This window comes from Amblyomma mixtum, chromosome 2 (genome assembly GCF_055824585.1).
Source record: "Amblyomma mixtum isolate Tamu chromosome 2, ASM5582458v1, whole genome shotgun sequence".
Classification (NCBI taxonomy): domain Eukaryota; kingdom Metazoa; phylum Arthropoda; class Arachnida; order Ixodida; family Ixodidae; genus Amblyomma; species Amblyomma mixtum.
Window position 1 is genome coordinate 141,427,266 of NC_143013.1, and position 72,089 is coordinate 141,499,354.

The 72,089-nt window shown below is 46.6% G+C and overlaps 2 pseudogenes; both read right to left on the reverse strand.

The window, feature by feature from the left end:
- Window positions 1-35,984: 35,984 nt before the first annotated feature.
- Window positions 35,985-37,056, reverse strand: LOC149361100 (uncharacterized; annotated as a pseudogene).
- Window positions 37,057-39,820: 2,764 nt separating this feature from the next.
- On the reverse strand, window positions 39,821-49,401 carry LOC149361101 (uncharacterized; annotated as a pseudogene).
- Window positions 49,402-72,089: the final 22,688 nt, after the last annotated feature.

Genomic DNA, 72,089 nt, shown 5'->3' on the forward strand with positions numbered 1-72,089 from the left:
GTTTAAGGATCCCCAGAGGGTCGGAAATTCAGATGGCTCTATTACGTCGTCTCGGGTAGCCCGCGTGTCACTTTGGGATGTTAAATATCATGTGTCCCCCACCTTGTCTTGCACACGTAATTAATCACAAAGGCGACTTTATCAAGTGACTCATTGCGTCTTGCCTAGGCACTCTGCCAGTGTCACTACTAAAATACTGCCTGCACATTTTCCTCAAAATACCGGGCCCTAACTCCAAAGTTTCGTGCATTGTGTTCAGGAAAGAAAAAAACAGCGCTAAATTGTAGACAAATCACGCAGAAAGACGGACAGGACGGGCGCTGCATTGCAGCGTGTCACTTGCAACGGCGGCTATAGAAGTGGCGAACGGCACTAGCCAGTCCTTCTCTACCTATTCTTACTCACTATGTGCGCATACACAGGGGTGCAGCAATCGTGCGCCTCTTTTGCGCTTCTCAGTAATAAAAAAAAAAAATTTGCAGAACGCAAAATACTTTCACCAGCACTTCTGCATATTCGAGCTCTCTCTCCAACGTACTTTAAAATATTTTGCACCGGGTGACCAGTACGCCAAATTAGTTTTCGCCAAGCCCCCGCTTGCAAGAAAAAAAAAATTTCTCGTTTGTGAAGAAGGAAGCTCAAGGAGACAGAAGTTTCTGAAATGTGAAAACAATAATTTTCACCATTTCGCTGCAACCTCCACAAACATCACCATTTAAGCACGCACCCAATTCTCTACTGCACAATATAAATAGAGAAACATCACATGCAACACCTGTACTCTGGAATGCAAATCTATAATGTGAACATTGTTATTTACCATAAATTCTCCGCCGAATCGCAGTTTCTCACTGCTTAAAAAATCTACCCTGTTAATAACCAGCCACTGGACCAAGCTTCCTGTACGTTGTGCATGATAGTGTGAAGGTATCCTACCGGTTCGGCCTACGAGAAGGGTTAAATTTAAATTGAAGACAACACGTCGAGCTATGCAAACAAAAATGACAGGTGTAACATTGATAGACAGGACACGGGCAAGTGAGTAAGAGAACAAATGCGGGTTAATGCCATCCTAGTCGAAATCAAGAGGAAGAAATGGGCTTGTGCAGAGCTTGCAAGGCGAAGGAAAGGTAACCTATGGTCTTTAAAGGTAACGTAGTGGATACCAGGACAAGGCGAGCTTATGAAGGTCGGCAGAAACTTAGGTGATGGAATGCGATATATAACTTTCCAAAGATAAGTTGGCCTAAGCTATCGTAGGGGTAATTGGGAAGGTACGTTAGGGGCCTGTGTCTGGCAGTGGACGTAGACGGGCTGATGATGATGACCAAAAATAAGTAGCGCAACTGGCAGTCATGTGTGTAATATTTCAGGACATGCAAGTTTTAAGACCGGCAGTTTTATTGTCGTTACCTTGCTCAGCTGAGCAAGGTAACGACTGAAGACCGGATAAGGACTGAAGACCGGATTGCTGGCGTCCAAACGACGACCACGGTATGGCCTCAGAATGTCGTGGCGCAGCAGGAACGCCTCGTCCTCGACAAAGACGCAGGCTTCATTAAATATTGTGCAAGCCGAGGCACGTATTTGGGAAATCCTGCTACCCTGCTTTGATACGCTTTCCAAACCTTGATTCCTGGAGTCGCCGTCATACACACTGCTAGCCGTAAGCCATCCGCGGCTACACTATCCCAGCTAACTTGCTCTTCTCATCGGGTTACCGGACACCTTGATGTCCATTGCTACAGTTTATTTAATTTTGACTGCAACCCGTTACATTACAAACCATCGGCTCTCTTGGCACATTGCATGGGTGTAGCACCATTGGCCCTAGCGCAAAGCGCCTATCACGAGAACCCCGCATTATAGGTGCCGGGCAGGGTTTGCCCCGTACCATACTCTTGAATTTACAAAAGCCCAGCACAAGGAGCCCCATGCAAAAAGTCGTGCCAGAATCTTCGCGCAAGTAGCTCCGCATGAGATTCCGGGCCTAGGTATCGTCAACCCATAGCCCTGCAACTCCAGAATTCTGTTTTTATGAACAAAATAAATTGGTTGTTTCTTTTCACATACCCACACTAGGGGCAGAAAGAGAGAAGGAGAATACAATGGTCGGGTTTTTTTTACATTTGGTTTTTTGTTTGGATTTTCTATTTATTTAATTTATTTAAGGATTCTGCAGAAAAATACTGGACCCAAGCAGGAGTTAATTGAGGTGGCTATACAATGAAAAGAATAAAATATACAATAAAGCATATGAAACACATGAAAGCACATGAAACGGGTATATTGACGTTGGAATGCATGATTAAAATTTTGTGAGGATCAAAGAGATGTCGGTAACATATTCCAATCTTGCAGTGTTCTTGGGAAAAAAACATTTACAACTGTTGGTTCTGGCGAGAGTGATGCAAGTGAATGCTCAGGAAAGTTACGATTCCTTCTCACTAGAGGAGGCTTAATGCCCTCTGGAAGATTGATTTAATTTTTTCTTGTTAAGCTATTATAAAAGAATGTAGATCGAGTACGCTTTCTGCGGGCAAGCAGTGTGTGAATGTTTTTTATTAGCATTAACTGTGAGAGGGAGACCTTCGTTCTTCATTTTCCAGAATATAAACCTGAAAGCTTTCCTATTGACTGTTCCAAGCAGCACTATGTCCTTTTTTCATATTCGGGTCCCACACTACTCCAGCGTACTCAAGTAAAGACCGTATTCAAGTTTCATAAGCGAATTTCTTGATGTGTGGCGGTGCAGTTTTTAGTTTTATTCGTGCGACCAGTAGCTTTCGGAACACCTCTGTAGAAATATTAGTAATATGTGGTGACCAATTTAACTTATTATTTATTTATTTATTTATTTATTTATTTATTTATTTATTTATTTATTTATTTATTTATTTATTTATTTATTTATTTATTTATTTATTTATTTATTTATTGTATACCGCACGCCGTGAGGCCCAAGCAGCAGTGGATACAGAAGAGAACACAAATTAAGCAATAATAGCAAAGTGCAAACAGAAAACGAGCAGCGCGAAATGACATGGAAGAGAAAAAGAAACTAACAAACAAACTAACAATGGTCACTTATCAGGTCAAGAGACCATACACACGAAGCTGGTAAGCTGTTCCAGTCACTGATGGTTCGCGGAAAGAAAGAGTGCTGAAATAAGTTTGTCTTAAATGCCTCTAAGGTAGGCTTAAAACCATCGGATGATGAAAAAAGCCACACCCATGCATTCCATCTTGTACAAACGTTTGCCATTTGTCACATTATTTAACGACTCGCTAAGGTCAAAAAATCCCGTTTGTATGGCCGGACATATCAAGCACAGGAGCAAATTAATGCACAGATAAAACAGTCTGAGTTACTGTCAATAATCACTGCCTAAACCCTCGCTGTTTCTGAGGCAAAAGATTAAGAAACAAAAGATTATGACCACTCAGGAAATTTCGCCAGCAGCCGACTACAATATTGCTGCAACATTTTACAGCTGCTACATGGGATGGTAACAGGTCGATAATTTGCAGGTGACAATCGATCACCTTTTTAATATTGTTGCGGGAAAGAATATATTTACAAGTATTTACAAATAGAAAATAACAGCTGCGAGCAGCACCGAGAACACAGTCCGAACTTCGTTGTCGTCTTCTACCCTTCCCACTCGTGCCATCGCTCTTTGTCGTCGTCGTCTACCCGCTTCAGGACTTCCGGCTGCTGAAACGCCGTCTCGGCGTTAGGGCGGCGACGTATGAGCGTCGTGGTAAGGTTTAAGGCGACAGACATGGATGATATCGGTGGTGGCGCCAGAGGACGACAGCGAGGTTTCAAGGGGAGCAATTTCATAGTTCAAGTCGGTAACACGGTGCACGACACGGTAAGGGCTACGGTAGTGCGAAAGGAGCTTCTCGGAGTGACCGACGCTGCGAGAGGGCGTCCAGAGAAGGACGAGTGATCCTGTGGTATATTTGACTGCCTGGTGACGGCGGTCGTAGGCTGACTTCTGGGACACTTGAGAGGCTTGGAGCCTACTACGTGCTATTTGGCGCGCCAGCGTGGCCTGGGAGATGGCGTCCCGAGCGTAAGCAGTGGTGGGGACTGAAGAAGGCGGCATGAGTGTGTCCAAAGGCAAGGTGGGATGCCTACCAAACAAAAGCTAGAAAGGAGAATAGCCTGTTCTTTCATGAAGGGACGAGTTATATGCAAACGTCACATAAGGCAAGGCTGCGTCCCAATCTCGGTGGCCTGGCGATACGTACATGGCTAACATGTCGGTGAGCGTGCGGTTGAACCTTTCCGTAAGCCCATTGGTTTGTGGGTGGTAAGCTGTCGCGAGCTGGTGCTGCGTGTCACACGAACGAAGATTGTCGTGAACTACTCTGGATAGAAAGTAACGACCGCGGTCGGTGAGCAGTTGACGAGGGGCGCCGTGGTGAAGGATGAAGCCTTGCAGAAGAAAATCGGCGACATCGGTAGCGCAGCTGGACGGCAAAGGACGCGTGATGGCGTACCGAGTCGTATAATCAGTTGCGACAGCGATCCACTTGTTGCCGGAAAGGGACGTCGGAAAAGGGCCAAGAAGGTCGAGGCCAACACGGTGAAAAGGTTCCGGAGGTATGTCGATGGGTTGCGGAAGACCGGCAGGCAAAGTGGAGGGCCTTCTCCGACGTTGACGCAGGACGCAAGCGGCCACGTAACGCTTGCCGGAACGATATAGACAAGGCCAAAAGAAGCGATGCCGCACCCGAGCGTACGTGCGGGACACGCCAAGGTGACCGGCTGTCGGCAGATTGTACACTTCTTCAAGGACAGAAGAGCGTAGACGTTGGGGTACCATGAGCTGGAGCGGAGGGCCATCAGAGCGTAGGTTGCGGCGATACAAAATGCCGTTATGGAGCACATAAAGGTTCAGAGACGGAGGTCGGTTTGCAGAACGGATGCCATCAAAGATAGGTCGTAAAGATGACTCGTGGCGCTGTTCGTTGGCAGTATCGGCAAGATCACAGATAGCTAAGAGGCAGGGCAGGGTCTCAGCGTCCTCTAGGTCAGGTGGTTCCACATGGTATCGAGATAAACAGTCAGCGTCCCGGTGATGGCGCCTTGACTTGTACACGACGGAGTATGAGCATTCTTGGAGGCCCAAAGCCCAGCGACCAAGGCGACCGGTGGGATCTTTTAGTGAAGACAGCCAACAGAGAGCGTGGTGATCGGTGACAACAGCGAATGAACGGCCGAACAGGTAGGGTCTGAATTTAGCTACTGCCCAGACAGGGGCGAGGCACTCGCGCTCAGTAATGGAGTAATTTTGCTCTGCGGCTGAAAGTAGGCGGCTGGCATAAGCGATGACTCCATCTTGACCCTGTTGACGTTGGGCTAGCACGGCGCCGATTCCATATCCGGAGGCGTTGGTGCAAACCTCTGTGGGAGATGACGGGTCAAAATGTGCTAAGATGGGCGGAGTGGTCACCAAATGGACGAGGGATGAAAATGAGTTCTCTTGAGCAGGGCCCCAGATAAAGGGGGTGTCGTTCTTAAGAAGATCGGTGAGCGGACGAGCGATTCCGGCGAAATCTTTGATAAAACGGCGAAAATATCAGCAGAAGCCGACAAAGCTGCGCACATCTTTCGATGACCTTGGAAGAGGAAAGTCTTTCACAGCTTGAATTTTGACGGGATCTGGGCGTACACCAGAAGCGCCAACGAGGTGTCCGAGAATAGTGAGTTGGCGGCGACCGAACTTGCATTTCGATGAGTTCAGCTGAAGTCCGGCGTTACGAAACACTGTCAGAATATTGGAGAGGCGCTCGAGGTGCGTGGCAAAAGTAGGCGAGAAAACTGTAGAGGGCGCTGGTTCAGCCCTATAAATAGAGACGCTGGCGACAATAAAGGGTCTTTGGCTTCCGGTCTTGAGAGCGTTCACTGCTGCGGCTCCGTCCGCTAGCATGGGTCCAGGCTAGGCCTAGTAGCCGGCCCAACTCTGCAATTCGTGAAAGACATGAGAGCGCAAAACGGGGACACGGACGAGGAAGGGAACAGGACGAGCGCTGCACTTTCAACAGGATTTATTCAGGGAAGAACGCTTAAATAGCCTTTGCTCTTATCCATGCTCTTGATCGCAGACAATCGCCTCTCACAGATACGCATCAAGAAACAGCATTTCATTGTGGCGAACAACAACTGACGTGTCACTAATACAACTATCACCTCGCTTCTTGATACAGAAGGCTTCCACAAGCTAACGTTCAGTCCTATCTCGGCTTTTCAATAGCACTTTGCAATCATATAGTCGAGGCTTGCAGGCTACACCTTATCTTTCGAGCAGGCTTGGCAGTGGTCTGGAACACGTCCTCTCTTGTTTAAAGAATTCTTGTGTTCAAGCAGGCGCTCATTAAGACAACGTCCGTTTTGTCCAACGTACACCTTGCCGCATGTAAGCGGGAACTCATAGACTACTGCTTTCTTGCAGCCAACATGTGGCATTCGGTGTCTGATGGTGCACTCTTGTTACTTTTTTCTTCCAATGCGCGAACACATTCCGGCGAGTTTTCGCGGCGCTGAAAATACCACATCGACGCCATACTTATTGGCCACCTTCTTGAGGTTATGAGAAGTGTGGTGTACGTAAGGTACAACTTCCGGCCTTGCCTGCTTTTTTTCTTGAGGTCGGTTGTTTTCCTTGCTGCCCTTCAGCTTTTTCAGAAAGGTCTGCGCCACGGAGAGAACCAGGGAAGCCGGGAAGCCTGCTTTCTGCAGCCTGGACACCTGGGAAGCATAGCTTGCGTGCATGGCATGGTGGCAAGACTTCTTTAGTGCGGAAGCTAAGCACTGGGAAGCGATAGCCCTCTTAACGGTCTTAGAATGGTTCGAATGGAAAGGCAACAAATCTTTCTTTGCGCGTGGACAGTACTGCCAGTAAACGTGTGAAGTGTGGAAGGTTAGGGTGAGATCTAAAAACTGTAATTTGTTATTACTGCTAGACAGTTCGTGTGTGAAGGTGAGACCCATGCTATTCCGACCAAACGTACCTAAACTTCTCATAACCTCAAGAAGGTGGCCAAGAAGTATGGCGTCGATTGGTATTTTCAGCGCCGCGAAAACTCGCCGGAATGTGTTCACGCATTGGAAGAAAAAACGTACAAGGGTGCACCATCAGACACCGAATGCCACATGTTGGCTGCAAGAAAGCAGTAGTCTGAGTTCCCGCTTACATGCGGCAAGGTGTACGCTGGACAAACCGGACGTTGTCTTAATGAGCGCCTGCTTGAACACAAGAATTCTTTAAACAAGAGAGGACATCTTCCAGACCACTACCAAGCCTGCTCGAAAGAGAAGCGTGTAGCCTGCAAGCCTCGACTATATGAATGCAAAGTGCTATTGAAAAGACGAGATAGGACTGAACGTGAGCTTGTGGAAGCCTTCTGTATCAAGAAGCGAGGTGATAGTTGTATTAGTGACACGTCAGTTGTTCTTCGCCACAGTGAAATGCTGTTTCTTGATGCGTATCTGTGAGAGGCGATTGTCTGCGATCAAGAGCATGGATAAGAGCATAGGCCATTTAAACATTCTTCCCTGAATAAATCCTGTTGAAAGTGCAGCGCTCGTCCTGTTCCCTTCCTCGTCCGTGTCCCCGTTTTGCGCTCTCATGTCTTTCACGAATATGCACCAACAAGCCCAGCTTCAAGTACTTCTTAGCCATCTCTGCAACCCTGCCATCTTGGCAATCTCTACATGGTGTCAGAAGTCATTGAATTCTGATTTTTCTTTTTTTTGAAATCTTTAGGCTACCTCAAGACCATCTCAAGACCAAGACCATCTACAGCGCCATGGACGCCGAGGATTCTGCAGCTGCTCCGTTGTCTTTGACTGCGCTCGGAGCGCGCGGTCGCATCTTATATGCGGTCTGCGATTTTCCGGCGATTTCACCAGTTTCCGGCTATTAACAGCCATCAATGTTTCACAGGACGGCCCTCCACCCATCCGGCGTCACCTGTGGGACTTTTAACCACTTTCAGGCGAGTGTATTCAACTTTACGGCCGATTTGCGGCCACGCCCGACCGCGGCAGCTAGGCCTAACGGCTCAGCACGCCTAGTGCGTACTTTGCTCCCACCTGCGGCGGCGACGCCCGCTTCGCCTCGACGGCGCTTCCCTGCATTTAAAGATGCAGTACACAGTCACCGGCACCGATGTTACCGCCGCGGAGCTGGCCGATGGCACTTGGACGGCGCTCGAAATGCAACGCCGCTACAGACGCCCGCGACCACCGGCAACGCCGCCGGCCAACACCCAAACGCCCGCAGCCACCACTGTCCTGGTAGACCAACGACCCCGCGGCCGTCCACCACCGCCGACTAAAAGACGACCACTTCCCCGCCTGCCTACAGAGGACTACAAAATCGTCTTCCGACCGCAAGGTACGGTCGACCTCAACGCAGTTGGCCCGGCCAAATTGGCGATGGCCATCTACAACGCCGCCAATATCGACGGCCGCCTTGCAATCACCGCCGACCAAGTCCGCATCCACCCCACAAACAACAATGTCACCATCAGCACACCGGACAAAGAACGGGCGTTCCTGTATGCTAACATACAAACTTTAACCATTGACTCCAATGCCATCCGGGTAGCCACGTACGCCCCAGCGCCCGATGACTCCGTTCGAGGAATCATATACAGAGCCTACAGTCAAGAGACCGACGCATAGATCCTCGCTGAGCTCCAAGCTCGAAATCCCGATCTCCCCGTAGTCGCCGCACGCCGCATGGGGCGCACACGACATTTCGTTGTGACTATCGCCAATGCCAAGCTACCCCGCTACGTGAGGTATCTCGGCTTCACTTTTGAGGTGTTCCCCTACAAAAGCCGTCCGGAGGCATGCTTCAACTGCCGGAAGCTAGGCCACAGGGCGGATGTGTGCCCCCACCCGCGACAACCAACCTGCCGACGCTATGGCGCAGCCCATGACCCTCCTCCAGCTGGCCAACCGCCCACGTGCCAAGCCTCATGTGTCGTCTGCAAAGGTGCCCAGCCTACAGGCAGCAGAAGCTGCAAATACCGGTTCACGTCCTCCACTCGGCCCGTCTTCCCTGTCGGTCACTGACACCGATACCGGCTCCAACTCGGCAAACCCCGGACGCCAGTCCTGGTCCCGAGACCGCAAACGCGGCCACCACAACCTACTGCGGGACGGCTCCTTCGCCCCGCTTGGCAGCGAAGGCAGCGACAGCCCTTCCAGCCACACTCGCAGCCGTTCCACATCCGCCTCACGCAGCTCTCGGGCCAGCTCTCAAGCCCGCCCGGAGACCGAAGCAGCCAAACAAGTTGGATGGAAGGCTCCTGCACAAGTCACCGCTTCTCCACAGATTCACAGGTAAGGGAGCTGGCAGACATGGTCAAGGAACTACAGCTACAATTGGCCAAAGCAAACGCTAAAATTCACAGCCTAGAATCAGCACAGGCAAACCCCAAATTGCAACCGCAGGAGGTGGCTCACGCTTCCACAGCCGACCCTGTAGGTGATGCACGCATGGACACTGAGCAGCCTAAGCGCACGAAGCGTAAAGCACCTCCCCCCTCCTCACAAGCAGACATAGATGCCAAATTCGAGGCAGCTGATGCGCGAATGGCCCAATTCGAGGGCGCCCTCCTTCGACCCGCCCCCACCATTGACCGTCTAGTAGAAAGCTGCGCCACAATGGCAGCCAACATCGAAAGCCTTCATGCCAGACTCGATACCATCACGAATCCCCCGACATCAGCAACCCCCTTGAAGTTGACAACCCCTCCTAACTACCCAGCACCCATTATTGTCGCCACATCGGAGAATGCAACCGCGCGCTCACGTGCAGGCGGCATTCTTAAATCACCCGTCGCGCTATCACAGCGCCCCGAACCCTACGGGAAACGCGATGCCTAGCTCCCCCTTCACAGTTTGGCAATGAAACTGCAGGGGCTTCAAGGCGAAGCGGCGAGCCTTGGAGCACAACCTGCAGGCCCAGCCGCACACCCCCCACATCATCGCACTTCAGGAAACATACATGGGCACGAAACTTACCAGCTACGCCGCATATAACCAACAAACGACACCAGACCACCGGCCCAACACCGCCATCCTGGTCCACCGAAATTTAGCAGCTAATCATATAGACCTTAGTTGCCCCGAGGTTCCGCACACTTTCGTACAGGTCCTACCGAACAGTCGCTCAGAAGCCCCGCTCCACATCCTCAACGTCTACAGCCCCCCTAGCGACAAAACCACACGAGTGGCAACCCTCGTTCGTAAGGCCTACGCGACTGCACGAACAGGGATGCTACTCATCTTAGGTGACTTCAGCGCGCCGCATACCGAGTGGGGCTACCCCCGCAAAGCATGCGGTCGTAAGGGAGCCAAAGTGTGGGAGACAGCCCAAACACTGGGAATGACACTACTCCTAGACACCGACAGGCCTACTCGTATTGGAAACAGTGTCACACAGGACAGCTGCCCCGATCTCACTTTCGCCCGCAACATCCCAGACGCACGCTGGGAAAACCTCGGCATGAACATAGGTAGCGACCACTATGTTCTCAGCACAACCTTCACGGCTACACACAGCAAAGACCCCAACCGAACAATCAGGCACACTAACTGGGACGCCTTCCGATACGTGCGCGCCAAACGCACTTCGGTCCCCATAGACGACCTGGACGCATGGACAAACTCGCTTCTCGAAGACACCGCCAATGCCACCTCCACGACTACCCAGAACGAGGATGGCCCTTCTCCCGACGCCAAACTCATACACATGTGGGAGGCCCAGCGCAGTCTTAGGGCTCGCTGGCTCCGCCAAAAACACAATCGATCCCTCAAGCTCCGTCTCGTTTGCCTCGAGCGAGAGATCGAAGCTTACTCCGTCAAACTGAGTCAGGAGCAATGGGATCAAACCTGCGACCGTCTTAACGGCCAGTTAGGATGCAAAAACTCGTGGTTCTTGCTCAGACATCTACTGGACCCAACTCACACCAAATCCACATCTCACAAGAACCTCACCCGTGTCATACATGCTTTTTAGGGAACAAATGAGGAACTCCTCGCTACCCTTAAAGACAAATACATCAATACTTCCACTGAAATTCCCATCCCTTCAGGATACACGGGTGCTCAGAACACCAACATGGACGCCACATCACGGCAGGAGAAGTCCGCGCCGCCCTCAACCAGATTAAAACCACCGCGGCCGCTGGCGACGACCACATAACCAACAAGATGCTTCGTAACCTCGAAGATCAGTCCGTCGAGGCACTCACGGACCTCTTCAACCAACACTGGCATGAGGGTCGCCTTCCAGACACTTGGAAGCATGCCAAAGTGATTTTCATACCTAAGCCAGGCAAACCACTCGAGCTGGGCAACCTTCGGCCCATCTCGCTCACGTCCTGCCTGGGAATGGTCATGGAACACGTCATACTCAATAGTCTCCACACTCACGTAGACCAAGAGGACCTTTTCCCCCCCACTATGATCGGCTTCAGAACCGGCCTCTCCACTCAAGACATTATGTGGCAAATCCAACACGACATCCTCGATCCGAGACCCATCCGAGCTACACGAACCATCCTAAGCCTAGATGTCAGCAAGGCTTTCGACAACGTGACACATGCTTCCATCCTGGCAAACCTCTCACAAATGAATGTAGGCACTCGCACCTACAACTACATCGCCGACTTTCTTCATAACCGTACAGCAGAACTTCACATTGCAGACCTCCACAGCGAGAAGATCACACTAGGCACCCGAGGAACTCCACAAGGAGCAGTCCTATCTCCGTTCCTTTTCAACACTACAATGAGAGGACTCCCTCCGCTCCTGGAAGAGATACCTCACATTAAACACTCAATATATGCCGATGACATTACCCTGTGGACCAACTTTGTCTCTGACGGGGAAATCCAAAACTCCCTCCAAACAGCAATCGATAAAGTACACTCCTTTGTACAGGCGAACGGGCTCACATGCTCCTCCACGATGTCCGAATTACTAGTCATCAGGGACAGACGAACTCGCCTGCCCGTCCCCGACCCGCAAGAACCTATTGTGCTTCAAGTCGACACACATCCCATACCTCCGGTCCGCCACATCCGCGTTCTGGGTATGTTAATACAGAACAACACGCAAAACTCAGAGGCCATTCAGCGCCTCCGCACCACAGCCAATCAGATCAACGGCCTTATCCGCCGCATCAGCACCCGCCGCAGAGGTATGAAGGAGGATGACCTCTGTCGGCTCACGCAAGCTTTCCTCATTAGCAGGATAGTCTACTCCTACCCCTACTATCACCTCCGCCGGAAGGACGAGGAAGCTGTGAACAGAATTAAACGTTCAGCGTACAAAGCGGCACTGGGGCTACCTCAGTACGCCAGCACACGGCACCTCCTCCAACTCGGCATCTACAACACGCTCACTGAACTCATAGAGGCACACAAGACCGCCCAAATCCACTGCCTCTCTCGCACTAAACTCGGGCGGCTCATACTTGACCGTCTCAACATCAACCCCATAGGCGACGTCCAGCCCACGATGCCCATTCCGATAGGGGTCTATAGCCGCCTAGTTATAAAACCAATCCCCAAAAACATGCTACCTGGCCGCCATGATACGCGCCGTCAGCTGAAAGCCCAAGCACTAGATGCCACATACCTTGCCGACGAACACGCAATATACGTAGATGCGGCACGGCAAAGTGCAAACACATACGTGGCTTGTGCAACGACGCCACAGTCTACTTTCGTCACCGCCGCCACAGTAGTATCTGACTCTCTGACAGCAGCAGAAGAAACCGCCATCGCGCTGGCCATCGCTCACCCACGTACGCACACAGTCCTCAGCGACTCCAAAAGAGCAATACAAAATTACTCGGCAGGTTTTATCTGCCACCCCGCTGCACGCATCCTTCGCGGCTGCACTCCCGACCATAAGATCAACCTGGTCTGGGTACCCGCCCACGCGGGAAACTCTGGAAACGAAGGGGTCGACCGACTAGCCCGAGGACTAACCAACCGGGTGGCCGGCCCCACGGACCCAGACGCTCTTGCCGAGGCTTCCCAGACCTTTGCCGAAATTACCAACTTCTACAGAGAGATGAGACGCCAGTTCCCGCCTCCACACCCCGACTTGAATCGAGCGCAAGCCACCTTGCTCCGCAGGTTGCAGACACACTCTATCCTTAGCCATTCTAGACTTTCACTCATCACAGACGGGGAATACGACCCCGTCTGCCAAAATTGTTACCAGGGAGAAATCGCCACCCAGGCTCACATCCTCTGGGGTTGCGCGGGAAATCCGCCCCCTCGAACCTTACTGCCAGCTCCCTCCGAAGACGGATGGAATCAACTCCTCAAAAGGTCAGACAAGAGCATCCAACTGGCACTCATTTCGTGGGCCCAGGAAGTCGCCCCCACCTGGGGGCCACACCAAGCCCACCTGTCCTAAATCCCGCCAATCTATGGCAATAAAATTGTTTCTCTCTCTCTCTCTCTCTCTCGACTGAGACGCAACCTCGCTTCGCGGGTTTGTCTGGCCTAGCGCCGCCACCACCGTTCGACTTCGATGACCCGGCCTCCTGGTCATCGTGGGTGAAGCAATTTGAAGATTTTGCTGTCGCCATGGGTGCATCTTCAGCAACGGATGTAGTAAGGATTCGCACACTTCTTTATTGTATGGGTGTTCAAACGCGCCGCATCCTCTCTTCTCTTGGGCTCACCGAGTTGGAAAGCGCGTCGTATGGCGAAGTTAAACAACTCTTCACGGCTCACTTCATTCACCCAGTGAACGAAGTTCATGAAAGCTTTCGCTTCCATAAGCGTGTACAACAACGATCCGAGAGCGTGGACGCGTTCTATTCCGCCTTGGGTTCGATGGTAAAGAAATGCAACTACGGCTCTTCCAGCGTCGAAAACAGGCAGGTTCGTGACCGCTTCGTTGTTGGCCTGTTCGACACTAAGCTTTCGAAACAGCTTTGCCGAACACCGGATTTGGCTCTCGAGAAGGTGCTTTTACATGCCCGCTTGTATGAGGACGCGCAGAAGGAAAGCAAGGAACGAGCGCACAACGGTATTTTGCCTGTGCATGTGGACGCCACCGCGCGTCGCAAATCCATTCCGAGAGACGCTCGTCGAAACACTTCGGAAAAACCCTGCAACTTCTGCGGACGCGAAGCTCATACACGTGATATCTGCCCTGCGCGGAACGCTGCATGCAGATTCTGCAAAAAGAAAGGTCATTTTGAGAGCGTCTGCGTCTCCAAGCAACGCTCATTAGGAAGACACTCGCACTCCATTTCTGTGCATCCTATCAAGAAGGAGAAGACGGAGAACGCCAAGTTCGTGTGTGTCAAAGTCAACGGACTTCCTCTTGAATTTAAAGTGGACTCTGGTGCAGAAGTGACTGTGCTTCCCGCCACCTTTCCAGGCATTCCGTCGCGGCTGGACGCGCCGGATTGTCGCCTCACCGGGCCAGACAACCGGCAGTGGAGGGTTGCTGGTCAATTTTTAGCTACCCTTGAATTGAAAGGTCGCACATCGCATGCAGAGAGTTTACGTCCTACCATCACAGTCGACGCCACTTCTGGGTTATGCAGCCATCACAGCTCTTGGAGTTGTTCATTTCGTTGATGCGCTGGCACGTTCGCAAGTAAGTCAGGCTCCTCCTTCTCATTCTCCTGGTCAGTTGCCGACGCAGGATATTTTTGAAGGCTTAGGGACTTTTGGTGCGGAGTACACTATCAGACTAAAACCGAACGCTGTACCTTATGCTCTGAGCGTCCCACGTAGGATTCCGCTGCCCCTCCATAACGCGGTTAAAGATGAACTTGACTCGCTTGAAAGACTGGGAGTTATTAGGCGTATTGACAAGCCAACGGCATGGTGTGCAGGCTTTGTGGTAGTTCCTAAAGTTTCAGTTGGATACCGCCTCTGTGTGGATCTGACCAAACTTAATAAGGAGGTTCTCAGGGAAAGGCACGTTTTACCTACGGTTGAATGGGTCCTAGGACAATTAGGTGATGCCAAAGTTTTCTCAAAGCTGGACGCTACTGCCGGATTTTATCAAATCCGTCTTTCGGAAGATTGTCAGGAATTCACTACATTCATCACGCCTTTTGGTCGCTACTGCTACTGTCGTTTACCGTTTGGAATAACATCTGCTCCGGAATTCTTTCAAAGGGAAATGGCTAGAATCTTGGAAGGCCAATCTAATGTTGTTAATATGATTGATGACATTCTGGTTTTTGTGAAAGATAAAGAGGAACACGACCAGAAGTTATCTGAAGTTCTGGATCGTCTAAGCAAAGCAGGTGTAAAGCTTAACAAAAACAAATGTTGTTTTGGCCAATGGCAAATAAAATTTCTAGGCGTAGTTGTGAGTGAAAACGGTATTTCTCCGAGTCCTGACAAGCTTGAAGCTATCCGTTCTTTACCAACTCCGACAGATGTTCATAGTGTTCGCCGGTTTCTGGGTATGGTGAATAACATTGGTAGCTTCCTTCCAAATCTGTCACAGGCTACAGCACCGACTAGAGAACTTCTAAATAAGCATAGCGACTGGTACTGGGGTCTTATGCAAGAGTTAGCTTTCAGCAAGGTCAAGTCAGTGCTCACGTCTTCACTGTGTGTAGCTAAGTATCATCCAAGCTACAACACAACTTTGTCATGTGATGCCAGCTCTTTTGGCATTGGCACAGTTGTTTTGGAAGAACAGCCCACTGGTGAGCTACGTCCTGTAGCATTTGCGTCTCGTGCTCTGTCAGAGGCAGAAAAACGATACAGCCTGACGAAAAAGAGGCTCTAGCAGTGACATGGGCAATTTACCGGTTTGACCAGTTCATTCGTGTTATCTCATTCATTGTGGAAACGGATCATCAGCATCTAGTAACTCTTCTAGGGTAATCAGATCTTGACATGATGCCACCTAGGATTCAGAGATTCCGTATCAAACTGATACGATATCAGTTCCGAGTTGTTTATGTTCCTGGCAAGCAGTTTGCTACTGCAGACACGCTGTCTCGCACTCCAGTAGCTCCACCTCCTCAACAAGTGGATATGGTCGAAAAATTCTTACAGCTGCATATTTCAGCAATCATACTAACTGAAACCTGGCTACACCCTGATATAAAGAGCTGTGAAGTTCTGCCTGACAGAAATACTTTCTGTATATATCGTCATGACCGCTCAGAAAGAAAGGGCGGAGGCGTTTTGATTGCCATCAAGAAAACCATCAGGTGATTCGTAGTCGAAACACATTCTCCCCTTGAAATTGTCTGGACAGCCTTCGTCTCGTCATCGACAAAGATACTTATTGGTGCCTGCTACCGGCCCCCCGATCAGAGTCACGGCTTCGTTGAGAAGTTACACCTTAGCATTGATGCCGCTATATTGAAATATCCATGCGATCACCTATACCTTTTCGGTGACTTCAACTTTCCAGATATTGATTGCTCTAATTTATCGACCGCTAGCAGCACATCCCAAGATTTTCTAAATTTGACTTTGGACCTTAACCTGTCTCAAATTGTCAACCATCCAACACGTGGCTCAAATACTCTAGACCTAATTTTTAGTAGCAATCCTGATTCCATAGGCGATATTACATATTTTGATCATTTCAGTGATCACAAGTTGATGCAATTACCAATTAAAATCAGTCATAGGCGCTCCGGTCATGAAACTAAAAAGATACGGGACTACAATAAGGGCAACTATTCTCGGATTAACACTGATCTTGACACTTTCTTTCGGTTCACATTTCTGCCACATTTTTCTTCTAGAACGGTGCATGAAAACTTGGCCCTTTTTAGGGCAAAGATCTGTGAGTTGGTTGACTTGGACGTCCCATTAGTCCGTGTGAGCAATGATAAGTGTAATCCTTGGTTTAACAAGTCCCTTAGAAGGTTTAGAAATAAAAAGAAACGATTATATAAGAGATCCTTGCTGACTAGCAATCAGAATGACTGGACGTCTTACAAAGTCTGTGTCAATTCATACTGTGCTGCCGTACGTGACGCGAAAAATAAATTCTTTTCTTGTGATCTCCCCGCATTGTTAAAATCCGCGCCTAAAAAGTTTTGGCAGTTGATTGCGCCGCAGCAAAATACTAATCACATCTCTCTGTGTAGAGACGCACATGTTCCTGTTCCTGATAATGATATCCCCTCTGAGTTCAACAAATTCTTTTCATCCGTCTTCACGAAGGAAGATCATTCCAGTGTACCATTTGTCCCCGAATTTGACTGGCCGTATATGGAACCTATTACTGTTACTCCTGAAGGCATATCACTTCTAATCGACAACCTCAACCTTTCCACTTCGTGTGGCGTTGATAATATTAATTCCAAGGTACTCAAAAATATTAAGCCGATTTCTAGCGAAATATTATGTCGTATATTCCAACAATCACTAGAGACAGGTCAACTCCCTGCAGAGTGGAAAATGGCAAAAGTCATTCTAGTTTTTAAAAACGGTGATAGAAATTCTCCTGATAGTTACAGACCAATATCGCTCATATGTACATGTTGTAAACTACTTGAGCATGTTGTTTCTTCTAATGTTCGTCGCCACCTTGAGTCCAATAACTTTTTCTTTCACAACCAGCACGGCTTCAGAAAAGGTTATTCGTGTGACACTCAACTGCTCGAGCTAACAACTGATTTAAATTTTAATATGGATAAAAATGAACAAACAGAGTGCATCTTTCTTGATTTTTCTAAGGCGTTTGACCGTGCAGCCCACTGCCGTCTAATCTCCAAGTTGTCAGCACTTCGTCTTGATTCCCTAACTTTATCATGGCTCCGTAACTTCCTTTCCTTTCGAGAACAGTTTACCTTTGTTAATAGTTATTCTTCGCCGTCTTCTTCTGTTACTTCTGGTGTTCCTCAGGGCAGTGTTCTTGGTCCTTTGTTGTTCCTTATCTATATTAATGATCTACCAACTAACATATCATCTGTTGTGCGCTTGTTTGCTGATGATTGTATAATTTACCGTGAAATAAAATCGACTGATGACCATCATCTTCTTCAGCAGGACCTTAATATTATTTCTAAGTGGTGTGAAAAGTTGCTCATGACGCTCAATTCCTCCAAATGTAAAACATTGACTTTCAGCCGTAAACGTTCCAATTCCAAGTTCTGCTACTCCCTGAACAACGTGCCCGTGGCTCAGACTACCTCGTATAGATATCTAGGCATTCTTTTATCACCGCACCTCTCATGGACCGAGCATATCACTTCCATCTGTGCTAAAGCATCTCGCTCGCTTGGTTATCTCCGCCGCAACCTAAAAAATGCGCCTGCGCATGTTCACAAGTTAGCTTACGTGACTTACATTCGCCCCCAGCTTGTATATGCATCTCCGATATGGTCACCACATCAAAACTATCTGAACTTAAAATTAGAATTGATACAAAACAGAGCTGCCAGATTTATTTCTAACAATTATACCCGCCAATCAAGTGTGTCTGAAATGAAAAAAGAACACAATCTCCCGCCCTTAGAAAAACGCCGCCAAGTCGCGCTTCTATGCTTGATACACAAGTACGTGTACACAGATGGGCCATCACCTCTGCCACTGAGCAATCCACTGCGCACGTCTCGACGCTTGCATAATCATCTTAGTTTTTCTCGCATTTTCGGCCGTACAAAAGCGTTCAATTCATCTGCACTTCCTCGTGCCATTTCACTCTGGAATGATCTTCCTGATGCAATTGCATCGTTACCTAACCCTGCGTCATTCCGTGAACACGTGTTAAACTTATACTGCTAGCGCTAAGTATATGTGTTATTTTGTACAACGTACATGTGTTACCATGTTAGCCTTATTTTTCTGTGTATATGTATGTATGCACCTGTCAGTATTACGCTGTGTAGGTACGATTTAGTTTTCTGTTAGTTCTTGTGAATTATGTTCTGTTTTGATACTTATATACCCAGTGTTTGCCTCTTGTTGCTGAAATCCTTTTTGATACTGTAACCCCCCTCACACAATGCCCGTTCGGGCCTGTGAGGTTCAATAAATAAATAAATAAATAAATCACTGAGACTCGTCTAATCAGTCCTGATGATGTTCGCAGCCATCAAAAGCAGGATGGAGAATGTACCCTTTTAACTCAATACTGTACTCAGGGTTGGCCGCGTAAGGAAAGGCTTCCACAATATATGAAAAATATTGGGAGTATAGAGGTGATTTGTCCCTCATAGATAATATTCTCTTTAAGGACCATACGCTTGTCACCCCTGCTTCTCTCCAAAAGGTGACATTAGAACTTCTCCACGAGGGTCACCAGGGTATCAATAGAACACGTCAACGGGAGCAAGAAGCTGTTTGGTGGTTTCGCATGTCTCAACAGATCCGTGACAAGGTACTCATGTGCCGACAATGTGCTTTAACACGAATTTCTCGTCAGGAGCCACTTATGGTTACAAAAACTCCTTTGATGCCATTCACCTGAAGAATACAACTTCTGTTGACGTTATAAATGCCATCAAAAGCATCTTTGCTCGATTCGGCATACCCAAGCTAGTAAGAAGCGACAATGTACCTCAGTTCTCTTCAAAGCTCTTTTCCTCCTTTGCGGGTCAGTATGGTTTCGAACATAGAACGTCAAGCCCTAATTACCCGCAATCAAACGGTGAAATTGAGCGAATGGTTCGCACCATGAAAGACATCTTCACCAAGTCTTCAGATCCTTTTCTTGGATTGTTGGCCTATCGTAATACTCAGGGTGTCACTGGTTACAGTGCAGCGCAGCTATTGTTAGGTAGAAGATTGAGAACAAGGTTGCCAATGGCTAAGTGCCAGTTGAGACTCAAATGGCCGTCATCTACGACTTTTCACTCCAGGGATCGGCAGGCTCGCCAGCTTCAGAAGAAGCATTACGACAAATGGCATGCAGCCAGTCGTCAGAGAGATCTAGAAGTTGGGGATCGTGTTTGGGTCCGAGATGTAAAAACTCCTGCGGTGGTACTTAGTCCAGCAGCCCGACCACGCTGCTACGTGGTGGAGACTCCGACTAAGATTCTAGTCCGCAACAGGATTAATTTGATGCCTTTTGTCAATGACATTTCTGTTCCGCAGTCGACAGAGCTTGTGTGGAATGACAACGGCCACTCGACCTTGCGTACTCAAACACAAGCAGCATCAGGGGAGTCCTCGGGCACAAGCACTGAACCTCAGTGTTCAAGCACGCTGTCGTCTCCGACAAGTGCACTTGACAGCAGCCCTGTTTCTACACCACCTCGAGGGTTGCACGGTCCCTCACCTCATCGTGAGATGCTTCAGTCTTCGCCAGAAGAAGTCCTGGACGCTCTCCCCTCTTCGTTACCACCTGGGCGCACTACAAGATCCGGCCGACGTGTGAGGACACCTCGCAGACTGAACCTGTGAACCTGTGTGACTGAACCTCGCAGACTGTGTGTGACAGTGAGCTGTGTCGTGTGCGTGATGGGGGTCCATGTGTCGGGAAGGGGAGATGTAGAGGGCGCTGGTGCAGCCCTATAAATAGAGACGCTGGCGACAATAAAGGGTCATTGGCTTCCGGTCTTGAGAGCGTTCACTGCTGCGGCTCCGTCCGCTAGCATAGGTCCAGGCTAGACCTAGTAGCCGGCCCAACTCTGCAACCCTGCCATCTCGGCAATCTCTACAAAAACAACAACATCGTCCAGGTAACAGGGGCAGGTGGACCATTTAAAGCCGCGAAGAAGGGAGTGCATCATTCGTTCGAAGGTAGCCGGGGCGTTACAGAGGCCGAACGGCATGACTTTAAACGGCATGACTTTAAACTTTTAACTTTAAACATCGTCGGCGATTCCCTTCAACACGTGGCCGACTTTGTCAGATTCGGATATGTTGGCGTCAACGTTGTGACAGAGGGCCAGCACATCTTGAATGTACGACACATAGGACTCCGTAGATGTTTGAGCTCGGGAGGCAAGGTCCTACTTAGCGGCAAGCGTTCGGCCGAGCGGCCGTCCAAACAATTCGCGGAGTTTCTCTTTGCACACGCCCCAGCTGGTCAGATGGTCTTCGTGAGTCTCATACCAGACCCGGGCGGTGTCTTTTAGATAGAAGAATACATTTGCCAGCATAAGGGTCGGATCCCAGCGGTTGTAGGTACTCACGCGTTCGTACATGTTGATCCAGTAGTCAACGTCAGTGTTGTCGGTACCAGAAATTGTCCCAGGGTCACGAGGGGGAGAAAGAACGAGTGATGTCATGGCCGGGGCTGAGGTTTGCTGGGAGGCGTCTTGGGTCATGATGAGTGAAGGCAACTGGCGGCCTCTGCGGAGCTCCGTCGTCGGTAAACGTAGGGGAAATCCGCACCTCCACCAAATATGTTGCGGGAGAGAATATAGTTACAAATATTTACAAATAGAACATAACAGCTGCGAGCAGCACCGAGAACACAGTCCGAACATTGTTGTCTTCTACTCTTCCCACTCGTGCCATCGCTCTTTGTCGTCGTCGTCTACCCGCATCAATATATAGGAACCACACGTGCTATTTTCCAATGTGAAGAAATTTCTCCACTTCCTAATGAGTTTAAAGATATCTGTAACAGAACTTGACATTTGCTCAACATACCACCTCAAAAATACATTCGGAAGACGCTCGGCCTAGCCAATTTTTAGTATCTAGTCTCAACAGCATTGCCAGACCACCCTCACAAGTTATTTTAATGTAATCCTCCGGCGCAGCCGTTGCTTTCATTTCATAGTCATCTAATGCTGTAAATAAAAAATAAAGCAAAAACAGTATAACTCTCGGCCATTTCAGCAGCCCCCATGAAAATTGTGTCGCTAATTTTTATTTTCATAAGTTCATCATTAGATTTATTGAAGTGCCTCCAAAATTTCTGTGGATCTGTCTTTAGAAATACTGCGACCACGCCGATAGCTGTCTCTCAAACGGCTACGTTCAACGCCGCCCACGAAACCGAGCACATTCCTGCCGCATTCAACGCCGTGAGCGACGCTGGGAGCACCGGATCGACGGCCGCGGCGCAGCCGGCAGCGTTCGTCGTCGGCGCAGCGTTCACTGCTACCCACCTCTACGCTCGCTCTAAGGGACGTCAAGAGCTTTGGGGCCATAGACGCGTCGCAGCAGGCTGCGTTCGTCGCCGCTGGAGCCGCTGCATCTACTCCAGCCGCATGTTCCACTAACACCGAGACCTGCAACCCGGCACCCGCGTCGCAGATTGAGACTCCGGCTAAAGACTCAGGCATGGACCTTACGACGTCCCCAACAGACGACACTCCATCCCCGGAAATCGGCTGGAGCACCATCGGTGCCAACCGTAAGCCTGCCTCCGCAACCCGACCCCGCGCCGAGCTCATCACAGTTGCCATCCAGCTTCCCCCTGGGACCCTCACCCCCAAGCTACCTCTCTACGACGTACTCGCCGCATTCACCTCCGCTGCACAACTCTCCGCCAAGAGCAGCGCAGAGATTACCCTTCACTCCAAGCCAACTCAAAGCCTTGTCTTTTTAAAAACTCATTCTCCTCTCACCGCCCACCTCCTACTCTCTACCACGCATCTTCTGCTTGATGGTAAACCTATCACCAGCAAAACATATGCCCCTAATCCTCCCATCTCATGCTTCGGCGTCATCCATAACGTCGGTGTGCAGTTCACCCCTGATGACCTCATGCATGATATCGAATCATTCAAAACCGATATTCTTGCTACTCGCATGATGGGCACCACTCAGTCAGTGCTCATGACTTTCGCTGGAACCGTCATTACCCACTTTGTGTGTTTTAAACGCGTTGCCTTCGGGTGCCGGCCCCATAAGCCTAAGCCTCCCACCTGCACCCGTTGTCTCGCTCTTGGACACCGGGCCCACCAATGCCCCCAGCACAGCGTTCCGGCCAAGTGCCGTCACTGTGCTGCTTCTCTACCCGCCAACCATTCCCTGCCCTGGTGCGTTCATTGCCAGGTAAACACCCACCCCTCCCTCGACCCCACTTGCCCCTTCCTCCTCGCTAACAACGCGAGTGTGCCAAAGCTGCATACCTCCGACGCCTAGCTTTGCGCCGGGCCATGCAACCCACGCCCTCCTCCTCCTCTAATCATGAACCTCCATCAGCTCCGATCACGTCACCACCAGGCTCCTATACCGCCATAGTTAAAGGATCCTCGGTTTCAGCACCCTCTCTTCCCCTACACCACCCTCTCCATCCCCGATTGACGAGAGCCGCTCGTTCGACCTCCGGCTCGCTATGCTGAAACGCCAGCAGCGAGAGCAGCAGCGCATTTCCCACGACCTACAACAGCAGATCCATGCTTTGAAGCAAACCCTCCAGACAACCGCCTCCTCTCTTACCTCCCAGCTTACAAAGCTAAATGAGCACCTTGCCACGTTCACCACTCCCTCCTCCACAGCCCAGGTCACCCCTTTGGCTGATCTTGTCAAAACCACCACACAGGCACACCACATTCGCTTGGTTCAGCTAGAGACATCGGTTCTCCAAATTCTTACCAGCCTCCAAGCGCAATCAAAGCAATTGTAATCCTTCACTGCTACACTCAACTCCCTGCATGAGTCACTGCCCCCCGCCAAAAAGAAGGAATGCATACCCTCACGAGCCTCTACGTCTACACTATCATAATGGCTTTTGGCGAGGACCTCGAAATTGTGGTGTGGAACTGCCGAAATCTGTGCCATAATAAGACCCCCTTCCACCATTATCTCCTCACCCGTCCCTCCCTGCCCCATTTTCTCCTTCTCCAGGAGACTCGGACGGCCCGCACTCTCTCAGGATACCGCGAATACCATGCCACTACGTCCACACCACTTGCGTGTATTTATGTACGCAGCGACGTGCTCGTGGAGCCACTTGACATCCCCTCCACCCTCCTTAAACCTTTAGTTGGTTTGGTCTATTGCCACCCTTCTTCCCGCGTCTCACTCACCTTTTTGTCTTTCTACAATCCCCCTGTCACCTCCTCTTCATTCTCCGCCCTGGGCAAGTTCCTTTACTCTCTCCCTTCTAACTCCCATCTGCTATTTGGTGGTGACTTCAATGCCCCTCATGCACTCTGGGGCTGCCCTCAAACCCTCAAACCCGGCCGCCTCCTCCACTCTCTGGCCCAGGAACGCCACCTCGCCCTTCTTAATACTCCTGGCTCCCCTACTCAAGCGGGCACTGCCTCAGAGCGCCCCACGAAACCTGACCTCACTTTCACTCGGGGTTCACTTTCCTTTCACTGGCAGGTGAGAGCCGAAACTCTCCTCAGTGACCACTTTCTCGTCCATATTCACACCTCTTTTTCCCATATCCCTCGATGTCATCCGGTCATTCACACTAACTGGCACGCCTTGCGCACTAATCTCGCCTCCGACCCCTTTCAATCCTACGAAGACTGGACGTGGCGCATCACTGCAGCGCTTGGGTCCAGTAGCCATCGCGTTTGCACTCCTCACATACTCCTAGACCCAGATACTCATCTTCTCCGTATAGGGCGTCGCCGTAAACGTCTTCAACGCTCCTTTCGCTCCCAACCCCACAATGCCCACCTATCCTCCCGGATCACTGCTCTACGGGCCGAGATCGTCAACCACTGCGCCCCACACCATCACTCTCGTTGGAATGCTCTTTGTTCCTGTCTTGACTCTGCTTTGCATTCGCGATCCACAGAGTCTCTCTTTAAGTCCCTCCTTGGCACTAAGCCTGCCCTTGCTCTCACTATAGCTAAAGCCCTCACTCAGGAGACTCCCTCTGATGTTTTTGATCAGCTCGCCCTCCCTACCTCCCTCCCCCTCTAGCACCCTCCTACCCGATATACTCGGGCGGACCCTACCCCGATCTGGACCACTCCTTCACTCTCCGAGAGCTCGAATCGGCTCTGGCTACTAATGCTACACGCTCGGCTCCCGGTGAGGATGACATTGCATATACCACACTTCGGAACCTTTTGGCTGCGCCAAAGAATTCCTCGTTCAAACCTACAATGAGGCCTGGAACAGCAGCTGGCTGCCGAGCTCCTGGACCTCCTCCCTCATTTTTATGATTCCAAAGTCGGCAAACCTCCCTTGCTCTCTAACCTCCGCCCAATCTTCCTGACATCGTGTGTTGGTAAGACCCTTGAGCGAATGGCCCTGCTCGCCTCTAATTTTCTTGAGGCGAGGGAGTTCCCCCATTTTCTCATCGGCTTCCGACGCCGCGTCTGTGCACAGCACAGGTTTCTGATTCTCCAGCACACCTTTCTGTCGCCTGCCCCCACTCAAATTCACGCACTTGTGACCGTCGATGTTCGCAAAACATTCGACAGTGTTTGCCACGACCACATCTTTTCCCAGCTCGATTCCCTAGACTGTGGCCCCCGCATGTACTCTTATATCCGTTCATTCCTCTCTAAACGTGTGGCTAGCTTTCGAGTAGACACCCATCTGCCCGACCCCCACCACCTCACCCGTGGCACTCCTCAACGTGCTGTTCTCTCTCCTACTCTTTTCAATATTACTATGGCCCCTCTCGCCTCCCAGCTAGCTGAAATTCCCGACCTGCATCATATATTTTACGCCGATGACATCACTCTCTGGTGTTCGTCTGGCTCTCCCGGTCACGTACAGGACACCCGGCCTGCAACGTGGCCTAGATCTCATTGACTCCTTCCTCACCACCGCTGGCCTCTCCCCTGCTCCTGAAAAGTCCAAGCTTTTCCTTTTCAACCGTTCCTCATACCAGCGCTCACGCAACCACTTCGTCTCTCTCCACCTTTCTGGCTCTCCCATTCCTGTAGTCACGCAGTGTAAAGCTCTTGGCCTTCCTTTGCATGCGGCCAAGAAAGTGCAAGTCCTCCACCACGCTGTCACCACCTGCCACTCGGTAACTCACCTACTGCTAAGCATGGCCACTCGGCGCTCAGGTCTCCACGAGGCTCATGCGGGCCGAGTTGCCCAAGTGCTGGCCCTCAACAAGGTCTTGCACTTTGCACCCTACATTTCCTTCAATCAGACTCCACTTAACACTCTCGAGACTGCCCTCGGGGGCCTCTACAAGGCAGCTCTCAACCTCCCTATCACTACCTCTACAACTAAGATCTTTGCCACAGGCCTCTTTCATCCTCTCCGTTCTCTTCTCCCTCTCCATCGTGACTCGCAGCTTGCCCGGCTTTCCCTTACCCGTCAGGGTCAGTGGTTACTGACTCAAGCGGGTATCTCGCCCATTCCTATCGCCCCTTTTACCTCTCCTACTCCAACCCCGGCTCCTAATCTTCGTATCCTCCCCCTCCCGACCAACATGTCTCCCGTCCTGCACGCCGGCCGTCGTCATGCGGCCGCGTAGCACCATTCCCCTCTCTTTGATACCCAGGGTGTAGCCTACATGGATGCCTCCTTCGTGGCTCCTCGCGGTTCCTGCGGCTACGCCCTGTACCATCCCCACCTCCCCGCTCCTGAAACCCACACTAGCGGGCCATATCTACACCCTCCGGATGCATTGTCCCTCGAGGTCCTCGCCAATGCGCATGCTCTCCAGTCATTTGCTCTCCTTCCCTCTCTTCAAGAGTACACAGTCTATTCAGACTCACAAGCCGCTATAAACCACAGACAGAAACGCACCCTAACCCCTTCTCTCCAACAGGAGGTCCAACGAGCGGTCTCCGTGTTGCAGCCTTCCATCGTTTTCCTCCCCTGGGTCCCTGGTAATTCAGGGACTGACGGCAATGAGCTGGCCCATCAGCTCGCCCGCGACACACTTTTCCGGGCACCGTTGATCCCCTGGCCCAAGCCCTCGGAGGACGGTGGGAGACTCACCCTTCGCCGCACCATAAAAGAGGTCTACCTTGAGCTCCGTCTCGACAAACGCCTTTACCCTCCCCCTCATCCATCACTGCCGGTGCCGGAGGCTCTCCTTCTTCGGGGCATCCAAATCAATGCAGTTATCACCCTTTCTCGCCGTGTACTGTGCGATGTCACTGCACGTTAAATAACCCCAGGTGGTCGAAATTTCCGGGGCCCTCCACTAGGGCGTCTCTCACAGCCTCAGTCGCTTTGGGACGTTAAACCCCATAAACCAACCAACCAACCATCTTTCTCTACCGCTATCGATCGGACCCTTCCTGTCCCAACTGCCCCTGTATCTATGCGGACCTGGCCCATTGCCTGTTCTATTGCCCCGCTGCTCAGCAGTCGGGTTCCTACCCCCCCCCCCCCCCACCTTCTTTATCCATCACCACCTGGCTCGACTGGCTTGGCGCTGAAGGGGAGGATGAACAGCGACTTCTGGTCGCCCAGGCGGTCGACATGCTCGGCCTGTAAATTATGGCTAAATAAATGTCTTGTACCACTACTACTACTAGTTGTGGTCAATATTCCAGGTTCAATTGTATCACTTCCATCTCAAAGCGCGTCACTAATGAACAGATCAAGAATTGATGTTTCGAGTGTACATGCAATAACCAATTGATCAAGAACAAGAGCAAGCATAACGTCAAGGATAATATCACTCGTATGCGATAATCGAAAAGAGAACTTGTTGCAATTTAGTAGCGGCAAATTAAAGTCACCAATTAAAATGACATTTTTGTTTCGAAACAATACCAGTCGATCATGTCGTTTACTCAAGAAGCTTTCATCACCATACTGAGCACGACAAACTGGCATACATGTATATGAAATAAGCCGATTCACATTGGTATTGGAATGGTGATCATTTTATTCTACTTTAGAGTAGTACAGCTGTTTTTTTTATTTTCTTCTCCACCAAGCCATTTATACGCATTTGCGGCTACATGTACTAATAAGACGTATTCCTTTCCAACTTCAAAATCTTGGTTACTTATTGCGAACTGCTGTTGTCTTCTAAGATTTGTTGAACATTAGTTTTCAGCGTATAAAGTTTCAAATCCACGCTTTTTCCTTTACGGTTTGAAATTATGCTTCATAGTTCTTTGCTAAAATTACTTAGCAAGGCATTCAATTAGCGAATGACACAATGGTAAGGTATACCCTACTTGTTTTATTCCCGAATCCTCGATCCAGTTTTCTGAATGCCTGCTGCAGACCTGTGGTAAACTTGACTGGAAATATCGTGTCTCTTGGCCTGAAGCCCTTATTGAGGTCGTAGGTTTGGATGCCACTGGCGCCATGCGGATATTTTTCTTCTCATGTCTTATTGTCTTTCATCTATTTTTACTTGTCGTACAAAATTTTCCTTATTGAACACGGGAAATACAAAAAAAAAATTCGATGAATATTACCTTCCTGAATATGTATGCCATAACGAACACCAAATTTTCCTTCCTATGTCTGATCAACCAGGACCGGTGTCTATTTTGTAACTTCCCTGCGAAGGGCTATAGACGCAGTGCAACCACTGTAGATATTGTCCAGAACTTTTATTTATGCTTCTTCTACACAGTGGTTACGCAGTATTTGCATGACAGCTGAGATTTTTACCTGCGTCAAATGCTTTCTTCAATCCTATTAAAGCTGTATATGTGATGATAATTGTGATTTTTTTTTGCACAAAGGCACCTGCGTTGAAAGAGCGCCATTGCAAAAGGTGTTTTCTTCTTCTTAAGGCCGCGTCAAAGACCCATTTCCAAAGCATTTCACCCTAAAGAATCCGAGAGCCAGACAAGGGGAAAGTTTGTACCCATTCTATCACGGGCAGGTACCCGAAGGCACTGGGGATTGCTATACAAATAAACGGTTGTATTCTGCACTTTCCTCCATCCCTTATCGCGGACGTGAACATGCGCCATTGTCTAGTAGCCTTTCTAAAAATCAGTGTACTCCGTTGGTTGACAGAGGTATAAAGTTATTCTAATTCGATTAGTGAATATTTTAGATAGTACTTCGCGAAGAATTGGCATCAGGTTGATTGTTCTGTAATCTTTCTAGTTCTTGATGACCCCCTTCCTTTGATCTAAGATGATCTGAGCGTTTTTTTGAGATCCCGTTAGTCTCGAGAAAGTGAGGCACTTTGTATTCAATGTGGCAAGCTTCTATATCACAACGTAGCCCCCATACTTAAACAAATCTGCATTTACGTCATCTTTCTCAGCTAGATATCGTTTCGCACTGCATGTAAATCAATTCTTTATTTCCCGTGTTGTTAACGACGTGATGTCAAATTACTCTACACCGCTGGCTTCATCATTAGCGTCATGATTCTTTCGGCTACCGTGAAGACGTGATCATAATTCCTGCGCTGTTTCAATTATTTCACTCATACTGCTAACCACATTTGTCTTCTTTCTTCTTCGGCCAAATCTATACTTTTTCATATGAATAATTTTCTTTTGAGCACTATTAGGGTACGTCCATAATTTGCAGTATAATTGAAGCTCTCCATAACATATTTCTTTATATCGTTTACCTTATGCTTGTCGATAACCTACGAGAATCCTGCCACTTCTTCCCTATTTACAGTTTGAGAGACTCGCACGTAGAGATTTCATGATCACATATTTGTATCCGGAAAGAAATTGCGAGTATGGTGTATACTTACCGTAGCCCCTACTTGTCTTGCCAAGTCTGCAATGATATTTGTGAAATTATCATTTATATCCTCAACACTAACGCCTTAGCTCAAAAACGTTGCTTGATATATTGTTCAGTTTTGGTATCATTCAAGTATTCCGCGCTCAAAAGCATGTGGCAAAAACAACTGCTACTACTCTCGATAATAAGTTTACTACCGACATAGTTCACTTTGCTAATTATCCGTGCGTTTTAATAGATGGTATTTAAAATCACCAACCTACGTTACACTACTCCAGTTAAGCTAACCGGCTTCCGCTAAAAGACGCAAAGAATGGATGTTTTGCTGATTTCAAAGCGGATGATGTCCGCATTCATGACCATCTGCAACTGCCAAATGAATATTTCGGTTCGTATTCTCAAGTTTCCACAACGCCTGGCAATAACTCATGGCTGAAGTTTGAAATGTCGAGTAAGATTTCTTTTCAAAATATGCCCTACAGCAAACCGAGCCAGTGCACTGAACTAACTCATGAATAATAAACAGGATTACAGAAATCAGAGACCAAACGGCCCCATTAAGAAAGCTGAACCATAAACTTCAGTTAAAAAGCTACGCTGCGCAACTCCGCAGTAATTCAATGGTACTTGCTGAAACAAGCTCTGAAAGCGGCAAAACAAGAATACAAGAATGTAAGGTTAGCTAATTTTATCAAGACGGCTCGCCTTAAATCTGATGGTACCTGAGCCCCGACTAGAAACAACAACCCTCCTCTAAATGTAGCACAAACAGCGCTACTTCATTTGACAATTGATATAAGCGTGTGGTCACGCTTGATGGAGGCACCATCACAATGCTGCCGTCCCAGGTTATGGCCAGCAGTACTACACCTGCAGAAATAAAAGTAAGTGCAGCATCTATATTTGCCTTACAACTAAATAGTCATAACAGAAAATCTACTGGACCTCTTAACGCTTAAAAAGTACTTTTCTTAAGCTTTACTGTGGCTAAGTTTCAAAATGCTTGCTGGTTTATTTGCCAGAAATCACTGGAAACAGCCGACCTACCGGAAATAAAGACGCTTAAAAATTTAAGTCTGATGAAAAACTCGAGAGTCCGTGCCAATTGTTCCAACCATCACCCTATTTGGTTTACTTGTACGACATACAAAATTCTAAATATTTAGTTTGGAAGAATATTGTGACGCCCATGAAGAGGCGATACCTTTTCCACATGGTTGGCGTCGCTGACTACGTCCAAGATAAGGAGAAACAGGTTGGTGGCGCTTCGTGCTCGGCAAGCGGACCGAGCTGGTTTCAATCACCCGTCCCGGTCTTAATAAACCCCTGGTCGTAACATCTTGGTGGAGGTGCTAAGTTTACTGGTTCCCCGAAGACGGATCCCGAGCTTCAACTTCGCCGAAGTCGTCGCTGGGCTTGTCTGCCGCCTTCTGTGCCCATGACATCCCTGGACGGCGACGCTCCGAGCTCTGAGCCAGCAGTTCGTGGCAGCATTTCCGGGAGCCACGTTCGTTGGCAGGCTCAACCAGCGACGATGTGGATGAATGGCTTACCCACCACCAACGGGTGAGTCGCTATAATAAGTGGGACTCCTCCGTCTGACTAGTCACCGTCGTCTTTTCCCTGACCTACACGGCTCTAACGTGGTTTGACAACCACGAGGATTCTTTCACGACATGGTAACGCTTTGTAGAGGAGGTAAAAAAGTGCTTAGTTGACTATCGCAAAGAAGCATGGTGAACAAGCGCTTGCGCCAAGGGCTGAGGTTCCCGTAGAGACATGCAGAAGTCCATTGCGGAAATCGTCAAGCTATTCATTTTCGTCCCTCTTCGCATGACAGAAAAGGACAAAGTTGGTCATTTATTTAAAGGAGTTGCCGAAGGTATTTATCATTTTCTTATTAGCAGAGCAAGTCTCGAGTACGTGTCTGACATCATTCAGCACTGCTGCACGTCTGAGGCATTGCAAATTTGTCGTATCACACCGAAATCCAGAAGCTTGGTCATAGACACAACATTCTCATGAGATCTGGCTTCCACGATCCGCCAGATCGTTTCTCGAAGAGTTGTCCAGGTCGCTGGAACTCACTCGGAATTCCTCAGCTCTCTCTCGTTAGTATCCTACGCGCCGTCCTCCGCCAGCCGCCGTTAGAGCAGCGTAGTTCGAAGAGCACCGGGTACTCCGAGGGCTGCCATCCAGCAACATACCGCGATCGCCGCCGGAGCAACGGCCTCACTTTTACCAGCATCCGCCGGCCACATACGACGAGAACTTTCGCCTCAGCACTACGTACGATGACTACTTGCCGGCTAAGCCTGCTCCTGGTCACTCTCATGTGTGGAACCGCTGCTTTCAGCCCGGTCAAATCTCGTTATTTTGTCCCCACCGCCAGCTATACCGTTCCTGCTCCTCAGGCCATCCTCCACGGCCGGATTACCAACCTGTCCATTCTCGGTGCTCATCCTACCCGCCTCATTTCGGCGACCTATGGCCTGCAAAAAGGCGGAATCGTTCGCTGGCATCAAATATAAGTGTGATTCCGCCCCACCTTCTCACCCTCGTCGATCTCCATCACCCCGACGCCACACCTCCTCGCCTCCGCAGGAAAACCAGTCGGCGCGACCGATGGGGATGAGGTCGCTGGAAATGTGCCGCCGGAAGAGATACCCCTGCCTGTAGTTACGTTGCGGAACAAAGTGCATGTGCTAGTGGATGGTGGACCTGTGATGGCTTTAGCGGATGCCGGTGCTATTGTTTCCGTTTTGAGCGCTGCGTTTAAGTGTCTCCTCGGACGCACAGTTTTGTTTCGGTGGGGCAAAAATGTCCAGTTTTGTGGTGTGATTGCCAAAGCGTTGCGTGAAAATTGAGTTTCCTTGAGGTTTCCTTAAACGGTTAAGTGTTCAGCACGGAAATGGCAGTGCTCGCCCGGTCGAGAAACGACGTAATTCTTGGGCTCGACTTTTTGCACATGTGTGGCGCCAAGTCGACTGTCATACCGGTGAGCTCAGCCTCGGCAACTGTTTCCCCACTGGCCTTGTGGAAGGCTCTTGCAGTGGAGAGAGTGTGTTCTGTGTTACCCGAGATACTTTCGTGCCTCCTTCTTCAGCCGTATGCATACCGATTTTTTGTCCCGATACCACTGTCGACGTGTTTGATGCGACTGTGGAGCCGAACCATCTGAGCTGCATGCAGATGAATATCTTGGTTCCTCATGCCATGGTTTCCGTCAGCAACGGTTGCACTGAACAGTAGACAGTTCATTGTCCGACAGAATCTGTAGTTCTGCCGGAAGGCCTGAAACTTTCGTCGTGCAGACACGACTCACGAGTGTCCATTGCCTTGGTTTCCGACGCCTTAGACGCGGAAGTGCCGGAGTTTTATGACGAGTCCAAGTTAGCATGGTCGGTAACTCGCTCACCACGCATGAGCGCCGTGCTCTGTGGGCCATTCTACTTTGACAGTCCACCATGTTTGACTTTTCACAGCCAGGCGGCCCACCTTCCTTGCCTTCGTCTCGGACCCTTCACAGGGTTGAAACTGGCGCCTCACATTCGATCCGGCAAAAGCCCTACCGAATGTCCCCCGTCTGAACGTAATCCGATCAGTGAACAATTGAAGATGTTAACCAAAAGTGTCATACAAGAGTCGTCGAGTCCCTGGGCTGCTCCTGTAGTTCTTATTCGGAAAAGGATGGATCATGGCGTTTTTAGGGAATTGCTGTCGTGTAAATGTCGTCACAAGAAAAGACTACATCCCCTACCTCGGATCGACGATGCCATCGACTACCTTTTTTCAGCCTCCTACTTCTCTTCTATTTCTCTCCGGTAGGGGTATTTTAAAATTTCTACGCATCCCGCGGACAAAGAAAATACAGCGTTTATTACGCCTGATGGCCTTTATGAATTTAATATGTTGCCACTCGGCCTTTGCAATGAGCCCGCCACTTTAGAGAGATTTATAGACTCTAACTCCGCGGTTTTAAATGAAAAACTTGCATGTGCTATCTTGGCGATGTTGACATTTTAGGAAAGACGTTCAGTGAGCGCAAAAACCGTTCAACTCTCGTCCTGGAGTGTATGTTCAAAGCTGGCGTTGTGCTCAACTAAAAAAAAGTGCCATTTTGGTGCGCGTCAACGTTAGTGCTTGGACACCTCTTTGACAAAGGCAGCGTCAGACTGGATCCAGCCAAGACTGCAGCTATCGAGTCGTTCCAGCCCCCGCAGTCTGTAAAACAGCTGTGGAATTTCTTCGGCTTATGGTCGTACTTTCACCGCTTTATTCATTGCTTTGCGGACGTCGCATACCTCTTGACAGGCCTACTTCGAAAGATGTGGCTTTCGAGAGAACACCTGAATGAGACTCGGCCTTCCGCAAACTAAAATTCCTTCTGACGTCTACCCTGTACTTCGCCACTTCGATCCCTCCGCATCCACGTAGCTTCATACCGACGCCAGCGGTGTTGGCCTCGGCGCTGTTCTCGTCCAGCGCTGCGACCACAGAGAGCACGTTGTTGCGTTTGCGAGACGCTCGTTCAGTAAGCGGGAACGCAATTATACAGTCACCAAGCAGGAATGCTTGTCCGTCGTCCTCGCCAGTCGGCGTTTCTGTTCCTATCGGTACGGACGCCCGTTCACCATCGTCGCCAACCATCAGACCATCTGCTGGCTCGTTAACCTTCGTGACCCTTGCGGGCGCCTTGCACGGTTGGCTCTCCGGTTACAAGAGTTCGACTACACAGTCATCTATAAGAGTGCTCGCCGTCACGCTGACGCGGACTGGCTGCCCCTTCCTGATTCGGAGCCTAACTTCGATACTTTCGATCATTGCGTCACGTCAATGTCACCAGTTTTTATTGATTTCTTAAAATTAAAAGTGGAACAGTACAAAGACTTAACCCTATGGTCTCCCCTTGCGGAGGCTGAAGACGATTCTAATGTAAACCACTTTTGTGTGCGAGATGGTCTTCTGTGGAAGAAAAACTATTCTTTTAAGGCCTCACTTCTTCCTGGTATTTCCGAAGAGGCTGTCCACCTCTGTTTTGCAGGCCATGCACGACGACCCTACATTTAGATATCTTAGTTCGGCAAGGACTCTCCACCGTAGCCGGACACGCTTCCATTGGCCAAAAATGCGGGCCACGACGGAGCGGTACGTCACCAGCTGCACCTAGTGTCAACGATACCAGCGACCTACTAGCGTTCCACCTGTCTAGCTTTACCCTGTGACATCGCCTGTAGCACCACTCTAGTAAGTGCGTATAGACCTCCTGGGCCCGTTTTCGAAATACTATCATGGGAACCGCTGGATAATGGATTGCATCGATTACCTTGCTCGGTATCGTGAAACCGCCGCCCTACCTTCGGCAACAACGTACTATGTGTCCTCCTTTTTACTGCTATTTATAGATCTGTGCCAGGACCTCCTAAAGTTATCATCAGTGACCGTGGTCGGCATTTCACCGCTGACGTCGTTCAAAGGGCAAGAACTGGGACAACGTCCTGCTGTTCACCACTTACGGGTTCAATACCGCAAGCCATGAGGCATCTCTCTTCAGCCCCTTCTATTTACTCTATGCTCGCCCCCTACGCTACACCCTGGACACCATGCGACCATTTTCTGCCGAGCTTCATGAAGATCGCTCAATTGCCGAGAGACTCTGTACTGCCTAAGAGCCACGGCGCCTTGCCCGCTTTCGTGTTATCGTCTCCAAACCTCGATCTAAAGCGCGCTGGGATTCCCACCTCCGTCACGTCCGTCCCGTCACCTACAGCCAGGGCTGGGCAAGATACTTCAAAATAGTATCTTCGATATGATACTCGATACCTTTGAAAATTATATCTTCGATACCGATACAAGATACTGAACCGAAATCGATTTTCGATACAGATACTCGATACTGTATCGTCGATACTTTGATACATCACTAAAATATCAAATATAATAAAGGTTATATTACGACTAACGAAGTACATAACTGAAATCACTGTCTAATAATGCCGGTAATATAATTGGCGAACTTAGGAATGTACGCGTGGTTTCTGTAACCTTTAGTGCATTTCGATAGAGCACTTTTCCTGAAAGGACTTATTAACGAATCCGACCATATGGATCGGTTGAAGCTCCGCTGCCTGCGCAGTTCGCCTAGTTAAAACTTTAATTTGGACCAAAGCCATAAATATGGTGAAGCGATCGCTTCCGTAAGGAGCCTAGCGAAAAATCATTTAACCCAGAATTCCTCGTACGAAGCAATCTGTGAGCACTTGGCTATATGAATAAACCTGAAGCGTTTTCTGTTTTCGGTTCGATACTATGGAGCACTTACCCGATGGCCTGTGCCTTTGATCAAACTAAATGATGCAAGCACCGTGCGCTTGAGACCGAACAGTTAGTTTGCCAGTACAGCGATAACAAACTTCTGAAGCTGAAAACTATTCTTGAAAAGCTAGAATGAAAATAACAAGTAAAACGGCTGAACGTTTTTATTAGGCAAAAAGTATTCGTTACGTTTACTTGAAGGTCTTAAGTAACAACATTTTCTCGAACCACCGGTCCGAAAGAGCCCCGCGTTGTGGGCGCGCTACAAGGGCGGCAAACGAAAAAAGCCTCTCTACAGGAGCAGACGAGCACGTCGCAGTATTATACTTGACGATGGCGCCTCTTATCAGTAGATAAGAATGAAGCATAGCCACATCAACTCGAGGAACTTGTAAATAATTGAGAAACTGAAGCTTCACTAACGCCTCCTGAGAGCTACGGCTGGTTATACCGCTTGTCTCTTCAAATGAAAAGAATGCGTCAGCTGACGGATTTGATGCTGCTGGCGCCGATGATCCCACTGCCTCGAGTGCGGAAGAATGCGCGGATTGTGCTGTGCTGACATAGTCGACAACAGCTTTTTCTGTAAGCTTCTGAGCATTTCTGCTGGCAACCACCGCAACTTGAAATAGGGGTGTAGAACAGCAGCAACGGTTGCCTCTTTTGCACTCGGTTTCATCTTCAAAAGATGGTCGAACCTGCGGGTGAATCCATTCCTAACTGCATCCAAAAATGGCTTGCAATAAACATAGCCTGCCGCAGCTTTCTCGTGAAGCTTTGATTCCACTTGAAGAAGAGTTGGGAGCAGTTCTCCGAAGAAGCAGTCAGCGTCAGCTTGGAGGCTTGTCAAAGCAGAGGCGATGGGTTGAAAAACATCGCAGTACTCAAGCAGAAAGGCGAAGTCCCTAGCTTTCTTGGAATACTTGCAGCTTGAGAGTGTTGCATAGGTCTCGAACCTTGTCCTTCGATTGAAAAAAGGTCTTTGATGCTGTCGTATAAAGAATTCCATCGCATCACACACGGCGTTTGTAAAGAATACCCTAAGGCGCTCACGATTATCTCGTACGACTTGGGCCTTCGGACGCATTTCCTAAGTGCCGAACATTTTATCATGGCAGATGAGTGAATGCGCTCAAAAGACACTGTCGACAAAGCCACTTTAACGTGGGAAACTGCCACAAGACTTAGTGTGTGACAAGCTCACCGGACATGACGAGGCAATATAATTACGGCATCTTCAAGGCCAAGATCAGTTTCTGTCATCGACTCGACGGACAAATCGTCTGCGGCTCCATCTGCCAGAACAAAAGTGCTTTCATTGAAAACATTTTCCTAAGAACTTTCATATGTATCACATGCTTTAGAACAAAAACGTTCATCTCGCATAATACAGCTAAATGAAAATATTAAGTGTTCTGCTTTGCTACAAACCACATTTGATAACATTGACCTCAATTTCTGACGTTTACTTTTTATATTTTAGCCGATATGTTCAGCGCCTAGTTTCATCCCGTAAGTGACAGTTAAAATCTCAAATATTAAGACGTTAAAAACAGTAAAGCTATGAAAGTTTACATACCTTAAGGTGAAGCTTGAAATTCGAAATCGATGAATAGGCACCGCTGATTGTTGTTTTACAAAATGAGCACATGGCCTTCCCTTTGTCCTCATCAGATGACGTGACAGTGAAATATTTTCCGTCCAAGATGGCACACCGAAGTTCGTCAGCCATAGCTGCTGCTTATCCCCGCGTAACGCTGCGAGGGCTAATACCGCAAACTAGGAACACGTGCGAGCAGTCGCACTGAAATGGGACGGCGGACAGTCGGACGGCGCAGGAACGCCGATCCAGAAGTGGAAGCTGGGAGTTGGCTAAAAAGCAGCGAATGTGCTGCCGCCCGTCTTGTACTGCAGCCTGAGCGAGGGCTTTTACAGTTTTTTTTTGTATCGAGTATCGTAAAATACACGATACACTAAATATTTCTTTTCGATACCGATACTCCGATACTCTAGTTTTCAGCACGCGATACCTAATACCGATACACAAAATGTATCGAAAGACAGTATCGAAGATACATGTATCTTCGATACTGCCCATGACTGCCTACAGCCCTGTTGATTTGGTCTTGCTGTGGCGACCTTGTCTCAGTTGATTGTCTCAGAAGCTGCTGTGCCACTACGATGGACTTTGTCATTATTGACCAAATTAGGGAGTTCAATTACCGCAGAGCGCGTCTCACGGCTCTAAATTATAGCGTGTGATGGTTTTACTAGGCATAAAAAAAAGAAGCAACAACAAGAGAAGATCTGCAAAGAACGCTCGGCATCCCTATTGTGCAGGTGAGGTTACTTGTCAGTTTACATTAAAATTTTTTCATGCCATGCTCTCTTTCCTGTCTGTTGTATGGTTCAACTCAAGCACTAATCTCAATTATTCATGTTCCAGCAAGGACTCGTACGTCCGCAGCAGCCATGGCTGTGCTCCACCGTGATGGACTGTCGAGAATTGGCAGTGAAATTGTGTTGGTTGCAATCAAGTGTACATTCAAGTACAAGCAAGAATTTTTTAGAAACTACGAAGAAAGGAGGAGCTTCCGCCTCTACTTATTGTTTGATGGGGATTTCATTGTCCTAAGACCCACACATAGTTATTACAAATAAACTGAATTCCAGCTGCATATACTGAACCTGCACTAGGCCATTTTGTATGTCTACAGCCCCAAACATGCAGTAATAATCAAAGTAACGCGAGACGAGCCCTTTCTATGGCAACTTATCCTCAAGACAGAGAATTTAGATTTCAAATTTTTGATTCAGCATTTATTCTAGGTTTGTATGCTCCATTTTTCTGGACCGATTTTTGATACTTCGCTGAAATAAAACTTTTACTGTGGATATTTATAATATTTCGGGTGACTTGTACATCTGCCCTTGTAATTTGGAATTGCGCAATTTAAACTCTTTTGTATATTTTGCATTTATTGTTACTCTGTAGTCGAGGCTATTTAAGCAGTAATTTTTTCTGTAATTATTTTAACTAGTCTCGCTTCAACCATTGCACTGGATTGTTGTTGCTCGTCTGTGTAATACTGCTTTGAATTGGCGTGGAAGGCTCATTTATCAAAGTAATCTGCTAGTCTATTAGCTTATTGCAATAAAATGCACCATCAAGCATTTTTTTGCTTTTCATAGAAAGCGTTCTGTACAAAAATGCTGGTCTGTGTTGTATAAGTGATCTCATTTGCGGTAGTAAGTTATAGTTCACACTGACTAAACCAAGATCAAATGCTTTGATATCAATTGAGGCCGGTGAACTGGCTTGTGTCAAGTACTTTCATTTTTGCATTCTTTACCTTTTTAATAATGAATAAAAAGAAAAGAAAGCGTGCACCTGCTGTACAAGAACACATTACAGAACCATCGCAGGACTTGTCGCTTCAAAATAGATTCCATACTAAAAACGTTGCAGAACCCATTCTTTGGTAAAGTGCACATAATTGCAGTTGTCAAGTCGCAAGCTGTTGAGATGAAGTTGCATAACTATTTTGTTTCTTTTGAAATGCTATCTCTTTTACAAATATAATCCATGCACGCAAACCAATTTATGGATGCCACGTCAATCCAAGCAGGCCTACTTCTTAATTATGGGTGCTTGCATGTTAACAAGGGCAGCACACACAGATACAACTTTGTTTATGTGTGCGACCTGGCTTAGTGGTATATTGTTGCTAAGAATATGATGTATGTACATCCACTGAATTACTCTTTCTACATGGATGCGTACAGACGCAATCTTGTATGTCTGCAGCCTGTCTTGTTCAGACAGCTGTCGATCCCCTTAATTAAAACGAGGCATAAGTAGCACTGCACCTTTATCTTCTACAGCTGTCTGAATGCTTGGTAATCCTTTGTCACTTAAAACTATGTCCCATGGTTTGGGAAGCTGCAGACAGCCAGAGTCCTGGGTTTTCAGTCAGTGTGACGTCCTCTATAAACCTTAGAAATAAACCTATCATTCCATTAGGAATTATATGCCTATCTGAAATTTCAGCGTGTATCCTCCTTTGTAATGTGGATACAACACATGTTGGCTATCAGGATTTGACGCTGTTTTAGTGCGGACCTCGGTGCAGTGTATTATTAGGGTGCAATTCGGATAGTTTTCTTTGAACGGGACAGGCAAAGAAAGCTTAATTATTAGACGGGAAGGAATAAGGACCCAATCTATCTGGGCAATGCTTAGACTATCAGATGCCTTTCTGAACACAGTTAACGCTGTTGTGGCTGTGACGCGGAACATAGCTCCCAAGGCACTGTATGTTATCCCAAGCTGTAGCTTGCAAGGGAACAAGCATAACTTGTCTTCCCTTGCCATCGCATTACACCTGTACTGTGGCGCTGGCAAAAAGTTCAGCTGGAGGCAAAAACTTGCAGCGTCACACCGCACAACTCTTGCAGTACCTCTTCCTTTTACTTTAGGGATAAAATTCACAGTTCCGCGCCCAATTTCTATCTGTGCTTGCAACCTTCTGGAGAGAATAAACATACCGGACGTTGGAAGAAAATATACTCAGGTAACAGAAATAATAGATATAGCATGACATTTGTACTCTGCACTAACTAAACAAATTTATTCTCAAGAGAAAGTAAACACGGGCATATTCATTCTAAAGAGAAAGTAAACACGGGCATTATAAAATGGAAAACACGAACACTATATAGGGACAACAAAATAAAGAACAGATTAAACATGACCATTGATCAATAATACAAGTAAATTGGGGTAAAACCAAGGTGGGGTGCTAACAGCGAGACAACACCACAGTTCAACACCACAGACAACACCACAGTTCAACAACCGCACCATCGTCCCACCTTGTGACTCATTTCTGTGTGTGGGACTTGAATAGATGCTTCAGTGCCATTTGTTGCTGAGAGAAGTATGGCTAGCTTTCCTGAAGTAGCACATTCTTCTGTTTGGCATGCCTGAAAAACATGAAGCAAGATTATCTTGTGGCATTTAGAAAAGCTCTCTGTGCTGCTTAGGGCAGTTGAAGGGACACTGTTTAAAGCAAATGTATACAGCACTAGTGGCACGGTTTGTTTGCACTTAGAAGAACTTGTTGTTGGGCTAGTTGGTAGTTATTCATCATTAAAATCAAAGGCGCCAAACCATACACACACACACAGGAGAAGAAAGAAAGACGAGACAGAGCGCCACTCACAACTGATTTAATGTGCAGAAAGACACGTACATATATGTCACTGTCGGCGCATGCGCAAGGAAGACATTCAGCTTCGTGAAGATAAGCAGCGATCAAAAAACGCTTTTTCAGCCTTATACAGGTTTATCGATGTTTCGCTGACGCACAAGTTGCCCCTCTTTTCGATATGGGATGCTTCTATCAGTTCTCTGGCTTTTGTCACATTACTCTTTGCCAAAATCCGCACATCAGAAAAGCATGGTTCACAAGTGCGCGACGGGCAGGTTCTTATGTGCAAGGGTAAATGGGGGCCATCTTTATTTTGTTCTACATTTCTTTGGTGTTCTCTTATCCGCTCATTGACACATCGCCCGGTTTGTCCGATGTAGGAACTGCCGCAGGAGAGGGGAACTTCGTACACAACCCCTACCGCACATTTCGTGAACGGTCGCCCATGCCTGGTACCGCAGCCACTTTCTTTTACTTTTTCTTTCCTTTTGGCTATTCGAGAGCAAAGGCTTCCGAGCTTTTGGGGAGCGGTAAAAACGAGTGGCACCCCATGCCTACTCGCAACCTTCTTCAGGTTGTGGGCCAACTTGTGCACATACGGCACGGCCACCGGTCTCACCTCTTCTCGAGGGACCTCCTCCCCTACTCCTACTACCTTCTTCTTCAACTTCCGTAGGAGGCTTTCGGCAACCTGTGTCACGACCGAACCAGGGAACCCGGCTGAAGCCAGCCTAACCAATTGATTATCAAAACTCTGTCGCATCTTGTGAACACATGACTTCCCTAGAGCAGACTCAAGGCAAAGTGAAGCAATTCCTCTTTTAACTAGTTTTGAATGCGAAGAGTCGAATGGCAGAAGCCCCTTTTTTGCACGTGGAGCATATGCCCAACACACCTGATCCATACAGAACTCAATGTTTAAATCTAAAAACTGTAAAAGATTGTTTTCAGGCAGTTCGTAAGTAAAATCCAAGCCTTTACCGTGTTGTCTAAAAAGGGATAAAACACTGTTTACTGTACCAGCGAAGTTAGAGCTGCCGTCCTTAGTTAAAACAATCAAGAAATCGTCAATATATCTAAAAACTGCATTGGTTCTGCTTTGGTTCGTGTGTCGCCCCGGTTTTATGCAACATTTTTCTGTCACAAATTGACGAAAAGCTTCTGCAGGTTTTGCCAACTAACCATGTTTTTAAAGTTTTTAGATATATTGACGATTTCTTGATTGTTTCAAATAAGGACGGCAGCTCTAACTTCGCTGGTACAGTAAACAGTGTTTTATCCCTTTTTAGACAACGCGGTAAAGGCTTGGATTTTACTTATGAACTGCCTGAAAACAATCTTTTACAGTTTTTAGATTTAAACATTGAGTTCTGTATGGATCAGGTGTGTTGGGCATATGCTCCACGTGCAAAAAAGGGGCTTCCGCCGTTCGACTCTTCGCATTCAAAACTAGTTAAAAGAGGAATTGCTTCACTTTGCCTTGAGTCTGCTCTAGGGAAGTCATGTGTGCACAAGATGCGACAGAGTTTTGATAATCAATTGGTTAGGCTGGCTTCAGCCGGGTTCCCTGGTTCGGTCGTGACACAGGTTGCCGAAAGCCTCCTACGGAAGTTGAAGAAGAAGGTAGTAGGAGTAGGGGAGGAGGTCCCTCGAGAAGAGGTGAGACCGGTGGCCGTGCCGTATGTGCACAAGTTGGCCCACAACCTGAAGAAGGTTGCGAGTAGGCATGGGGTGCCACTCGTTTTTACCGCTCCCCAAAAGCTCGGAAGCCTTTGCTCTCGAATAGCCAAAAGGAAAGAAAAAGTAAAAGAAAGTGGCTGCGGTATCAGGCATGGGCGACCATTCACGAAATGTGCGGTAGGGGTTGTGTACGAAGTTCCCCTCTCCTGCGGCAGTTCCTACATCGGACAAACCGGGCGATGTGTCAATGAGCGGATCAGAGAACACCAAAGAAATGTAGAACAAAATAAAGATGGCCCCCATTTACCCTTGCACATCAGAACCTGCCCGTCGCGCGCTTGTGAACCATGCTTTTCTGATGTGCGGAATTTGGCAAAGAGTAGTGTGACAAAAGCCAGAGAACTGATAGAAGCATTCCATATCGAAAAGAGGGGCAACTTGTGCGTCAGCGAAACATCGATAAACCTGTATAAGGCTGAAAAAGCGTTTTTTGATCGCTGCTTACCCTCACGAAGCTGAATGTCTTCCTTGCGCATGCGCCGACAGTGACATATATGTACGTGTCTTTCTGCACGTTAAATCAGTTGTGACTGCCGCTCTGTCTCGTCTTTCTTTCTACTCCTGTGTGTGTGTGTGTATGGTTTGGCGGCTATGATTGTTTGCACTGACTGCATAGAAGCCCCGAACTAAAAGGTGCCCTTACAGCGTCCCTCTTTCTTGCAGTGCAATGACTTTCTTGTCCTGCACCACACACAAGCACCAAAGAATTCGAAGCACTAATGTCGTTCAGTAGAGAGGTAGCTGTGCTTGTTTCCAAAGGTGCATTGCAGACATCTATGATGTCCAAATCACGATGTACATCTTCCCGATGCTGACCCGAAGGACGCGGGTTCTATCCCGGCCGCGGCGGCTGAATTTCGATGAAGGCGAAATTCTAGAGGTCCGTGTACTGTGCGATGTCGGTGCACGTTAAACAACCCCAGGTGGTCGAAATATCCGGAGCCCTTCACTACGGCGTCCCTCATAGCCTGAGTTGCTTTGGGACGTTAAACCCCAATAAACCAATGAGCCAAACATCTTCCCGAACGGAGGCTTCCGGCACATGCATTGTTGCCCCATGAGTTTCAATTTCCGATGGATGCTCATCTCCTCCAACAAGTTGTCTGGATGAGATTTCCTTCTTGAAACGTGTCTGCCACCTGCATTGCACAATCAAAAGCCAAGGTTACTACCAATGTCCTGTAGGCTACAAGCAAACGTCCCATGAAATTTAATAACTAAACACTTCCTACGCACCTCTTATTCATATTGCGCTGATATTGCGATTTCATAAAATAGGTAAGTCAACAGAACATACCTGGAAACATGAGTAAGTTGTACTGGCAGCCGAACAATTTTTCTTTCATTCCTTTGCGGCCTTTCCTGATCAGGTGCCTTTTTTCTGCAGACTGGTAGAAAAATTTCTGGGATGTAGGATGGATGTTTGCTGATGTTCCTCTTGCTGTTGGCCACAAAATGTCTGCTGCAAATTCACGTATGCTCTTTTCGCTACACAGGGTTCCATCGGGACTGCACAAGAAAGAACAATGTTCTTTTTTCCTTATCACAAGAACACAAGCACACATGAAAACGCACGCATGCACTCACACGCATACACGAACACCATACAAAGGCACACACACACGAGCAGACACGAACATGCAGAGAAGCGCGAACGAGTGCACGCATGCTAACAGGAGCGTGAATGAACACACCGGCGCACGAAACAGACACACGAACGCACATAGATGCACGCAACACAGGAACAAAAAAAAGAAAATCGCACAAACTCCGAAGGTGGCAAATGTGAGAACCGCCGAGCTTCTAAGCAGTATTCGAAAGTTAAAATTTTACCATAATGAGGAGGCGCACAGCAAAGAGAACAAGCAAATCAATGTCAAAGTTTTTTAAATAAAAAGGAGTGCGTTCCGACTGAAGAAAGCTGCTTGCCCGACGCGTAAATTAGAGGCGTCAAACCTTTGACAACGTGCGTAGTTAAGCTGAATTCAATTAGAGCACAAAATCACGTGCGAGTGGAATTTCAACAGCGACGCCTGAAAGAACAAATGGAATCAAAACTCTTAACGTTCTCACCATGCCACCGTAATATTGGCGTTCATACAGGCATGCGGCGAGAAGGCAGCGAGCTCGAGATAACTTTCTGCAGTTATTGCTAGTCGCGTTAATGAACAAAAATGAGTAGTTGGAAGGGTCTGCACGACTTACTTGACTCTCCTTACAGCGGTGATCCCGGCTTGTCGTATTTCTTTTGCTTACCATCTTCCTGGCAATTGATACAGTTTCACAGGTGGATCGCGTTTGAAAAGAGGCTTGAAAAGAGACGGCCGCCGACAGCAAGCCTATGCTCGCGACCTATATCCAAGACATCAACGAATTTACAGAGCGATACTACTGTTAGAAGCACGACTAGTGACTTCACCTTCGGATTAAAAACTGCCATAAACCGAGCATCGTTTAATGTTATATACATGCTTCAGTGCTCTCCTTGTCAGAAATAATATATCGCAGAAACCGGGCAATCAGTGAACGTCAGACTGAACAGACATCCAGCTGGCAAAGCAAGGAACCTATACTCGTTTCATACATTGCAGTCAACGCTGCCAAATGTACGGAAGTAGTCCGCTGCAAAAAACAGGCGAAATCTATTCGTCCGCCTCGCATCGTGGCTGAGTGGTACGAAGCGCGCGCATGTCTGTTCATTTTATAAGGGGCCAAGGTTCGACTCCCGGCTTGGCTGTTCTTTTGTTATTTTTTATTTTTCTTAAAAGATATTTCATTAGGTAGAAACTCGAAACTGACAAACTGTAGTACCTGCTTTGAAAAACACAGCGCTGTTTACTTGCTCCGAAGGGAAAAGGCAGGCATACATGCGATGTAACTTGAGTCGGTTGGCGTTGAGTGCAAAGCTGTCATATTTAACACTGCGAGGGCTAGGTATTGTCACCCCGCTAGGTCGTTTTTGCGGTGATCTTATTGCAGTAGAGAAACCTTCTTTCTTGAACCTCAACTTTCCGAGGGCTCACCCCGGTCATCTCGCCCACAGTTTCGAGAACTTTACGCAGAGTCTTCTCCGGGAAGCGCTTCCTTACGCTAGAGTAAACGTTGACAATCACCTGCTTGCAGTCTTTCGAAATTTTCGGAGACTTCAACTTGGAGAATAGGCGAGCAGGAGATGTTTTTGAAGCCGCAGTGGGCGAAGAAAACAAGCGAGTAGGAGATAGGAGTGCTACATTCGCAGACTCAGAAACAGAAAGACGAAAGCAGACGACATCACCAGCCGGCCTAGCTGCGAAAACCTGATACAGGAGGAGCCGGAAAAGAACCAGAAAACTAAGGCACTCTGTTTTGAAGACCATAAAAAAGCAATCTTTTTGCAAAATAAAACACTTGTATTATTATACTGCAATATCATCCAACATTTACTTTAATTTTAAGTTCGTTACTCTTTTCACTTTCGACGCACTACATTACGATGCGGACGAGGAGCGCGAACAGGCTGCGTTGACTGCTATGTATGAAACGGAGTATACAGACGGCAGTGTCGGAACATTGTAATCAACGCGGTCACAACGTCGATGAACTTAGGCTCTTCATTCTTTAATCAGGCTCCAAATCTGCAAGCGACAAATTATAGAGAGGCGTTCCCAGTCCAAAAACTTAATACCTTACAACAAGCATAGATCCACATACCCAGAGGGAACTTAGAATGTCCCAGGTACATTCCGGCAGTGGCGTAATTGTTGCAACAGGTCTTGCACCTTGAGCATTTCCACGTACTTCATAACAGTGTTTTACCGTGCCCTTCCGCCTTAGCTGTGGTTTAACCCTCAGTCTCAAATGTTAGTTCTTTCTTTCTTTGGTGAAGTTTATCTTGTTTGGCCTTTCTTTCTTTGGTTAACTTTATCTTTAGGCTATGCCATGCTTTTCTTTCTATAACTTCTCAGGAACCCTTGGTTTCAAAGTTCCTTCACCCCTCCCTTCCTTTCATACTTTCTCTGAAATCGTCCTTATGTTGCCTTTTTTCCCTTTATTTTTACTTTTATACATGCTGACTAATTCCTTGTCTGAGTTTTTCATATCAACGCAGCCAGTCAGAGCAAGCCGCTTGTCACAGCTGGACACAGAGCCGATCAGGCCCACGCTGCTGTCGCTAAAATCTTCACAGCCCCTGCTTCCTTTCTGCTGAGCAGGCTTTTTCCTTTGCACAGTTTTGCAGGGAAATCGAATAATCATCGTTACCACCCATCAGGCATAGAGAAGATTCACCCTCACCATCTAAGCACCCTTCCCACTTCACATCCTCCTCACCGGACCTTCCTCCTCGTAACGACCCTATTTTAAGCCCACCAATGATGAATGCTTTGCTCACAGGAAGACAAGTCCTCTTGTCGAAGCATTGGCAAGCCCCCTGAGGTTTTTCCTCACTTGTTCACATTGTGATTGTTAAGAATCATCTGACCAACCTCTCTCTATTATGTGCCTTCTTTGTCAAAATTAACCAGTTTGCACGATTTCTTTCTAGCTTGTATAGTGGTGCCCTTGTGGCTTTCCTGAAGATCAAATGGTGCTCGAAGGTAAGAAGACCCCAGTCCTTACCTTTAACAACCATTTCAGCTTCAGGGAAGCTGGAAGGGCTCCGCTGTACGAGCTAGAAGCAAACCATTCAGCCTTGTTACTTTTGACAAAGACTGCACGTACTACGCATACCCATTTTGGGAAAGCTCTGGGAAAATAAATTTTTGTGTCTCTGAGGAAAGCATAAAATTTGCCACTTTGAGCCTTCTGGTGGCGAAGCTAAATGAGCTAGCCTGGGCTTGCCGATTTTTTTTTTTGCGCGCACATCTCTACGCGCATGTTTTGCTTTGCTGATTTGTATCTTACTGTGGAGCAGACACACACCTCTGCGCAATTCTGGCAGGCAATTTATTCGCACTTCTGCGACTTTGCTTACATTTGGAGGTCAGACGGCGTGGTTTTGCTTTGCACGTTTGTTTGCAGCCGCAACTAGTGTATGCACGGTTTGTGTTTCTGCTGCTTTTTCTAGTAGGGGAGGGTGAGGGAACTCTTCATTACGTTCGCTGAAACAAATTTTGATACCTCACTCGCTGGTGGCTGCAGCAGCATGGTGTGTTAGCGCGCCTGCGATATCATTTCGCTGTCACGAAGTCTTGGGGTAATAAATTGCGCCGCGCCGACTTTAATACTCTGGACGGAAAGGTTTTGGGCTTGCATATTATCTTGAGGCCCACTTCTCTGCAGGCGTTATCAAGTTTTTTCTTGATTTTGATTTTTATAGTGCGAGATAATTTTCTCTGGTTCCACCTCTTGAAAAATAAGGGTATCAGATTCGCACTATCAAAAATCGATCTTTTTTGCTATCCTTCGTCAAAGGGAGAGTGACACCTAATATGCGCCTTCATTCTCGAAAGTACCTCACTCCTCTTGGCTCGTGTGCTTGCTGTACCACTTGCTATCGAAAGACTTTGCCGGCGTTCAGTTCCCGCATATTACGGCGCCTTTGAATATAACAGCGAGGAATAGATTTAAAGCGTAACCGGATTTCTAATCGGTTGAAGATTTCCCCGGCCCGGGTCCCGGCTTTTCCTGGGTGAGATGCTTGAGAAAAGGACGAAAACAAAAGTCAAGCTGGACCTTGCGGTAGAGGATCCACTTCGCATTCGGGAGATGGTGACTTCGATCCCCAGTGCCGCAGGGTACCCAACTGTTTTCTAACGGGTGCAAGGTTCCCCCGGCCTGTTTCTCGGCTCTTCTGGGGTGACATGCTTGGGAGAAGTGTCTTAGCCAAGTGGCGTCCCCACTTGCCAGTGGCGAGGGCGTGCTACCATCATCGCTGGAAATTCTTATGAATTTCTGTAAGCAACGTCAAGTGCATCGTATTTGCAAGCTCCTGGAAAGAAGCAAGCCGACCGAGCTGGAAGTGCGTGTGCGCCCGTCCACTGCGCCTGGTATCTACGCATGGACACGTCGTGGGCTGATAGCGGTTATAAGAGAACCGCCACCAACGGTGACCTCCCACTAGCATCTCGCGCTAGCCGTGCTAGCATCTCGCTGAAAATTCTTCTGTATTTCTACAGGTTAGTGTCAATGACATAAAGAACTTGATCCTAATTTTCTGTACATCATCGCTGCCACTGCCAAACTGCGGTATATTTCGGTACCGGTATGATGTTTGCATGGTATGTAATGGATGCTTTTGATCATGCGTCGTGGGTTAGCGTTGAGGTATCACTGAATGAACTTTCACATCAAAAGGAGAATCGGCTCAAAAACAATGGCGTGGCCCAACTTGTCGAGTGGTGCAGATCGCTGTCATAGCAGAACTTCAAGCAAAAGTACAGGCGCTCTCGGACAGAGTCATTTTTATGGAAGGAAGTGTTCAGGTGATGTCTGAAAAGTTTGAAAAAACACTTGCCGAGCTTTCCCAACATGACTGTATCCTTGCAGACATGAAAAAGCGAATTGAAAAACTTGAGTTGAACAAAAGCAGCGGCAGATTGAGGACGATAAAGATATCAATGAACTAGAAAGACATAATGGGAAGCTGAATCTTGAAATCTAAAGGATACAAAAAACAGACTATGAAGAGCAACTTGTCAAAGTGAACACGTGTGCTCTATCTCACCAGCTTCAACATCTTTCGTCTGGTGACGTCATTGCAATTCACCGGTTGCCTTTCAAACCTGATAAGACATCAGGGATCATTGTTCGCTTTGCTCGGCAAGCTGTCCGTGATGACTGGTTCAAGAACCGAAAGAAACTGAGCGATGCATACGAAAATGAAAATGTCTATATCCAAGACAATCTCACTAAACAAACACGAGCACTTCTCTGGGAGGCAAAGCAATGGGCACTGGGCACTAACTAACGCTTTGTTTAGCGAATTGGAGGCAAAGTTCTCGTCAGACAGACAGAAGCCGACACATCCATTGTTATCAAGTCAAAATCATTTGATAACGCTTCCATAGGTGTTTGTACAAATGCCGCAACCTTTTTCATGGCTATTACACCTGACAAGCTTGAATCACATGTTGGTAAACGGCGTCTTAAAGGTCTAAAACTTTTTATTTAAATATTCAATCTACTAGAAACAAACACGAGTATTTGGATTTATTTTTTAGCAGTATTGGTTTTCCTTTTGACGTCATTATGCTCTTAGAAACCTGGTACACAAGTGACGATAAAGTTTTTTTTTCAATTCTCGGATATGTTATTTTTTACCTGAATCACTCGTTACGTCCCGGTGGCGGTCTTGCTTTCTTGGTGAGCGAAAATCTCAGCTGTGACCTCTTGCCCGGTTTTATATCTTCGAATAGAGAATGCGAAATGCTGATGGTGGCAACATGCGGCCATGTCATTTCTGTCGTATGCAGACCGTCTAGTGGTGACCACAGTACATTGTTTGCTTCTATAGTGGCTCTTTTTCAATATTGCATGAATAAGCTTAAACTTAGTTGCGGCGGTGATTTTAACATCGACATGATTTCCGATACTCCTGAGTCAAGAGAACTGACATGGTTGCGTGAGAGCTATGGCCGTACATATGTTATTTATTCAGCAACTAGAATCACCACTACCTCTTCAACGCTTTTAGATTTCTTTCTTGTTAGCTCTTCAGTCACAAATATTATGTCGGGAGTCATAGCTTGTGATCTTAGCGACCACTTACTTGTGTACGTAGTCATTCCGCATCAATAAAATGAAACTAGGCCCCCGATTCTTTCTAGAAACCTTTCATCTCGAAACTTCGAACATTTTCGTCAAAAAATCTCAACTGTAACGCGGGAGAACGGGCTCACATCAACTGATGCAAGTACATCCTCTGATGACTTGATGAGATTCACTGGTCACTGACCATGGTCAAACAAAAACAAAAATGACGTTTCGGGAGCGCTACGGCTCCCTTGTTCACAATGAGCAACCGGCTCGTCGTCCCGGGCTTTTTGTAGCGGTTAGTATCGTTTTCAGACATTTAGCGTAGATAGGGTGCAATGTGCCATCATTCTTATTTATTGTGTTAGGCGTAGTCTGGATTATTAGTGACTCGAGATTTCGGCGGGCTGATACATTCTTTTCTGTTGTCACTATATCTGCTTCGTCCCAGTTAAGCCCGCCGAAATCTCGAGTCACTAATAATCCAGACTACGCCTAACACAATAAATAAGAATGATGGCACATTGCACCCTATGTACGCTAAATGTCTGAAAACGATACTAACCGCTACAAAAAGCCCGGGACGACGAGCCGGTTGCTCATTGTGAACAAGGGAGCCGTAGCGCTCCCGAAACGTCATTTTTGTTTTTGTTTGACCACGGTCAGTGACCAGTGAATCTCATCAAGCCATGATTCCTGTCCAGACGGTATGCCGTCGAACCCTTGACTACATCCTCTGATGACTTTTTAGCATTCTAAAAACCATTTTCGAGTCAACCTTTCCGCTTCCACTGTTTTCTCAATCCAAGAAGATCCGGAAACCATGGATCACCCATGATTTATTCAGCAAAATAAAAACAAAGTATACAATGAACAAAAAATTTCTAAACCAACGAGGTCCTGAACTGGCGAAATCTTTTAGAGAATATCGCAACAAATAAAATAAGGACCTTATGCATGCTAGAGATAGCTAGTTTGATAAATTTTTTCTAAGATGGTCCAATAACGTGGCCATGATATAGAAAAACCTCAGCTTGATACTTAAAAACATACAGGCTTCAAAGGGAATCGGCGAAATTGTTGCGAATGGCACAGCAATCTCTGGTATCGATCTAGCTAATGTTTTCAATGAATATCTAGTAAACCTCCAGTTTCTTAAATCATTAGCAGACTGCACTCAGTACTTGCCTGGCAGTAGTCCTGAGATTATTGCATCCAGTTGAGAAAACCGAAATATTTGCTATAATAATGAAATTAAGAAATACTACCTCCATTGACATATTTCATATTCAAGTCCGCCCGATCAAATTCCATGCTGCCATTATTGCTATCCTCCTCACCAATATTTCTAACCTCTCTCTAGCAAACTGAATATATCCAACAAACCTTCAATGCGTTGTCCATAAAAAGGTGACAAAAACAATTAGGCAAATTATAGGCCGATTTCTGTAGCACCGGTTACCGCTAAAATTTTTAAAATGGCGTTAATTCCAGTTTCCTTCCATTTACAGAAATACACCACATTCTAACTAAATGTCTATATGGTTTCAGGAAAAACTATTCCATCGAGACCGCTCTGCTCCATCAAAAAGAGTTCATTCTTGAAAAACTCGAACAAAAGCAATATAGCACAATCTGGTGGGCTAGTTGGTAGGAATCCATACGATTTCAGCAGCGCCAACACGGTTAGGAAAAGACAGAAAGCGGACAGAACAGAGCGCTGAACCATCAACTTTATTTCAAGAATGCCCAAGGCCCCGCTCTTCAATACACATGCCGCAGAAAACGCCCACCTGGGGGATTTATCTAAGCACAACACAATACGAGCGCGAACGAGTAAATTATCACTTTTTCCCGGGTTATCAAGGATACAACGAGCATGAGTGCTAACAAAGAAAAGACTAAAAACCAGTGAAAGACATGTAAAAAGCATGGAACAACAGGGCTGAGGTTGCATGAAGGTCTGAAGAAAACACAAGCATAAAAAAGCTAAAAACACAGGAATGACATTGCTACAACACGATGGGATAACAAAACCGAGGAAGCGGAGGTTGTGCCTCTGCAACAAAGTCAATAAGACAAAAAAGAGAAGAGGCTGTGCTGTTCGGCACCGGGATCCCTTTGTTGCTTGTGAAGAGGGTGTTGTGTATAGGATTCCGTTGACCTGTGGCAAGACCTGCATAGGCCAAACGGGAAGCTGCCTCAACGAAAGGTTAATGGAGCACAGCAACGATTTATCAGGTTCCTCACAACGAAATCTACCAGCCCACTGTCAGGGATGTGATAGCAAGAAGAAATATGTTCCCCGTTTCAAAAGAACATTTGTGCTAAAAAAGCATAAAAACCAGTTGACGCGCGAAATTGTCGAAGCTGCCTACATCAGGAAGTCTAGGGAAGGTTGTGTTAGCACTCCTTCAATCTCCCTGTCCGAAAAAGAAGTCGCCTTTCTCTCTGGTTTTATTTGATTTCACCGGGTTTTAGTGGCATCCTTACATGTTTTCTGACTTTTTAGCCGTGTGAGTTGTTGGCGTTCATCCTTAGTTAACCTTTTTAGCAGTTGTTTTCGCCATTTCACCTTACAACCTCCGCTTCCCCTGCTTTGTTATCCCATCGTGTTGTAGCAATGTAATTCCTGTGTTTTTAGCTTTTTTATGGCCTCCGCGGTGGCTCAGCGGTTACCGTGCTCGGCTGCTGTCCCGAAAGACGCGGGTTCGATCCCGGCCGCGGCGGCTAGAATTTCTTTGGAGGAGAAATTCTAGAGGCCCGTGTCCTGTGCGATGTCAGTCCACGTTAAAGAACCCCAGGTGGTCGAAATTTCCGGAGCCCTCCACTACGGCGTCTCTCATAGCCTTAGTCGCTTTGGGACGTTAAACCCCATGAACCAAACCAAACCGAACCAGCTTTTTTATGCTTGTGTTTTCTTCAGACCTTCATGCAACCTCAGCCCCGTTGTTCCATGCTTTTTACATGTCTTTCACTGGTTTTTAGTCTTTTCTTTGTTAGCACTCATGCTCGTTGTATCCTTGATAACCCGGGAAAAAGTGATAATTTACTCGTTCGCGCTCTGATTGTGTTGTGCTTAGATAAATCCCCCGGTGGGCGTTTTCTGCGGTGTGTGTATTGAAGAGCGGGGCCTTGGGCATTCTTGAAATAAAGTTGATAGTTCAGCGCTCTGTCCTGTCCGCCTTCTGTCTTTCCGAACCGTGTTCACGCTACTTCAATCATATGAAAGCAATATGTACTGGCTATTTCTGTAGATTTTACGAAGGCGTTTCATCACAACTGCGGGCAGCTCAGGCACACGCGCCTCGGCACCTTACGTCGTTGACCGAATTGATTTCTTTGCGCAGATCGCTGCTCATCGCTCGGTGAAAAATTCCATCTTCATGGCTCTGCGATAACTTCGTCACCTTGAGCTGGAACCATTATCAACTTAGCAAGGTGGAATCTGCTATCACAAGACCGGAACAGGACGGAACCACGTCACAACAAGTGGGCGTGAACTTCCGGGGCAAGCCTTCATAAGCAAGCTGCGTTCCCGGACCTCATCACAACTGCGGGCAGCTCAGGCACACGCGCCTCGGCACCTTACGTCGTTGACCGAATTGATTTCTTTGCGCAGGTACGTGCTTTTCCTAAGTTTTTACCGAGCGCGTTCCTGAGCTGCCCTGCGGTGTTTTTTTTTATTCCCTTGAGATGGGTGATAAACAGCCATCAACTATTAAAGAAGTAGCAAAGATACTCTCAGAACTTTCCACAAAGTTTGACGACCACAAAGCTAACGTTGTGACAGAACTGCAAGACATCAAACAATCGCTGTCGTTCATAAATGAAAAATTTGAAGAATTCAAGTCCACCGTAGAAGACATGAAGCGGGAACAACAGACACTGAAAACAGATAACAACGATCTTAGAGCAGCCCTAGAGAGTGCAAAAACTGAGATTGTAGAGTTAAAGCAGTATTCCAGACAACAGAACATCGAAATCAAAGGACTACCCCTCAGGACTGACGAAAAACTTGCTGACGCCTTAATGCAGTTTGGTGAAACGCGCGGTGTTCCAGTATCCAGCTCTGATATTGATGTGATTCATCGCGTACCCGGAAAGGACAAGAAAAAGCCAAACGTGATCGTGAGGCTCACATCTCGCTCCGTGCGTAGCAGAATACTACACGCAGTGAAAAAGATCAGTTTGTCTCCGGTGGACTTTGGCTACGAAGGCACAGACACAGTCTATATTAATGAGCACCTCTGTCCTGAGTATAAGGTATTGCTTGGAAAAGCAATTGCACGAAAGCGAAAAAAGGGCTGGAAGTTCACCTGGGTCGCTAATGGAAAGATCCTTGCTAGGAAGGCCGAGAACTCGAACGTGATTCAGATCCGTTCCGAGGCTGACTTAGCTCTGATCTGTTAAACCAAAATCGACAGTAAATCATGGACAGTGTGCAGCTAGCAAACCAATTTATGAAAAAAATGCATGTGCCTCTCTGCTTCATTGCAATGTTCGAAGCTTGAATAAGAACATAGAAAATGTCTGCTGTCTAATGGCTGAGCACTCATTTACGTTTGACTACATAGCCGTTTCTGAAACTTGGCTACATGAAGGGGAATTCCACAATATCCAAGGGTTCAATTTTTTCTCCTGTAGTAGAAAAACTTCTACGAGAGGCGGTGGAGTTGGCCTATACGTAAAAACATCGTTGCATTCCTCGCTTCTTCCTGTGTTGACAAATTCATATTCTGCTGGTTTTGATTTTTTGGTTGTTCAGTGTATGAACTTTACAATTGCTGTCGTATATCGTGCTCCAAATAGTTCTCTATCACTGTTCCTTGACCATTTTGAATCGCTGTTCACGAACTTATCTAATCTAAGAGTCAAAGTATTAATCTGTGGTGATTTAAATATTGATTCTTTAAGTGATAACAGTGTGGTATATACTAACTTATTACATTCATATGGCTTCAATAATGTTGTTATAGGCCCTACACGTGTGACTCCCATTTCTTCAACGTCATTGGATCATATACTATGCAATTTAGACACATCATCCAGTTTGAGCTCCATATACAAAGCATCCGTTACAGATCATTATCCTGTTGCGATATTTTTCCTCTGGAACAAGCTGCCCCGCGTAAAACATCTGACCCCCACTGCAGCATCGATGTTATTCAGTTGAGGGAATGTCTTCAAGCGGCAGATTTTAGCTTGATCAACTCAGCTGATGTTAACGACCTATACCAAGAATTTAACGACAGGCTAACCACGGCAGTTTTACAATCATCTACACCTCAAATCAAAAGATACTATAGTACGCCTATCTGTCCCTGGATGACACAAGCTATTATGAAACTTATTAAGGAAAAAGCTCACTGGCATACCAAATGTAAACAAAACCGAGGTAATTCATATTACTTAGTAAAGTTTCGGAGAGCAAGAAACTTAGTTACTGCTGCCATAAGGTCCCGCAAGAAAGAGTATTATTCCCAATTAATTTTGAAAAATGCCCACAGTACGAAAGTCACGTGACAGATCATTAACTCTGGTATTAAACCCGTAGCAAATCGTTTTATTATGCATGACATAGAAATCTTGGGGATCTCCATTGAAAATCTAGTTACAACGTTCAATATATATTTTTCCACTATTGGTGCAAGTATAGGCAATACTTGCCCCTGCACTGAGTACCTCCCTCCTCCGCAAAACATTGTAGTGACCTTTGCATACCATGATATTACAGTGGATGAGATTGTATATACAGATAATCATTTTCCATCGAAATTATCTACTGGATGTGATGGCGTTGCCTCTATTGCGCTGAAGGAATGCATTGATATCTTATGCGAGCCACTTGAAAAAATCTTCAACTTTGCCTTCTATTCCTCCACCTATCCGATCTGCTAAAGCTAGCTAGAATAGTACCGATTCACAAAAATGGTGACCGTAACCACGTTGAGAATTACCGCCCAATTTCCATTTTAAGCTGCATAAACACACTTTTTGAAAAACTTGTTGCAAAGAGAGTGAAAATATTTCTCGAGAAAGAAGCCTTGCTATCTCCTCAACAACACGCCTTTAGACCAAACAGATCAACTGGTACGGCCGTCATATACAAGCACGATCAACATTTCCTAAATGATAATAAAATAGTCCTAGGAATTTTTTTGGACATTAAGAAAGCATTTGACACTGTTGATCACGAAATTTTACTGAAAAAGCTGGTGCATTACGGGTTTAGAGGTATTAGTTTAGAATTCTTCAGAAGTTATCTCAATAATCGGCGGCAAATGATCCAACTTAGTGGTGTAAAATCTAACTTTGAAACAGTTACGGTTGGTGTGCATCAAGGTTCAGTCCTTGGTCCGATTTTTTTTCCTTGTATATTAATGACCTGCCGCATTTCGCACAACACTTCGCTGTTTTTATGTATGCTGACGACACTGCTCTTCTAAGTGCTCATGAATCTACAACGGAACTTATTAGCACCGCAAACCGAGAATTGGAAACTTTGTGTAGCTGGTTTATTTCAAATAAACTTGTTGTAAATGTTAATAAGACAAAATGCATAATATTTAGGGGCTCCAGAAAAATAACACATGAAAACCTGCCTTCCGTGCAATGGCTGGGAACACCTATTGCACTTGTCAATAACATCACTTATCTTGGAATAATTCTAGATGAGAACCTACACTGGAAGCCATACATTCAGGCGCTTTGTAAAAAGTTAGCTGCAGCATGCTTTGCACTGTACAAATGCCGAGATTATTTTGGTAATGACATACTCAGAATTATTTATTTCTCAATTTTTCAAAGCCAGTTATCATATTGCATTGAATCATGGGGCCACACCTACCGATCTTATTTGGAACCACTTAGGGTCTTGCAAAAAAGGGCAATTCGATTCATTTCACATTCAGGATACAACGCCCACACTGCCTCTCTTTTTAAACAGATGGATATACTGCCACTACAATCATTACTTGAATACAGGACTGTCTTGACAATACACACATGCCTTAAAGACACTTACCCGTTACACTCATCGCTATTCTGTATCCCACCACTATGCACTCGCAACGCCACTCATAGAAATTTTCTTCTTCCGAAAACGAAAAATGTCTATGGAGAAAGAAGGATGGCCCATGTTGGTACTAAGCTGTGGAACAAGGTTCCAAGTGAACTCAAATATTGTAAAACTTTTCCTGAGTCATTGAAAAAATATTATAAACAATGAGTGAAGCCAGCGTTTTTTCTTTTCATGTATTTTTGTGTGTTTGTATGTATTTGTAAAAGAGGCTTGGTGCTCTGAATATTGTTGCTCTATGTGCCCATTTATGTATTTCTAATTTCATATGCATGTAATTAATTCTTGTTATGCCTGCAATTTTCTTTGAAACTGAATTGCATGGATCCCAACTAGCTTTTAGCTAGGGATCCAGATGTTCTCACAAGCATGCCTTGTATGAATGTTGACAAATAAAATTGAATCAATCAATCAATCAATCAATCAATTCCCTTAACCGCAGTATTTGACTTAAGAAATTAGAATTCTATGGCATTCATGGCGTTGCCTAGGAGCTAATTGAATTGTACCTTGCTAATGGCATGCAGTCTGTATCAATAAATTATGATTCCTCTTCGCTAACAGCTACTATGTTTGGTGTTCCCCAGGATAGTATTTTGGGAGCGTATCTTTTTAATATGTATATAATTGATGTTGTCAACATTGATATTGACAATAAATACATAATTTATGCAGATGATACCAGCCGCTTCTTTGAGGGCAATGATTACGAAATGCTTGTTAGTCACGCAAACAGTACTTTATTGAAAACTGATTATTGGTGTTCCTGCAATGGTTTGGTACCCAATACACAAAAAACTAAAGCAATCGTTTTCCAAGCTGAAGGCAGAGGCATTGCTTCTCATTGTTTCCTGCACAGAAATGGTCGGCCTATTGAAATTGTCAGGGAATTCAAAACTTTGTGCGTCATTTTTCAGAGTATATGCTATGGGATTCTCACACAAACTTCCTTTCATTCATTTCATTTTATTACCTTAAAGACCCCTCGCGGGGTATTACATAAGGGGTGGGATGAGCAGAAAAGGTACAAGAAAATGCAGTTGGGAACCTGCTCTGAAGTTTGCCGTGTCGATTGCAGCGCCCTAACACACAGCATAGCGTGAGGAGCAAGCAGTTTTTGGGGCACTCGTAGCGCTATTCCAAGCCACCTTCCCGAGCCTATTGGCGTCAGCTTCTGCGCTCTGTCGAAGCCACACGTGGTGGGTGTCAGCTGTCTGGGTTATGTCTACAGAAGCGAGGCAAATAGTGCTATCAACCAAACGGGAGATTCTAATGATTCAGAATGTGCCCTCGCGTTTGTAGCGGCCCAAGCGACTGACGGCAGCAGTTTTTAGTCGAATAGTGGAATAACTGCGGTGCCACCTGGGCAGCGCAGGCTCCCCATTTGTGATCGTGTACAAAAAATGCTGTTCAGATTGCTAGCAAATGATGAAGGACAGGTGATGTCGACGATATGCTGGGGAAGGTCGTTCCAATCTTTAACTGCACGTGGGAAGAAGGAGGCTGAAAAAGTAGCCAGCCTCAAATCCACCCCAGCCAAGATTAATCGCAGGTAGGGATGACGAACCCGACTGCGCAGTCGTCAGGCCAGGCAGAAATGCGACGATGATCGTGACAAGCACCTGCATTGTCAGGAAGAGCGGATTAGTGGTCTTTGCCATGGCACAGCCACCAAGCCCTCTGAGCCCACTACTGTGGTGTTAAAACCGTCATTTTTTGCTGAAACAGCTCTCAAGCATGTATTCACTGGCTAGAGCTACATACAGTGGCTAGAGCTACATACAGAGCTACATACAAATCATATTATAAGAAACCTAGTTCACTCTACAGAAATAGTATATAGAAATCGAGACTTACTTCTAGTTAGCACAACACTAGCAATTGGTCATTCATTGTTTTTGTCGCGCATAAAACTACTGTTTTTTTAGTATGAACAACACAACATCGACAAGTGTTAGGAAACTGGCAGCGATGCAGAATAAATTAATCATCAACAAATTCACCCCCCGACTGCTCAGCAGATATCATACACAAGATGTTGAATCTAATTATCATGGAGAACATGTACAACTATCGCCTTTGTAAGCAGTTGAAATGAAAACAAATAAAATAATAACCTGCTAATTACTCTGGCAAACTTGCAATCAAATAAGCATTATTATACAACTAGACATTCTTGAGTACTGGGCAGAGCAACGTAGCCGCACTAAATATAGAGACCAAATGCAGCGACAGACATTACCTAGTATTACTTTTTCGAAGAGGGCATTTACATGGTGCGTATTTCGAGCACATAATTCGGAGATTTATTCCTTTAGTATGCATCCAAAAATCGTGCACAGAAAGTTCACGCAAGCAATTGTTCTAATAACTAGTGCAATATGTGCTCAGCAACTATTATGAAACACCTTTTTCTAATCAGCTGTTTGTTCCTTACAATCATCCCTTCTACGTTTATATCTGCATCACGAATGTTATGTTGTTTAAGATTTCATGCCATGTTGAACAGAACTGGCTATGCAACATTGTGTGTAACAACGTTTCACGAAAGTTGCTGTACATGATGAAATGTATACATCGCACAGCACACGGGCTTGTAGAATTAGGCGAAATTCTAGGGGCTCGTGTGCTGTGTGATGTTAGTGCGCGTTAAAGAACCCCAGGTGGTCGAAATTTCCGGAGCCCTTCACTACGGCGTCTCTCATAGCCTGAGTCGCTCTGGGAAGTTAAACCCCAATAAACCAAACCAAACCAAACATACGCATTCTGTACGCTCTGCTGTTCCCAATGTAAGCACGGATTATGGGAGCTTGTGAAGTTGCTGTTCAGCAGCTTTTTCTCTCACCTTCCTGTGTTTTGTAAAACAGAAACATGAAATAAACGGCATTTGTAATTACGTAAACATTTAAAATACTTTGTACACATTTGAGCTCTTTATTTATTTGTTTATTTATTTATTTATTTACTGAACTGTCGGGGCCAGAGGTATTAAAGAGGTCAATGGTTACAGAAATACAAAAAAGAAAGATACAGAAAAGAAACTAAGTTACAAAAATTTTCTTCCATTTATATAATGTTAGCTAATTCGGTGTGAAAATGCTGGCTATCACTGATGGCGCGATTTCAGTGGGAACGTGGTTCCATTCACGTGAACCACAATGGACGAAGGACTGAAATGCTGATGTGTTAAATGTTGAAGTTCTAACCTTGTGGCGGTGATCGATCCGGCTTGAAAGGTAGTGGTGAGGAGCTATGAATGTGTTCCGTAGAATTGAATGATGGTAAAGTTCATGAAAAGCACAGAGACGAATTATTTTTCAGCTGCATGCTAACGGCTGTAAAGAAAGTTAAGTTTTCATGCTGTTTGCGCTTGCGCCACGATTAAAGTTAGAGAAAATGAAACGCGCTGCATTATTTTTGACCCTCTCCACAAAAGTAACTAATTTTTCGCGATGGGGATCCAAACAGCAGCAGCATATTCCAGTTTTGAACGGATTAGCGTTTTGTAAAGCAGTAATTTAAGTAAAGACGAGGTTTTCGTAAAGTTTTGGAGTATGTAGCCCAGCATGTGGTTAGCACTGTTAATAATTTATTTATTTATTTATTTATTTATTTATTTAAATACTGCCAGTATCTGTTTGAGACCTTAGCAGGCGGGCATTACATGTATAATACAGGGTAAAGGATAAACATTTCAAAAAGCGGCTGTGCAAAGGACAACAATAATGTAGACAATTCATAGCTCAGAGAAACTAAAAACAAGTTTGACAGATTTCCACAAGCAATCCAAAGAAAAAAGCATGCTAGTTTAGAAACATAAACATGATATAAACATGGGCATAACACATCGTATACTCCTTGAAGTTGAAAAAAAAGCTTTCTAACCACAACTCTAGTTTTAAAACGCGCCTTCTTGTACAGAACAAAAATTTGAAAATAAATCAGCGTTAGTTATAGATGCGTCTAGACGGTTCCATTCCCTTGTTGCTAGCGGGAAGAAAGAATCTTTGAAAGTGTTACTGTGATAAGGATATTCGGTTAGCGTATACGCGTGCTGGTTTCTTAATGCACGTTTTTGTGACAGTGAAATGTACTTTGACGAATCGATCTTAAAAGTGTTGCTGGTTTTTTAATGCACGTTTTTGTGACAGTGAAATGTACTTTGATCTATCGATCTTAAAAGTGTTGTTAAGAAGCTGATAAAGGAATTTTAGTCGCGCGCGCTTTGCCCTTGTTTATAGTGTTTCGAGCCCGGAGATTACAGCTAGTTGTGTTGGTGAGTCAGTTTTTTTGTACTTGTTGTGAATAAATCTCACTGCTTTACGTTGAATTTTTTCAAGTCGTGAAATATTGGTTACAGACTGAGGAAACCAAACAGTGTTAGCATATTCTAGAACAGGTCTGACAAACGTTTTATAAGCTAAAAGTGTATTCTCAGTTGGCCAAGACGAAGACACCTTTTAAGAAAAAACAGCTTTCGTAATGCAGTTGAAGTGTTGTCCATGTGTTTGCCCCACCTAAGATCGTTAGTTAATGTAACTCCTAAGTATTTGTGTTCGTTGACGAAGGCCAGTGGAGTACCATTGACGTTATACAAGAAATTTGATGGTTGTTTTTTTCTAGTTACTGCAATTGCTACAGATTTCACCTTGTTAATTGACATTTGCCAGTCATTACACCAGTCCAAAAGTTTTTGCAGTGATCTGTTAAGTATGGCATGATTTTCATGGCTTGTGATTTCTCTGTAAATTATACAATCGTCTGCGAAGAGTTTGATGTTACAGGTAATGTCGGTGGTAATGTCGTTAATAAATATAAGAAACAACAGTTGCCCAAAGACAGAGCCTTGAGGAACTCCGGATGTAACTGGTACCGTTTCAGATTGTATGTTGTGATACAAAACGAGTTGGGAACGTTGCTGCAAGAAATCTTCAATCCAAGCCAAAAGTTCCCCATCACCGATGTAACCCCGTAGTTTTACGATTAGTTTGGAATGGCATACGCAGTCGAAGGCTTTAGCAAAGTTGAGTAATATGATATCTGTTTGGCTGTTATTGTCAATACCTAAAGCTAGGTAAAGAAGAAAGTTGGGCTAGTTGGTATCGATCCATCTAAAAACGGCGCACAGAAAAAACACGCAGAACACAGGGAGAACGGACAGGACAAGAGCGCTCTTGTCCTGTCCGTTCTCCCTGTGTTCTGCGTGTTTTTTCTGTGCGCCGTTTTTAGATGAATCTAAAGCTAGGTCATGCACAACTTCAGTTAATTGAGTAACTGTTGATAAGCCGCGGCGAAATCCATGCTGATGAGGCGATAACAAGTTGTTGTGCTCTAGAAACTCTGTTAGGTGCTTTGAAATTATATGTTCTAGTAGTTTACATGCGGTACTAGTGAGTGATATAGGCCTGAAGTTTGAAACCGAAGAAGTATTGCCTGATTTATGGATGGGTAATACCTTGGCGACTTTCCAGTCCTTTGGTAGTCTGGAGGTGCAAGAGATTGACGATAGATTAGACCTAGGTACCTGCTGCAGGGTTCAGCATATCGTTTTAGAAAAGCGTTTGGAATTTAATCTGGGCCACTTGCTTTTTTACTGTCCAGACCGAGCAGAAGATTAAGAACACCACCGTCGATAATGTTAAGGGGACCAATTTCCGAACCACTTCATATTTTTGTTCTGGGTATTACACAGTTATCTACTGCAAAAACTGAACGAAAGTAATCATTATAAGCGTTTGCTTGTTTAATCTTTTCTTCAACTGGCAAATGAGAGGTATTATTTTTATTGGTGCTAAAATGTTTCCAGAACCGTCGCGGAATATTCGTCAGGAAATTAGGAAGTGTAACCTGAAAGTACTGTTGTGTCGCCTTTTTTGCTTTTTGTTTAAAGTCTGAAATAGCATGCGCCAGTCTACTTGTTTCATGTGTGGTAACTCCTTTGGATTTCTTGCGCTGCCTGAGCCGTTTAACTCGTCGTTTTGCATGAATAACCTCACGTGTAATCCAAGGATTTTTCGTTCGAGGGCGTTTTGTTAACAGTGGCACGAAATGAGTTATACAGTGAGCTACAGTGTTCTTGAACATAAGCCAGAGAGCATTAATATCTGTATCAGTATTGTATGAAAGCGCGGAAAAAGAGTGAAATTCATGTTCGATATAGGTGAGAATGCTAGCATTGTGAGCTTTTTCAAAATTACGCACCGTTGTTAATTCGGTTCGAGTCATGATAGTGATTCCCAGGGGTAGTACGCATATAGGAATATCATGGTCAGACATCCCTTTGATGGTCTCAGTATGTGACTGCTCCAGCGGAAGTGTATCGCTGAGAAAAATAAGATCAAGTATTGTTCCCGTTGTATCTTGCGTGCGTGTTGTACGTGATACAGTTTGGCGAAGGTTAAAGTTCAACATTAAATCGACGATCCTATACGTTGCAGGGGATTTCAAATGCATATTAGTCCAATTCATCTCTGGTAGATTAAAATCACCCATGAGTTTGGCTCGAGTATTGGGATTGCGAATGTGACGTTGCATGAACTCTTGAATGATTGTTATGTACTCGTGCCCTGAAGATGGGCTACGATAAACACAACCTACGACAATATGCGCACCATTGGCTTCCAGCTTACAAAATATGGCCTCGGCTCCTTCTACATCTGGCAGGATGACAAAGGAAAATTGTTGCTTTATTAGTAATGCTACGCCTCCGCCACGTGTCTGACGATCTTTACATATTACTGAATAGTTCGGAGGGGCGATTTCATCATTCGAGATGTTTGTCTTCAGCCACGTTTCGGTGATGCCTACTATATCGGGATCGTGCTCTAGTAGCAAATTCTCAAGGTGCTCAGCTTTGTTTAGGATACTTCGGGCATTTATGTTTAGTATTGTTAAGTTCTTGATTGCCCCCTGCGTCGGGTGTTCTGCGACGGCGGCCGGTTTAGATCGTCGTTTTTTTCTAATGGAACTATGTCGTTTCTTTCGTCATCCCATACTAATATGCGGCTGTTGATGTAAAGTTTATCAAATGTCATCGAAACCTTCTCACGTTTGTCACGGTGTGGCTTAGATTTTTCCCACAACTTCTTGCGCAGCTCTCGTATTTTTGGTGAAAAGTCTTCGCCAATCGAGTAGTCCGTTTCCTTTAGCTTTCGACAGTTTTTCAGAATTGCGGATTTCTGCCTCGTATCAAGGAGCTGAAAAATGACCGGTCGAGTTTTATCGGGTGCTGGTCTACCTAAACGATGTATTCGTTCGATAGCAACCGGATCTAGCTCTAGGCTGTCTGGAATTATTTCTTTGTTGACTGTGCTTTCAAGAGAGTCATTAGTTTCTTCATAATTTTCAGGTAAGCCGTATAGGATAAGGTTTGATCGTCCAGGTCATCAATTTTCTGTTGTAGCTTTTTGATTACACAGTGCATATCAGCTAGCTGCTGATGGAAGGAGGGAACAGAATTCTCAAGTCGTGTCAGTGCATCTAGTTTTTTTTTATATCATCTGGCTTGTTTTCCTTCATGTCCTTAATGTCTGAAGCTATTTCTTTAAGTTGCTTGGCTGTTTGAGCCATGTGCGGTCCCGGGTTTGTTTCTATATCTCCTGCCAGCAGCAGTAGCTTTCGCAAACATGACGGCTTGAAAAACGCAAAACTCAGCAGCCGCGGGCACGGCATCCCTATCAAGCATAGGTCACTTGAACAAAAACATTTTCCGTGCTGTTTCCTCACCTGCACGATGAAAGAAAACGGTTTGTGTGCGAACCGCATCCCTGCAGTGCCGCCGTGCCCAATGCCAGCTGTGCGTTCGTCGGTGCTATATATTGGCCAGTCCAGCGGTGGCGCTCTCGTCAACTCAGGCGCAGTAGACACTGCGCAGCTTGTCTCCGAAGAGTGGGCCGGGTGCTATGCCTTTGTAGCCGGGGGAAGTCGATGATGCGGCACATGGAAATCTGTGTCGAAGACCCATCGTGCCGGCTGGATTTCGTTGGTCTGTCCTGTGCTCCCAGCTGAGGCCTGAAGCAGTAGGCCAACGAACAACTGCACGATGAAAGAAAACGTATTGTGAGCGAACCGCATCCCTGCAGTGCCGCCGTGCCCAATGCATTTGAAGTGGTGCGACCAGGAGACCTCTGCAGAAATGTGGACCCCCGGGTATTTATATGCAGTGACAGATTCTAAGGAGACGTTATTCCATTAGTACATGGAAGGACTGCTAGCTTGTCGGGATACTCGCATAACTTTACATTTGTCAATGTTTAGGTCGATGAGCGAATCATTGCATCAAGCACAAATATACGTGCGATCGCTTTGAAGAAGGTTAGCATCATCTGGTGATTTTGTTTCGCGAAAAACAACGCAGTCATCAGCAAATAGATCAATATTAGATGTTACTTTGGAAGGTAGATGAGTGATGTAAATGAGAAAAAGAAGCGGTCCAATGACTGACCCTTGAGGCAGACGCGAATAAACATGATTGAAAGGTGAATCGTAGTGGTTAACGGAAACAAAATGTGACCAGTTGTGAAGAAAGTATTCGATCCATTTCAAAACGCTATCATCAATATTTTGTTGATTTAGTTGGCATACCTCGTCGAAAGCCTTAGAGAAGTCGAGGAAAATACAGTCAGCCTCTGATGCGCAGTCTAAAATAAGCTGACACTTGTTAGTTAAGCAGACAAGTTGGGTATAATATGAATATGATTTCCGAAAACAGTGCTGTGCGGATGTGGTGAAAGAATTAGTCTCAAGAAAATTAACAATGTTTGTGAAAATTACGTGTTCTAATAATCTGAGCATGTACTGGTAAGCGAGATGGGACGATAATTCGTAGGTGACTTTCAAATTCCTGATTTATATAATGGAACCACCTTCCCGCTTTTCCATTGTGCGGGCTGTGCTGAAGTATTGAGAGATTGCAGAAAAATTTTGGTTAGTATTATAGAAGCACACGCAACAGGTTTTTAAAAAAATTGGCATTAATACAGTCGTAGCCGGGTGACGAATTGGTTTTTAAAGCGTCAATGAGTTTAGCAATACCGGATGGGTCAATACATATAGGAGACATAACTACATAATTATACTGAGGGGCGGCAGGTAGGATAACACCTCTTCACTAAGGTTTTTGCTCAGGACCAAAGCACATGAATTCTTAGAACTAGATAACCTTACTCGTCTACCAAAGGGATAGATTCGTCAGTTAATTGGGTTGATAATGCGGCAGAATTTCGTAGTGTTCCATGATAGCATGGATGGCAATGTGGTAGAAAGAAACTTTTCTTTTGCTTGTTTTATTGCTCTTTTCTAGGCGTTAGCAGCTGCATATATGCGTCGCAATGAGATTTACTGAAAGACAGGTTAGCGTTGCGATATAGGTTAGCGTTTCTATTTTATAGGCATTTACACCTCGCCGTGGAAGCTCAGTGGTTATGGCGCTCGGCTAACAGCCCGAAAGACGCGGGTTCGATCCCCTCCGCGGCGGCTGAGTTTCGATGGAGGCGAAATCCTAGAGGCCCGTGTTTTGTGCGATGTCCGTGCACGTTAATGAACTCCAGGTGGTCAAAATTTCCCGAGCCCTTCCCTATGGCTTCCCTCATTGCCTGAGTCGCTTTGGGAAGTTAAAACCCAATAAATCAAATCAAATCAGATCGGCGTTTGCGATGGGCGGTGTACCGTGGGGCCTGCCCGTTAGAAATGGTGGTGCGGGTCGGAATGTATTTATCAGTTAGTGAATTCTGGCTTCAGACGTAGCACCCCAGTTGTCTTGGGCAGATTGATCATCAAAATTGCTGAAGAAGATTGCCATAAATGCAGATAGTGCATTATTAATTGCATGAAAGTTAGCTCTGGTAAAGTCGTTAATGGTCTTTTTCTTTTTGGCGGACTTAGGACAATTCGCCTTAATGCTGAAATTCAGCAATGAGAGATCACTTATGTTAAGCAAATAAGTAAAGGCGGAAGCAATGTCGGGCCCATTGGTTAGAAGGAAATGCAAGATGTTGGCGGTATTAACGGATGATATGGTAGCTTGGGGGATTGATTCTGTAAGTGAAAAAATGGAACATCAATCTAAGAATTCACTGGCATCGGTCATCAAAGGAGATACAGAAGGAGACAGAGAATCTCATCTTATATTAGGGAGGTTAAAATCTCTGATTGAAGCAAAGGAGTTGAAGCAAATCTCGTGCTTATGATGTCAATTGATGTCAATTTCATCATGAAGGTCACTACTGAACGAGCACTCAGCAGAGGGAGGATGATAGCATACTCCAATTACGAATTTCTTGTGGTCAATAGTAATCGAAGGCCAAACAGTTTCCAAAGTGTTATTTTTGTATCTGTAAGTGTATTTCGTAAGTGTATTTGGTCGTATGTGTCTGTATTTTTTATCTTAACACATTGTTTCCCACCTGCTATGATCTTGCGTACAAGATCGCAGTATTCATAAATAAATAAAAATAGTGTGGACGGGAGATAATGGTATGTTTTTTGATATAGCTAAAACAGCGCCCCCTCCGCGTCTGTAGCGTCTGTAAATGCGGTCACACCGATATATTGCAAACTGGTTAGCGTTGGGAAAGTCTTTGTTATCACGAACATGTGAAGACAGCCAAGTTTTAGTTAGTGAAATGATTGCGCAGAGCAGGTCTGGATTGCAAAAGCAAGAGTTCTTTACTTATTTGAGATACTTCTGATGTTAGTGTACACAACAGATACGCCAGACAATGAGATAAAAGCACTGCCCCCCACGCCCCCCTAGGGCGAGGATGTGGCGATGAGTCAAATGCATGCTTAACGCGATCGCCTTGTGTTGAAAGTTCTTCGACACGGTCTGTAGTTGAATTGCACATGGAGGATTTTTTGTTTAAAAATAACTTGTACAGAGGGCGAAATTTGGGTGATCCTGGCTTACTGTTACCAAACTCAACCAGCTTCTTGCGGTCCAGTCGCGTGGAGGGCGAGAAATCTTCGCTTACTGTAACTTTGTGTTCTTGGAAGTCGCTGCGGTGCGATGAGATTCGTTCTTCAATTTTGTAGTCGCTGAATTTAGCAATTATGGGTCCGTTTTTTTAGCGGATAGGGCGCCTAGGTGATGAACACTCTGAACTGTGTTATTAGGAATTACCTCAGCGACTTTGGTTAGAAGGGCATTTAGTGTGGATTCTGTTTCTTCCATGTTTCTCCAGAGTCTGGCAAGCCATAAAAAAGTAAGTTGTCCCGTCGAGATCTGACCTCAGGCTCGTCTAGTCGCGACTCTGCATGTACAAGAAGTCGTGGCTTTAATTATCAAGAATTTTAGCCTTTTCTTCTAAAAAGCTTACGCGTATTTGAGCATCAGTAATTTTTTATCAATAGCTTTTTTGCCTGTTTTGATGTATTTAATGCCAGTGACCAGTTTAGCTTGTGTTTCCGAGCTCTGGATTGTCTGCACGTGTACATTCTTCAAAAGACAAAAGAGAACAGACATTTGTTCAGCGGGGTTTTCGGGGAGGGATTTGAAATCTGAAAGCGATTCGGAGCGGGTAGCGGGGCCAGGGTTTGTTTCAATATCACCGGAGCGTAACAATAAGAAGGCAATAGCAAAGCAGCAGCACAATGTGACACATAGCACTTCAGGGCACGGGAAGTACAAGAAGCAAATTTCATCTCTCTGTCTGGCGTACAAAGAAATTTGCACACCTGCGTCGGGGGAAAGCAGAACTTAGATGACATGGTTCCTGAAGTGTTCCCGTGCCCACTATAGAGGAAATTCGTGAGGTGGTCGCTTTATCCTTGGAAAATGATGGAGCAGGCTGGCCAAGTGCAAGCGGATTCATGAAATGCTTGAAATTTGATGTCTCTTGGCATTCGCTGGTTGGTAGTGTCATTGGTAGCATCACGGTGGAAGCGCAAGTCAAATATATTGGCTGTGGGAACAGCCAGCTCAACAAAAGCAGAAGAGCAACCTGCGCCCAGGGAAAGCAGAACATGGTTCCTGAAATGTTCCCGTGCCCACACAGGAACACTTCACGAAAATGAATTCACGAAAGCTTGAGATTCCTTAGATCACAATATATTAATATCCGAACTATACGCGTTTGGTATACGCGCGAAGTCATTAGAACTGATGGAAACATATTTAACACGAAGCATATGCGCGGTATTGTTTTGTGCCTATTGCATGCCGTGTCCCTCAAGGCCGTGCTTTGGGAGCTCTTCTTTTTATTGCATAAGTATATATTCTTGTTACAATTAATCAAACAACGAAATCTGTCATTTATGCGGATGACTCCAGCAATTCACTCCCTAGTCACAGATAAGAAGACTAATATACCAAATGTAAGGAAGACGACGGGCATACGCGCGAGCCGCATTGCCATCGCCTGGTGCACGCTCCTGGCTCCTTGCCTGACCTCGGACTGCTGTTAGCCCTCCTCCCGTTTTGAAGCTTCGCTGAACAAATACCACCTTACATTTGGTGCAGGTGCCGGGGTAATATCCTCTCGCCCTGGAACTCCGCAGCCGAACGCTACCCCCTACCGCGATGCCTTCGACCCACCAAGCCGTACAAGTGAGCCCGGCCGCCGTCGTCTGTTCTGGTTCTCTCCGCCAGCGGGACCCCGCTATCTTCAGCGGCACGGACGACCATGATGTTGAAGATTGGCTCACATCGTATGAGCGGGTGAGCGCATACAACAAGTGGGACGCGGAAACCAAGCTGACCAATGTGATATTCTATCTGACGGGCGTGGCAAATCTGTGGTATCGGAACCACGAAGCGGACATTACATCATGGTCCGTTTTCAAAACGAACTTCTCTGAGGTGTTCGGCCGCCCGGCTGTCAGAAAACTTCGTGCCGTACAGCGCTTGCGTGCGCGGTCGCAGCAGGTAGGAGAGAACTTCACGAGTTACATCGAGGATGTCGTGGACCTGTGCAAGAGGGTGAACGCACAGATGACCGAAGCCGATCCTCAAGGCCATAGATGACGACGCTTTTCAGATGTTGTTGGCGCGAGACCTGCGCACCGTCGCCGAAGTCATCACCCTTAGTCAAAGCTTCGACGAACTACGCAAGCAGAGTGCTCTGACACGCGAACACACCACGAGCATCGACTCGCTTGCTGGCCTGAACGATGCAAGAGACCAGTCATCGCTCCTGCCGCAAATCAAGAGCTTCATCCGTGAAGAAGTTGCTCGGAAGCTCTCCCTTATTTCAAGCCATCAAGAGCCATCAGCACACATAACTCCGAATCTGAGGCACGTTATTCAAGAACAGGTCGCTGAAGCTCACCCGCAAGCACCTCAGCCCACCCCTCTCGCGGCCCCGCTGACCTATGCGGAGGTTGTTGCCCGACCTCGACCACCTACCTATGCTCCGCCTCCTGGTCCTTTTCGAGAGCCTGCTGGTTTTATTCCACCGCCTGCTGACCTGCAAACCTCCTGGGGCACGCCTGATAACATTCGACCGCCAGCTCAACTGGGCATGGGCAACTCCTGGCGCACGCCTGACAACCGCCCGATCTGCTACTTCTGCGACTTGCCAGGTCATGTGGCGCGGCTTTGCCGTCGACGCATGAACGCCTCACGACCACGTCCTGAAGTTTCCGGTTACTGGTCCCAGCGACAGTATTCGCCTCCTGCAGAGCCGCCCCTAAGCCGTTCTCTGTCTCCTGAGCGCACCGCCTTCTCTGGACGCCGTTCGTCTTCTCCACGTCGGCGCTCCATCTCTCCGATGCGACGGCGTCCCTCGACCATTCAAGAGGAAAACTAGGTGCCGCAGTTCCTGAGGCGAGAACTGCGCAGTCGTCGAAATTTGAAAGGCCTCGTTTGTCTGCTGCTAATTTAAATGAAGTTTTTGTAGAGGACGTATCTGTCATGGCGCTTGTCGACACCGGTGCTGCGGTTTCTGTCATGGATGCAGCGCTTTGCCGCTCTTTGAGGAAAGTAAAGACGCCCCTTTCTGGCCTGTCGTTACGGACTGCAAGTGCACACCTCATCCAGCCGTTAGCAGCGTGTACTACTCGAGTAGTCATAGAAGACATTTTATATTTGGTCGAGTTCATCGTTCTGCCGTCCTGTTCGCATTCGATCATCTTGGGCTGGGACTTCCTACCGCTCCACAACGCGGTCATAGACTGTGCTCGTGCTCAAGTCGAGCTCTCTACGGTGCCGAATCCCGTGCAAGAGACTGAAATTTGTGGCGCCCCTGTTTCTGCCAAAACTTTTGTCGCCGACAGTACCGATATTCCTGCGTGTTCTTCCGTGATTGTACCTCTCTCCTGTGACTGCGTTCGCGATGCCAGTGTCATCTTCACGCCGTCTCCTACTTTTCTACGCCGTCATTGTCTGCCTCTGCCTTATTCCCTGCTCACTTTATCCGCCGGCCTCACCGCACTGTGGGTCTTAAACCCGTTTTTCAGCCCCTTCGCATTGCGCCGCGGGGAGTGCGTCGGAACCGTGCAACTCTTTGATTATATTTTCAACCACCCCGACGCTGCCGCAGAATCACCGCCGGTCGCCATGGCCGCCCTCAGCTCACCCATTCCTGCGCCCGCCACGTTGTCGACCGATCTATTTCTTCGCTCTATTGACGCCAGTCTTCCGCCAACTCAGCGAA